General features: G+C 43.4%; 1 protein-coding gene across 1 annotated transcript; it reads right to left on the bottom strand.

Annotated features, from left to right (window-relative positions):
• Positions 1–38,087: 38,087 nt before the first annotated feature.
• LOC142772010 (uncharacterized) lies at positions 38,088–62,239 on the bottom strand. Its single transcript, XM_075874077.1, has 5 exons — positions 56,434–62,239; positions 44,433–44,569; positions 44,299–44,366; positions 41,264–41,347; positions 38,088–38,326 (listed from the first exon to the last, which is right to left on the bottom strand). Exons 1-5 carry the CDS (start codon positions 56,506–56,508, stop codon positions 38,160–38,162), a joined length of 531 nt encoding a protein of 176 aa, XP_075730192.1. The 5' UTR covers positions 56,509–62,239; the 3' UTR covers positions 38,088–38,159.
• Positions 62,240–72,089: the final 9,850 nt, after the last annotated feature.

The raw sequence follows: 72,089 nt of genomic DNA, 5'->3' as shown, positions 1-72,089 counted from the left end.
CAGAACAATGCAAAAACAATAGCTGCTTTGAACTGTCGCAAGCAACATCTTGACAAGAGCAATTTACCTAATAGAAAAAAAATATCAGAAAACGTGTGACGGTATTCGACCGGAATGGAGGCGTTCATAGCCGTCAGCACTGACATATGAGAAGCACATAAGAATTGGAGCAGTAGTTATCTCATTACGTGAGGCTGTTCACGTAATGATTTCTATTGAACATTCCCCGATTTACAAAACTGCAAGGCGTGCTGCCGCAGTGAATTTAAACACAGGAGATCAGCCGCCAATGTTAGAAACACCCTTTTGTACTGTTGTGATTCTGAACAACAGCTTCTTCACTACGAGGACACACAATGCGGACACGCGTTCTCATACTTTGTTACACTCTGTTCCAACCTCATAACACATGAAAGCTTGGTGTGTAAAAAATGGGTAATGATTGTTAACCCCTTAGGCAAGAGATTCGCACAAACAAGGAATTTGCACAACCAGACATGAAATATCCAAAACACGCGAAAGGAGATTGACTTCACAGAAAAGAGCGAATATGAATCGGTGGGATGGATATGAAAATTATGTTCCGGGTTAGGCAGTGTTGGCTGTGGATGGAGCTTGTATTTCTTCTGAAGTTGTAATCGAGAACACTTTGATGATTGATTGATGATTGATATGTGGGGTTTATCATCCCAAAACTACTATATGATTATGAGTGACGCCGAAGCAGAGGGCTCCGGAAATTTCGACCACCTGGGGTTCTATAACCTGCACCCGTATCTGAGCACACAGGCCTACAACATTTCCGCCTCAATCGGAAAAGCAGCCGCCGCAGCCTGGATTTGATCCCGCGATCCGCGGGTCAACAGCCTAGTACCTTAGCCACTAGACCACCGTGGCGGGGCAATCGAGAGCAGTGAATAGTGAAATCTCTCTACAGCGAAATAATGAACTGAAAGCACGTACAATCTGTTAGTGATTGGACCTTGAAAACGCCGCAGGAATGTTCAAATGCCAAGAAGAGTAATTCTTCAGTTCTCCTGAAGATGTCTGAAGAAGGAAGCAAATAATAGGGTTATTGTTTGTTAGTCTTTTATTAGTGGCGTGTATAGCAGAATGGTTTGCACTGTGACACCGCTGCAAAACTTATGAATAATAAGGTCAAAACGGGAGACTTCCGGTTGGGCTCCAGTAAAGAGATGTCATGATGAAAAAGGAGAATTTTAGGTTACGAAGTTTGTAGGTCATTTTACATTATGAGCCTCAGGTGTTGAGCTGTTAAGGCGGAGCAGATAAGCCGAGTACTGAAAGCATTGGTTATTAATAGTATATGTTTTTTTCGAGGCTAAATAACTAAGAGAGTGAATCCTACACGCTATACTATAACGATTCAAAAGGTTATGGTTCCTACACCTATCAAGAACACTTCAGCGGATGAACGTGCATGGGTCAGAAACATTGCAAATTGTTGAATGCATGCATGAGAGAATACTTGCGTCGCAGGTGTAACGAAATGGAATGTTAGAAATTAAGGTGCATACGACATGGAATAGCTGCCGAGTACTGAAAGCATTGGTTCATAATAGTGCTTGTTTTTTTTTCGAGGCTTAATAACTAAGAGAGTGAATCCTACACGCAATACTATAACGATTCAAAAGGTTATGGTTCCTACACCTATCAATAACACTTCAGCGGATGAACGTGCATGGGTCAGAAACATTGCAAATTGTTGAATGCATGCATGAGAGAATACTTGCGTCGCAGGTGTAACGAAATGGAATGCTAGAAATTAGGGTGCATACGACATGGAATAGCTGCCGAGTACTGAAAGCATTGGTTCATAATAGTGCTTGTTTTTTTTTCGAGGCTTAATAACTAAGAGAGTGAATCCTACACGCAATACTATAATGATTGAAAAGTTTATGATTCCTACACCTATCAATAACACTTCAGCAGATGAACGTGTATGAGTCATAAACATTGCAAATTGTTGAATGCATGCATGAGGGAATACTTGCGTCGCAGGTGTAACGAAATGAAATCTTAGAAATTAAGGTGCATACGACATGGAATAGCCAATATATACTGCCTGAAAATGGCCATTCATGTCCTCTATATAGGTCTTTGGTTTGCCACTAACAACACACATAATTATTCGCTAGCTGTCGGTAACAGAAGTTAAAGTGTGTTGCTTGTAATCGAGCGTGCTGATTACAACTGTCACCTAAAAATACTGGCTGGTAGCGGGTAACTGTTCCGTAATTGGAAATAACTAAGAACTAGTGCTCATACAGAAGTGGTGCATGGCTTTGGCTAGTCAAGGCTTATGCTTCTACATTTACTCGTCAGCTTAGGAGAGGTCCCCAATTGTTAGTTTTGCTTCGTTCTACCAGAATGTTATTTGGCTGACGGCTGCTGTCGACTTAGAAATGCCGTAATCGCATAGTCATTGTAAGCACTCCTATTTGGTCGTAGTTCAGACTGCATGTTCTATCTTATGATTCATGCACTGGGTTTCATTGCGTTGGATGACTCAATCAGACTTCGCCAAAGCACAACTGAGGTTTATTTTAGCGCACCAAAGATTTCCTTATTTTGTTGAATAAATCTCCGCGTTCGAACCTTAGGTAATGCGTTCTTTAGCTTGCATTCTTAAAGCGTTGCAGGCTAAACAAGTTGACTTGTTAGTACGGCACATGTTCCTCTAATATGTAAGACTTCGTACGAGCCAATCTATGGCGCATAGAGATATATCTCGATTTCTGCCATATGTCACCTAACATTGAATCCAATAATTTGCAAAAAAAACGCCAAAATTTTTTTAGCAAATAATTCACAACACCTTTCAGCGAACTACCTCAAACATGTTGACTCTCGCAGCAAATACCCCACTTTACTATGCACGTCTTCGGACATACACCATGAACGTGTTATGTTTGCAGGGGGTGGCTTCCGTTTGCAATAGAAGTTTCCCGCCTCCTTTATATAATAGTTTCCCTGCCTATTTTGTATGTAGTGTTCCATTCTTAGTTTTAGGGTGTGCAACTGTGTGTAGTGGGTCTGGGGTTGACAGACCTGCAAGGCCGCGACTCTTGCAAAGGTCCAACGGCTGCGGCTCTGTGGTAGGTAGACATCTTCTACCCCGCACCAGCTAATTATTGACACGTCCACGAATAGGTATATTGTGACGCGGCCTCACAATACGGCACAATATTTATAACTCAACTGCGGTATTGTCGAGAGCACTTAATGAGACTCTACATTCTAAGCGAAAATGGTCTGCCGGCTAATTTAACAGTAAAAACTCTAAATGCGTAGAAAAAAATTGGCCCCATATCTGCATGTAATCTGCAATTGCCGTCGAAAAACGATCGTCTTGCGTATAGAGAGACTGAACAAAACATTAATTTTCTGTTCTGCGCAAGAGAAATCTGTGAATGGTATTCCGAAGGCACCCGTTAGAGTGCCTCGAGCGTGCAGCGGAGGTGAGCGAGCGCATCAAGTCACGTCACACGTAAAAGAGGAGCGCCTTCTGGCAGTTTTGTTAGAAAAACAAAGCGTGTGGCCCTGAGACGGGCGTGCGTGCGCGCCCTCTCAGAGGTGATAAGGTGTAAAAGGCAAGGCGATGGGTAGGTTCCACCACCGTGTCGTCTTAGCAAAGCGTTGGAAATACTCGCTTCTTCGTGCAAGCGTTACATGGTCAGCGCAGCGTGATAAGCGCTACGGTCCTTAGAATTGCTTATGTATGCCTTTTCTAGTAAAAGGCTAACATTCAAAATATTGTCACGTTCCATTTCCCAGGTTTTGTTATCGTCCCAAAACACTACACAACTCTCAGCGCGAACCGCGCCTGCAGTTTTCGAGAAGCTTCCGGACTGCAGTAGATCATTTCGATAAGATCAGGCCTACTCTGCGAACTGTACAGATTATTCTGGAACCTATGCCACCACAAGCGATAACGCTAGAACATTCGACGGTAAGAGTATAAACGCCAACGCGCTTCGCCGCTTGTCAGTAGTTGATCGACGGCCGACGCTCCGTTCACTGCTATCTGGTGCCGGGGCAATCGCTTCTCCGCTTTTGGATTTCACCGTCAGACCAGGTCCTGTCGGCTTTGCCGCCTCGTGCGAGCGGCTGCCACGTCTGAGTCTCGAGTCTTCCAGCCCGGAGCCCCCCACCCCTATGCCAGGAGGAGCACGGTTGCCGGTCCACGCTACCTTCCCGGAGCCCGCCTGCAGCCCACCCGACTCCACCTGATCCCGAGCGGCGTCTCCCCAGGCTTACCCGCCGATTTACCAGAGTGCAGCTCGACTGCACGCTACTAGTTTTCTACAAGTCACGCCCCCTTCTGCTGGCGACAGCCCCTCCAGAATGGCGGCAACTACCGACCTACCAGTGCGGGAGAACTGCTTCCTCTTCACAGCGCCGGACGGCGACGTATCCCTTGATGATCTTATAGACGCTATTGAATTAGAAGGTAGTGATGATAGTGCTCTTGTTATGCAGCATATGGGGGAGGCCAAGTTTCTCGTCTGTACATGTAAAGCCAGCCAGGCAACAAAGTTAATGGTGGCGGCAGGTTTCAAGGTTAAAGGAGTAAGCGTACCGGTTGAGGCCGTTGGGCCGCCGGTCACGTACGTCAAAGTCTACCGATACCCCGCCTACCTGTCTGACGAGATACTTGGCAACGCCGTAGCACAGTGCGGTAAGGTGCGGGGCATATCGTTTGCTACTTTGGCCACCCGCCAAAACAAGTTGAACGGTGTCAGAGTCGTAAAAATGCAAATGAGTAAGCCGGTGCCCAAATTTGCGACCATTGCGGGGCACCGGGTCATGTTCGAATATAGAGGCATGAGGCGGGTGTGCGCGCGATGTAGTGAGGTGGGCCACATGGCGACCGCATGCTCCGCACCATACTGCAAACGATGCGGAACTTTCGGTCATGAAACTGAGGGCTGTTCAGCCGAATGTAAGCGTTGCGGGGGTCACCACGGAACGAAAGATTGTTTTAGGAGGCGCTCTTTTAGGAGGTTCCCCTCGGTATCAGATCTCGCGTCGAACTCGGTCCAGCCGAGTGGCTCCACGTCGCAGAAGCCAGGCGAACCCACCTCTCGCTTACAAGGGCTCGTACCCAGGACGAGGGCCCGCGCCCCCCCCCCAAGGCCTCCCTCCCCCAAAGGCCTCCCTCCCCCCAAGGCCGCGAAACGGATGCCAGCTTGCTCACAGGAAGCACTGCGGCGGATTCATACGCCAACGAGGAAGACAAGACGGAGAAGACTGACGATGCCGCCAACATGTCATCGGAAACGGAATCGAGTGACCTGGAAACCGTCTCAGCCCAATCGTCCCCGTCTATGCCATTCGTCCCCCCGTCAGTCCAAGATGAAGGCCACAACTTCCCGGTGCTTGCCTAAACTTTAAAGCGCAGTGAGCTCCCCCCCCCCCCCAACCGCCTCCCAAACACCCGTTAACGTGTTGGCCCGAGTGTGTGCCCAGGACTTGGACGACGCTACCAATGACCACGCCAGGGACGAATTGCCCATCGTTGGCCGCGGGTATTACGCGCTCCCTGACAACCAAGACCGTGCTCACTTAAACCAGCCCCTCTCCTTTGAGCCCCCCTCCGGTAAAGCGTCGCCCTACACAGACCGCCAACTTGACCCACTCGCGCACCAGCGGGTGTCAGGCCGCGAGCAGAGAGCTCGTTCGCGCTCGCGCCGACGCCAGGGAGAGGAGAACAGGAAAGAAACGAGAGGGAGAGCCACAAGCAGAGAGGCGCGACAACGCCGAATTGGGCCAGAAGCGACGGCGAGCGACAGCGATGCCCCTCCGAAGACGAAGACGCAGAAGCTCGGCCAAAGCGCCGCAGGCAAAGGGGAACCGCTCCTAAAGCCAGCGAGCCGATCTGATAACACCTTCTCTTCGTTACAGACGGCAGTGCCCGTGCGTGCCGGCGCCGCCGTTTACCCTTTCCTGTTTCATTCCCCCGTGCACTGCCTCCCCTTGCCCCCATCCCTCCCTTCCACACACTCGCGTACCCCCCGTTTCCACTCCACCATAGTGCGACTGATGGCTGACCGAATCCGTTTCGCCACTTGGAATGTTCGCGGTTTCCGCGACACGATGAAACAAACCGCGGTCGTTTCCTTTGCGAAAGCCCGCAGCGTCGACTTGTTGTTGGTCCAGGAGACGAATTTCCGATCCCCCCTCGACGTCGCTCGTTTCCGCAGCCTCTGTCACGTCGAAGCCTTCTTCTCATTGACGAGGACCAGGTCATGCGGGGTTGGGGTTGTGTTCGTCACCGGGAGGTTTAGGCAAAAAGCCCATTGCGTGTTTGGCGCTGACGGCCGCACATTAATGCTTGACATCTTCATCGATGGGCAGAAAGTCCGGTTTGTGAACGTGTACGCGCCAGTAACTAGATCGGAGACGAACCCCTTTTTCAGGGAGCTTGGCGAGTACCTGCTGGCCCCCTCCCGCACGTAGTTTTTGGAGACTTTATTTGTGTGGTCGACACTGCGAGGGATATCCGGGGACCAAGTTGCGGAGGCTCAGCCTACCGTGCAAAAGAACTGATCAAAGTTCTCGAACGCCTCCGACTTTCAGACGCATGGGTCCGCCTCCACGACGACGACTTCGGCCCCACCCGCGTGTCGAGAGTCACCGCTAGCCGGCTAGACCGCGCGTACTTACCGGAGCTCCTACTTCCATCCCTAACAGCGTGCGAGGTGGTCCCGTTGCCACCCCCCTCTGACCGCTCTGTCTGATCACGCGCCACTGCTAACAACCCTCCGTGCAAAGCCTGGCCCCAAACCAGCCGACGCATCGTGGCACCTGGATTCTGCACTACTAAAGGATCCGGTGTCTGCACCACAGATCAAGACGCTCATAGAGGCCTCGATTAGAGCATCCCCCCGCGTAACATCGACTACCTGGGACGACCTCAAGAAGGCCTGGAAGGTGCTCCGCCAAGACGAAGGCCGTAAAAGGAAAAAGCGCTTGACGTCCCACATGAACGAGTTACTGCGCAGAATGCGTATCATTCAGAGTGCTGACACCCTCACCTCCTGTACACGAGATTACCTAGCCTCGCTCAAGGTGCAGTACGAACGGCTTCTTCTGGCAGCTACTGGCGAAAAGCGCGCGACTTGGGCCACCTCGAACGAGCGGCCAGAGGTAGTCTCGCGCGAAGTAAGGGGAAACGGCTCTGTGCGTTTTGCAGAAGTAAAGCGCCCAGATGGTACCTTCGCGACAGACCCGGTCGAGATCGAGGCGACCTTCTTGCACCACTTCGAGACAGCCTTTCACGAGCCGGACGCGACAATGATCGCCTCGGAGCCAACGTCCCTGTCAGAGCTGTGTAAATTCCTTAAGCGTCTGGAAGAGGATGAATGCCCGACTATGTGCGGCGCAGCGACGTTACCGGAATTGAGGGTCGCTATCCAGTCAATGCCACCAAACTCGGCTCCCGGTGCGGACGGCCTCACAGCGGGCTTCTACGCCACCTTTTTCGAGAGCCTATTTTAACCGCTCCTAGCTATAGTCAACACGGTCCACAAGGGACACGCGAAACCTGCCTCCTTTGGGTATGGGACGCGTAGTCCTCATTCTTAAAGAAGGTGCACCGCCGAACGAGCCTGCTTCTTGGCGCCCGATCACGTTGTTAAATGTAGACTACAAGATCGTGGCGTCAACCTTGAACAGCCGACTAAAGACCTTTCTGCCGGATATTATTGCTCCACACTAGGCTTGCGCAGTCCCGGGCAGATCAATGTTCACCAACCTGACCACGACAAATCCGTGTTCCAGTACGCTTCGGAGAAAAGAGTCACTGGAGCCTTTTTTTTGCTTGATCAGGCCAAGGCTTTTGATAGGGTCAGGCACACCTACCTGTTCGAAACCCTGCGAGAGTTTGGCCTACCGGCAAGCTTTTTACAAGTGATAAGGCTCCTGTACTCAGACCTCAGGTGCCACGTAGTAGTAAATGGCTCCACGACGGACACCTTTCAGTACACGAGAGGGATGAGGCAGGGGTGCCCGCTTGGCCCAACCCTCTTTGTACTCGCGATAGAGCCGTTACTTACATTCCTGGCAAGTGACGCGCACATCTGGGGCCTTCCTCTCACAGGAACTGCGGACCTGAAAGTCCTCGCATACGCTGACGATATCTCCCTTTTTGTGCGAGATCCAAGCAGTCTCGAGCGCTTTCACCAGGTATTCGCGTCATACGCCCTAGCATCAGGTGCACAGCTAAATGAGAGGAAGTGTAAAGCCCTCCTATTCGGCCATTTCCCAACGCACGAGATCGGCAACTTCGAGGTAGTCACCGCTGTTAAGGTCCTCGGTATATACTTTTCCCGCGAGGGAGTTACGGCCTCAACGTGGTCCCGAGTCGTGGACAGGGCTGCACAAGTGTCTGAGAGCGCTAGCCTACAAGGCTTACGCTATGCGAGAAAGCCACAGCCGTCAAAACAAGCATTTGTGCCCTAGCCTCGCATGCGAGCCGAGTAGCGGTGATGCCCACAAGAACAGCAAGCCAGTTGAGCAAACTCATTAACGCATACCTCTGGGATGGGAAACCGCCACCATTGAAGCAAAACTTGCTACAACTGGCAGTGTCAGAAGGGGGTCTGGGCCTACCACATGTGTTGACCACGAGCAGAGTCCTGGCCCTGAAAACCGCCCGCACGTCGCGCGCGCGAACGATTACCTAGGGCGCAACCTACTCCTCTACTGGAGTCGAGTGAAGCACGACTGGCTGGATGCAGGCCGCCACACCGGGCCCTTTGCTGAGGCACCCGCGCCCTTCTATAAAACGGCGTCGGCTACCTGGCGCATGTTGAGGCAAGAAGTGCCCGAAGGCGATGTGGATGAGTACCCGCCAGCGCGCATCGTTGAAGCCATCACGCGGAAGCAGCTGAGCGACACTGAACAAAAACGAGCTGAGCGCGCGAGGCGCAAATTACTCTCACTACGTTGCGGCACCCCCCGTGATGCACAGGATCTCTTCCTGAAAAAGGCCTGGGCCGTCCTCCCCACCACACAACGCCTGCATAAATTTGTAATAGTCCCGGATGCACGTTGCCCGAACTGTCACGTAGTTGAATCGCAGGATCACGCGTTGTTCCAATGCGTGGCGGTGAAACCCGTGTGGCGGATAGTAGCCCACTCCTTTGGCATCCGCCCACCTCCCCACCACAAGCGCAACAAAGGTGCCTTCTGCCAACTTGTGCTGATCTTCACGATGCTAGCTATTTGGCAAAGGAGATCGCTAGCGGAGGCGCGTAGAAAGTCTGTGCGGAGCGCGTTTCCGGTAGTCTCGGGTATCCGGCGGTTGCTATGGGCCCACCTGTCCGCCGAACTCGAAGCCTGCGGCGAGGAAAACTTCCTTCGTCCCGCTGTCTAGCACAGTCAGTCAGAAGGGGACTTGTATGTATATGTATATATATGTTTATCTGTATCACCTTTTTTTGTAATCGTTGTTATTTGTAATCGATTCGGGCAAAGTGTCCTGTCGACGCTTCAGTTAATTTTTGTATAGCGCCTTCTTCATTGATTGGCGCCTTCAGTCAGTTTTTTACGCGCAGATTGTTGCTGATGCCTTATTTGGGGGGAGACAAGAGCCCCCCCCCCCCGCTCCCTTGTACCCCCCCTCCCTGCGCCCCCTAGCCTCAAGGCCTCTTTTATACTTCCGGGCATTCACTTACCGTGTACGAAAGCAGCATTATTTCAAGCGACAAAAAAGAAATAATACCTGGAGTTGTACAGCGCTAAGTCGCTACTTGTTCCAACCGCGTGTTAAAAAGACCTACCGCCGCGCATGATTAACCCTCCTGGAGCACCACGCGCGGTACAGTAAATAGAGGAGTACATTCCCCCAAATACATTGTACCTCGGTAGTGGTGCTTTCCTGATTGTACATGCACCCTTTGTAGTCGTGAAGCTCGATGTTTTTGTCATGTACTTTATCCTTGCTTGGAAGTCAATAAACTTCTCTTTGTTGCTATCTGCGCAAGAATGCTACTGTAATCGAACTTTCCGTTTAACGGGCACAGGTTCGCCCAAATAAACAGTTGAATCTGAACATAAAGTCTCCTGTCTTCGACCACGTCACGACCCCGTGACATAATATAGGTGTTGTTATGGTGCCTCAGATATGCGCAATTATTACTTTTTAATTGACGATCGCCCAAGTATGAACGATCATTCTTGAGCAACATTTGTGGGCGCTGCGGATGGGGTCGGCCGTTCGGGGTACGGCTGGGGCTGTTTAGAATATCGGGTTCGCAGTAACAATGGACAAACAGACAAAAATACAGACAGACAGACCAAAGTTTTGCGTTGAAGGTCCCCAAGATAGACGATCGTCTTTAAAAACCGTCAGGGAGCGGTGTATTAAGTGGTCCTAGTTGGCTGTGTAATCAGTTACGTCATTCGCAGCGTCGTACCGAAGCGCAAGTGCCATTGGCTGCGTTGCAACTAAGCTTACCCTGTCAAAAACTTGCCTCAACACGGTGTCATGGCATCAATGTGATGATTGCCGGAGCTCATTTACCGGTGCGAGCGCTCGCTTTCCACGGAAGGTTCTCCAGTGGCACCTTGGCTTCGGCAGCGACGTTGGTGACCACCTGTGTTTCGAAAACTACGATTGGAATGGAATGAACAAACTTTATTTCAGTCCTGCAGAACGCGCTTAGCACGTAGCGGGCGTCTCCCACGTAGGGACCGACGGAGTACCTGGCGGCCGCTTTGTCATTACCGTATTGCGAAATCTCACTCACTGCAAAGCGGTCGAGGCAGCTGAAACACGGGGCGGGAATAATCACCTACTTTTTACTATGCAGTGGAAATCCTGCTTCGCTCGGCCGCGAAAGTCGAAGGCGCGTGGCCCTTTTGTAGCTGGAATAGCTGCTGTGCCATCACCGCCCCTTGGTCCACCCTGGAATCGCTTATACTGCGCATGTGCTGGAGCAACTGACGTCATGGTCTTCAAGATATAAAAGACAGCAGCTTCGGCTCACGGTCACTCACTGCAGAGCGATCCAGGCCGCTGAAACACGGGGCTGTAATAATCAACTATTTTTTACTACGCAGTGGAAATCCTTCTTCGCTCGGCCGCGAACGTCGAAGGCGCGTGGCCCTTTCGTCGCTGAAATAGCTGCTATGCCATCACCGCCCTTTGGTCTACCCTGCAATCGCCAATACTGGGCATGTGCTGGAGCAACTGACGTCATGGTCTTCAAGATATAAAAGACAGCAGCCTCGCCTCACGGTCATTCACTGCAGAGCGGTCCAGGCAGCTGAAATACGGGGCTGGAATAATCGCCTACTTTTTACTACGCAGTGGAAATCCTGCTTCGCTCGGCCGCGAACGTCGAAGGCGCGTGGCCCTTTCGTTGCGGAAATAGCTTTTGTGCCATCACCGCCCCTTGGTCTACCCTGGAATCGCCGATACTGCGCATGTGCTGGAGCAACTGACGTCTTGGTTTTCGAGATATAAAAGACAGCAGCTTCGGCTCACGGTCACTCGCTGTAGAGCGGTCCAGGCAGCTGAAACACGGGGCTGGAATAGTCGCCTACTTTTTACTGCGCATGTATGTGTGCAGAACACATTTCTTAATCATTAGGTTGTCTAGCTTTTATGTAGCTCCTGGACCGCTCTCTACTACCGTTAAAACTAACCCTTAGTGTACTTGTGAACAGATGAAACATGGGTGACAAGGTGCCGACGACCATAAAAGAGAAACTTATTGCCGAGCTTTCGGCTAAGGTAGACACGCACAACAATGATTTGAAATCTGAAATGCAAGACTCAAACAAACAATTCGATTCATGGATAGCCATTTTGAGGATCTAAAGGAAACTCTTGAGGTGCTGAATAGAGATAATGCAGCCTTAAAGAAAGATAACGCTGCACTGCGTGAGGGCCTTGATGCAGTACGCTGTGAAATAAGAGGTCTGCAGCAGTACAGCAGAGAGCAGAATCTTGAAAGTAAAGGGCTCTCAATAAAAAAAGAAGAAGACCTGGCTAGTAGCATAAAAACAATTGCTGAAAGATTTGCAGTACCAATTTCTTCGGAGGAACCTGACGTGGTTCATCGAGTGCCCCCAAAGGCAAAACAAAACCAAATGTAGTCGTGAGATGTCAGTCACGCTCAACCCACAACCGAATCCTTCACGTGCTGAAAAAGAAGAGAATTACCCCAACAGATTTCGGTTATGAAGGCGATGGACCTGTATATGTAATTGAACATGTTTGTGCAGAGAATAAGGTTTTAAGGGGAAAGGCAATATCGAGGAAGCGTGAAAAAAATTGGAAATTTGTTTGGTTTTCCAATAGAAAAGTTTCGGCAAGAACAGCTGAAAACTCCAATGTCATCCATAGCCGCTGTGAAAACAATATTTCTCTAATTGAATAAAAAAAAAGCTTGTCTGAAATGGACATTGAGATACAATCTGCAAGCCTCTTTGCAGAGGTGAATTCTTGCCATAGCCTCATCCATTGTAACATAAATGGCATGCAGAAAAACATGGATCATTTCTGCACCTTACTTTCATTGCACACTTTTAATTTTGATTACATAGCTGTTTCCGAAACTTGGCTAAAACAGAGTGAAACTTATAGCATACCTTGTTACAATTTCTTTCCCACTGCGCGACACGCTCCCCATGGAGGTGGTGGTGTAGCCTTATTTGTAAAATCTGGTATACCTTGTGGTGTTGTTGCTAATTACTCAAAATCATACTCATCTGAGCTTCAAATTATTGTTGTTAAATGTCAAGAGGAAATAATCATAGTGGTTTATCGCGCCCCTAGGGAAAAATTATCAGACAACACGCAAATTCGCTTCAGCGAAAAACAGTTATATGCGGCGACTTCAACATAGATAGCCTAAAGGACGGTCATTCAAAGTATTATAACATGTTATCGTCATACGGGTTTCATAACGTTATATTTTCATTAACACGTGTCACACCAAAATCATCGTCTTGTATTGACCACGTTTTGTGCAACATAGAGACCGGAGAAGCTTGGTGTGCTACATATGACGCAGCTATAAGTGATTACTCCCCTACGACTATATTATTCCCAGTCACACCGGTCCCATGCATTAAATCACAAGACACCCATAGTCGTATTTCTTTTCCAGCCCTTCGTGCATGCCTACAAAGCACTGAATGTCTTTATTCCTCAGATTCTTTGCTGTTGGACGAAGTATCTACTCCAGACGTGAATGCTTCCTATTAAAAGCTAAATAAATGCTTAAGAGAGGCCTTAATGCTATCAACAACTGCTAAGGACAAAAGTTATTATAGAACACCAATTTGCCCATGAATGAATCGGCCCATTTTAGAACAAATAAAAAAGAAAGATTTTTGGCATTCAAAGGTAAAAATTCACAGGAACAATGATTATTATTCATAGCAATTTAGAGTGGCCCGTAGTAAAGTAACTGCGATTATTCGAAAAAGGAAAAAAAAAGAATATTACACGACCTTGACAACAAAACTTCAGATGATTCACGAACTACATGGCTTATTATAAATTCGGTTCTTAAACCATCTGCAAGCTACATCACCATGCCACAAAATGAGGTTCTGGGAATATCATTGGGTACCCAATTTCTAACGTTTAACACTAACTTTTGCACCCTCAGTTCTCGACTGGGGGCCACGGTGATCAGCGATGAATACATTATATACCCTCCTCGTAAGCCTAACACATTTAGGTTTACTGATATAATGGCTAGTGAAATTGTAGCTGTGGTTTGTGGTATGCCAGTTAAACTCTCAGTCGGATGCGACAATATACTTTCTTTAGCGCTAAAGGAATGCATTGGCATCCTTTGTAAGCCTCTTGAAAAAATCTTTAATTTACCATTTAATACGTCAACATACCCCGAGCTTCTTAAATTGTCAAAGATTATCCCAATTTACAACGCAGGTGACAAAAACATACCAGAAAACTACCGTCCTATTTCCTTTTTAAGTGTCATAAATATTGTGTTTGAATAACTTTTAGTTAAACAAATTATGTCTTTCATAGAACACGGAGCTATTCTTACAACTTGTAAGCATGGGTTTAGAAAGGGCAGGTCAACCGACAAAGCTGTTTTGTCACTTTCCGAACTTATCAATTTTCACCTAGATAACAGGAGAACAGTGCTAGGTATATTTCTAGATATAAAAAAGCCTTTGATACTGTCAATCGCATCATAATAATAAATAAACTAGAATGCTATGGCTTTCGCGGAATGTGTCGTGAGCTCTTTAAAAGCTATCTGGAAAACCGTAAACAAGCAGTGCAATTAGCCATCACCCAATCAGAGTTTCTTAATACAACTATACGAGTAACCCAAGGTTCTGTTCTTGGACCAATCTTTTTCTCTCTGTTTATTAATGACTTGCCTAGCGTGGTACAAAACTTCTCCATATTTATGTATGCTGACGATACTGCTCTTATATGCGCTCAAGATTATTTTAACCAAACCATAGCATTTGCGAACTGAGAGCTTGTTGATATCCACCAGTGGTTCTCTTCAAATGGACTAACATTAAATATACAGAAAACCAAGTACATCGAGTTTACTTCACCACGCGAAACCCTTGAGGAACACACATACACACTCACACTAAATAATTTAGTGCTGCAAAGAGTACATACTATAAAATACCTAGGCGTTACCGTTGATGAAAATTTTAACTGGAAACCTCGCATCACTGAGGTCTGCAAAAACTTGAGCAAAGCTTGTTTTCTTCTATATAAATGTCGAGACCCTTTGAATTCACTGACATTACGTGTAATTTACTTTAGCATATTCCATAGTCATTTACACTACTGTGTTGTCACCTGGGGTCATACATACCGCACGTACCTAGAACCGATAATAAAACTTCAGAAAAGAGCAATACAATTTATAAATAATTCGGACTGTATGGCACACACACTACCACTGTTCCAAAATCTAAATATCGTGCCGGTCAACACACTAATAGATTTTAAAACAGCTCTCATGGTCCATTTAAGTATAAACACTAACTATCCAGTTTCCTCAGCTAATTTTTCATGTTTCAATCATGAAAGCCGTAACAAAGTAAAAGGAAAATACCTGACTCAGCAAACAAAGAACGTATACGGAAAAAGAAAACTTACTGCTAATGAAGTCGCCGTGTGCGATAACCTTCCACAAGAAATAAAACAGAATAAGAATTTCTCTCTTGCACTAAAAATATTTAATAAATAAAATATAGACGCCCAATAATACAATGCTAAAAATAGTTATAATAAATACACTTTCAAAACAAGTCATGTAGCACACTATTACAATACTTACGTACACGCCTATCTGCAAATATATAATATTTATGTATACATTAGAATCTATTTTCTTGCAGTCGTTAATCAGTGTTGTTATGCTATACAGATACATATATCATGATTAGTTTTCATATATCACAATGTACTCAATTATTTGTTGTGAAGTTTGATATGTTTTCAAATGATGCCTTACATACCTTCCTTTTTTTTCTTTTTTTTCTGCCTGCATCCATGAACATTCACCAAGCACTGTGAATTCATTACGTTATGTTCACTTTTCCATGTGTAAAATACTTGCATTTGTGAACTTTCTTTTGTGTGTACTTGACATGCCCTTTTCTAAATTACTTTTTTTTAATGAATCCCAACTAGCCTTTGGTTAGGGATTCAAATGCATTTTTTACACTGTTGTATACTGTACACTATTTTTATGTCAATAAAACTCAATTCAAATCAAGTTCAATTCAATTCAATTCAAATCATCAATTCAAATCACCTAATGGACTAGCTAAGATCATTTAACCTTTTGTCACATAAGCAGTTTGGTATTTGTGCTAACTTTTCTACCGAATTAGCACTGATTAAACTAACAGATAGCATAAAACAGCCCATCGATAAGGGGCTCTCGGCAGGGGCGTTATTTATAGATTTAGCTAAAGCCTTCGACAGTGAAAACCACTCTATTTTGTATGCTAAACTGAATTACTTGGAAATCTGTGGGCCTACTTTAGCCCTTTTACAAAGCTACCTCGCTAACAGAACCCAGGTTGTCAATTATGGCGGTGTTTTATCCTCATTTATAATAACTAACCAGGGAGTCCCACAAGGCTTAATTCTGGGACCTTTCATGTTTCTTATCTACATTAACGACTTACCACCATCACTTAACTCATCTGAATGCATTCTTTATGCTGACGATACTACGATATTTTCTAAATACAAAGATCTTAACAATCTACTAGCAAAATTAAACACTGATGTCACGAAAGTTGTTTCATGGTGCAAAAATAACCTATTAAAAATCAGCCCTGTTAAAACAACTTTTATGTTATTTCACTCGTCCCAAACAAGCGTTACGATTTCACCCAAAATATACATTGATAACTGCGTCATCACCCCATCAAAGTTCACTACTTTTCTAGGTGTCACATTAGACCCTCAACTCAAATATAACATTCACGTGAATTCTGTCATCAAAAAGACTGCTTTCGGCATCCGCATACTCATTCGCACAAGGCATTGTTTTCAGCAACACATTTTAAAATCACTTTACTATGCTTTCAATAACAGTCACCTAACCTACTGCATTTCATCCTAGGCCAATACCTGCGCCACACACCTAACAGTTCTCATTCACCATCAGAAAAGAGCAGTCTGAACTATCACACATAGTTCCTACACAGCATCAGCAGCACCCCTCTATAGCACTATCGAAATTCTACCGTTCATTTCCACCTTTCAACTCAAACCTGGAATTTTATTATTCAGAAGTAAAGTCGGTGTCATTCCCACTGACATACTTCCCCTCACACATCTCCACAATACTAATGAACACCGGTTTTCTGAAAATAGTAATCTTCTGCTTCCAAACGTAAGCACTAACTACGGCCAAATGACAGCCTTGTTTTCTGCAATTTCTTTTTGGAACTCTCTACCAATAATTATTAATTCAAGCCCCTCATCACATTGCTTCCGGTGGCGTCTAAAACAGTTCTTACTAACAACATGCGACACCTGAATATATATATATATATATATATATATATATATATATATATATATATATATATATATATATATATATATATATATATATATATATATATGTTTAAATATGGTTATATGCATTTATGTGTACGTGTATACGTTCTGAAGTGACACTGTATAAGTTATTGATATGTATGTGTTATGTTATAGTCATTTATTCCAATTAGTTATCTCCTGTTTTATCACGTACATGTAAATATCTTGAACTACTATAGGTTTCAATAAGAATTTTCATTACGTTCATTTTGTTTCATTCGCTTGCTGTTTTTTTCTTAGTTGCCCATCTTTGTTCTATATTCTTATACATGACTTCTCAGGAGGTCCCCCTGACAGTTTTTACTTTGGGACCTCCTTCTGTATTATATCAACTTTTTACTTGCACTGTATTGTACTGAATAAAGTCTGAATCTATCTAACAAAAAAAATGAACGTTCCTGAGATGAGCTATACCTCCTCTACTGGACACTTTCTCTACTGAACTAAAAATCACACCAGTAGCGACATGCCAAAAGCCCAGCCCCGATGAAATCTCGCACAACATTACCCTTTGCCGCGTGTCAATAATGTCTTCCTCACATATTTTCCTCTTCTTCGATATCCCTCGGACGGCATTCCTATAGCCCCTGTTCTTTATTCGTATATTTACTCATACGCATACTATCATACCATTCATAATTAGAAAAGGAACCTTACACAGTGAAATAACCCTTCATAAGGGTTGAAAGTAAGGATGCTGTGAATGTGTTAGTGCATTTTTTTTGCTCAAGTTGTCACGAGAACTGTTCTTCCCTGCCAAAATAGTGCAAAACTTTGTAGCTGCTTCTCTATTTGCTGTTGGTGTTTCTACAACCATCTTGGTAAGGTACCTTGGCTACACTATTTTTGTGAAAACCTACAAGAAATTTCTGAGTAACATAATTCCATAAATTACAGGTAAATCCCCGGCTACATCCACACCCACTTCGCCATGCTTGCGCGAAGCATGACCTCATTGTTGTGCTTCTGTGTGGGTGTTCACATTATGCTCTCGCCTTCTTCTGGGACTCCCTTACCTTCGGTGATCACATGCACTCGCGTGTTCAGAGATGCCCTTCGCGTGTTCAGAGATCACTCTGCACTGATGTCCAGCAATAGAAGAAGGAAGAGGGCACACTGAAATTTACACTTACTATTTCCCAGTTTTTGCATCACCTGGAACGCGTCAATTTTCTTGATGACTACACTGTACGTTTTTATAGGCATATTTTATGGTAGAATATCACTTTCCTACATTGCCAATGTACGTGTGTTGATGATTGTACGATAATATTTAATGATATGTCGGGTCTAACGTCCCAAAGACAACGAATGATTTTGAATGACGCCGTAGCGGAGGACTCCGGAAATTCCTAACTCCTGTCTTTCTTTAACGTGCACACAAAATCTGAGCACACAGGGCTAAAAAGTTTCGCACCGAAAATGTGGTCCCCGCAGCCAGGATTCCATCCCGCGACCTGCGGGTCACTAGTCGCATACTTTAGCAACTAGACCACCGCGGTGGGGCTTTCATTCTCTTTTGAAATGTGCTACCGAGTTGAATTACACTTGTTAGCGTAAAAATACCACGGCCTTTTTTAGTATCCCACTTCTTTATGGGTATGTCTTTCTGATTGTTTCTATTCATCTCTCCGTCTAGCCACCTACCTCTTGGCTCTTTCCTATTCGTCTAATAAGATTTTAAGTGTCAAAATTTGCGTAGCGAGACACGAGTGTATCATAAGCACTATGCGAACGCAATGACAAGAATAACGCCACACCCTTTTGCGTTCTTCGTAATACTTTTTCGCAATGTTCATATGTGGGCTATATCAGCATTTCGAAACCCACGCTATTAGGGTGTACGCCAAGCATGCTGGACAACCGGTATTGACTCATGCTTAAAGGGACAGGGAATTGGCCACGTTTGTATGAATTCATATTATTGAAATGTCCCCAAGGGGTAAGACGAATGCACACGAAAAAGGGAACACAAAACCCAAGCGCCGACTCTCAGATGAACTTTTATTCTCATGCGTACAGCTTGAATATATACCCAGGCAGCGCTTCACACCGATAGAACACCTGTACATGAACGTATGATGACCTGTGGGAGCAATCAATAAAACAGAAATACCACAATATCTCTTTCCATTCAAGTACATATTTGTCTCCTACAAAGCTACAGAGGGTAAGCTTATGAATGTTCCGTTTCTTTTTGTATGTACCAAGCTTCGATGCTGTCTCAAGCTGTCTGTTTATGATGCCGCCGCACAGTTCTGGTTTCACTGAGCAGTGAACTAAGTTGACTTGTGAGTATTAACGTCCCGAAACCACCATATGATTATGAGAGACGCCGTAATGGAGGGCTGTGGAAATTTTGACCCACTGCGGTTCATTAGCGTGCACTCATATCCGAGCTTACGGGCCTACAGCACTTCCGTTTCCATCAAAAATGCAGGCACTGCATGCGGAAATAATTCCCGCAACCTCGTCCGCGCTACCAACAATGCATAGGTATATGCGATAGTATATGCAATATGCATTAATCTACAATTATGAATGCAGTGTTCTGAAGAAATGACAGATCGCCGCGCCACCGAAATCTCTTTAGGAAAACTTGTGAAGTTGGTATACATAAATTCATTCAAGTTAGAGAAAAAATCTAAAATGGTCAGCATTATTGCTTGCACGTGCCTAAAAGAAAGTGTTGAGAATAATTTACTACTACAAATAGAGCATCTTTCTCAAAGCGCTAGCTAAGCGTCAGGCTTTCACAAAATGTCCACAAGAGCCTCCGTTTCGGGTAGACCAAGAACTTAGCCATCTTTTGTTACAATAACCAAACAAGCCCACATACCAGATGCTTTCGACTAAACGCAATAAACAATAATTGTCCTGTCACCTAAACTGTTTAAATCAGACCGCGGTAAACACAACTCGCTCAATAAACTTTTAAACAGATTCAATAATATCAAGACGTCCAATATACTTGTTTCATTTAAGAAACAGTTAAGGAAGACTCAATTTAAGGAAAATACACTCTATGTACAAAAGTCAATGCGTTAGTTGAATCTCTGTATGCATTTTTATAGGGCCTGGATGCTTAACCCATATCACATTTTACTATAGAAATAGCCGACAATTTCGCACCAATTTTCTCTCTGCCAAAAGTGCTGCTTTCACTCACGCGTTCGAGGGGATTTTAGCTGATGTTATTTTTGTAGTTCGATGCGTAAACGAGATACTAATCTCATTGAAGATCGCCTAGAAACGCAATGATCCACTGCAAACTTGCCGTTTTGAAGGATGCGCCCTGACAAGACTTGATGAAGTCAAAAAAGCGGTCGGTCCCTGCATACATCTGATATATAAATATTAAACGATTGACTCTAATAAGAATTGCTTGTGATATTTTTCTTCACGCCCTTCCTTATAAAAATGAATACGATGCGCGTATTCTCACTAGACTGCAGTACACAATCCCTCGCGAGGCCATATACAGCAAGCGCATATGCTTATACAAACCAATAAGGACGAAAAGCAATACAGACACAGCGTTGAGCCTTCAACTGAGCGAGCAAGGCTGACTGGTCCTTTGACCTGCTGTGTCACTCCATCGAGGCGAGCAGCAGCTGCCAGCCAACACCGCTGGTGCGCTGGACGCATTGTTTGGGGCAAATCAATATTTCCAGCTTTAAACCGGTCTTTGCAACTTTTTGTTTCTACACACATTCAATGACGTAGCACTGAGCAAACCGCAGCTCACTTAAGCTATCATGCCATTGTGGTGACGATGGCCAGGTCATTCACAAGGTGAATCCTCGGTGAAATAATTGTTAGTGCCTTCGAAAGTTGTTAAAACAAAATAAGAATTGATTTCAACGCAGGAAATTTCACTCACCCAGCGATGATTTCTTTGGATGAACAGTTAGTGTTTACGAGAGTAACATTTGCTCTACCAAGGATCACCCCCAAGGATCAACAGTTAGTCCTTACTAGAGTAACATTCCCTCTGTGAAGGAATATTTTGAAAAATTATCTGTTAGATTTAGTGTATTAACTGTGAGTCCTTCCAAGAGTAACCCGCCGTCATCTTGATGTTAATCCTTCAAGGACTAACTCTGTATCCTTTTGAAGTTGCTCCCCAGAAGAACGATTTGTTGTAGCAAATAAGTTGATCCTGAAACCTCCTTACCCTTCTTGGACCTTTTTTCTTTGAGCGTACAGCTTAGAAGACTAACGGTGTTTGACGACATTTGCAGCTCAGCAAGCTGGACATTGCCAAATTTAACTAAGCGCACACTGTTCCTAGTTAAATATCTGGGAAGGAAGAGGGGATGGCAATCGAGTACATATGTTTTGACATGGACCTATCACGTTCGCAGGTTGCAGTTCCACCTTCATGTTTTCTTGCAAAGTTGGCACTCCAGAATAGGTGCAAATCTTTACAAAGATTCGCACTTATTGTGGAGTGTGTCGTAGATTGAAATTACAGTCTATATCATATATGATATGGACTGTAAATTCAACCTACGACACACTCACTTTTCGTGTTAAGAACACCATTTTTGCAAAAATGCAATGCGGTAGAACCTGCGGTATAAGGCGAGATATGAGATGGTTGTATATTTATTGCAGGGAAGGAGTAAAAACAGAAAAGCAACACTCCAAATCATACCAACTTTGCTGACAAGCAGTTATCAGCAGTGAATTTCAGCAGTAATACAGAAGTCTAGGCCATCTAGCTAAATATACAGGGAGGAGCTGCGTGCGCGCTCAATCACTTTTCCATGTAATCAGTGGTATTTTGAACAATAAAAGAAACATTTAGTCTCCAAAAGCTTACGGTGGTGATGACAAGGGCAATGTCGCAAGTGGGAGCATGTGAAGTAGACAGACCACGTCATCCTCTTCTTATTACTCACGTAAATTTATAAAACTTACAAGTGTTCACTTGAATGCAGGATTTACTCTTAGTAAGTGCCGGATCATATTAGTGCGCAAGACACTCGTAAATGTTATCAGGTGCATTTTCGGTTCACTCATATTCTTGAAACTTTTATACCTTGACTCACTCATGAAACGTGAAGACTGATGAAATGAAACATCAATTGCATCCGTCTGTCATGTCTACCAGTGAATTTTTTTGTGAATTCTAAAATTCATGTGAATTGTGTCTACTCGTGAAAGCCTTAGCTGTTCACCTACCAAAGGTGATACCGACTCGTAAAAGATAAAGAAGCACTACTATTCATGGTATAACTGTCAGTTCAAGCGCACGAATAAACAGAAAAAAAGGGAGGACAAGTGCTTTCTCACATATAAACGATTTACTAGAGAGAGAAGAATATATAAACAGGCAATAAATAACGACGCATGCGTGTGCAGGCAAAAAGTACATCCGCGGCACCTCGAGAAAACAGAGTAAAAAAAGAGAGATTATCTCGGAACGAAATCTAAAAAGCAAAATCTTTATATAGTAATATTCAACATCATGTTTGAATAAGATTTATGACCAATCGTGCGTCAAATTTAAAGAAGGCACTGAAATTTCCTAAGTTATTACTTACCTCTTTTACATCACTGCCAGCCGTATAAATCGTAATATTGGTAGTAATGAGAACGAGTATGATTGAGAGCACCTCTGTTTGCATCGCGGTTTGGTTGATTTTTCTTCATGTGTCCGGGCGCTCAATGTTTTGATTTACACTAATCAACAGTTTCCAAAAGACTAAACGTGGTACGCCACTTGTCGGCCTGACGTATATATTTCGTGACGTAGATGTATCGCCTTCCATGCTCATAGTATTACCTTCTTCGGCAGTCATAAACAACTAAGGGCTGTTCAAAAGGCCCACGAGTGGGCGGAGGACCATAGTCTTCCGGCACCAAACTGGTCACGGCCCGCAACTACGAATATGCTGCTTCTTAGGACACAAATAAAGTTTGTTATCTGGCTGAAATAACAACAGTCCCGTATAGTCAGCACTTTATGTGTTTGACAATGACTCGAACGCATAATCACTAAAACGTCACTGAAGTGTTCACATGAATACTGTGAATCAAGCATTTCAAAAAAAGGAACACAATCTGCTGTCAGCACAGTGCTTAATAAATGGGATTAACTTCTCGAACTACGATATGATTATGAGAAAGGCCGTAAAGTAGGGCTACGAAAATTTCAACCACCTGCGGTTCTTTACTTGCACATAAATATAAACAGACGAGTCCCAAGCACCCTCGTAAATTCAGCCACCACGGCCGAGATACAGTCGCACGACCACGGCAGGTCTCGCAGCACAATGCAGCAGAAGTTTAGACAATTTCCGAGATGCTAGAAATTTGAGTGATGGCCTGGAAAAGTTAGAGGTCTACTCTTCGATCCGCGTATAAGAGCGCAATTTGTCCTTTAAGGAAGCTCTTAAATCTTTAAGGGGCGTGTGGTTTGTCTTAAATGCCGTTCGGCATTCCTGAGAGCTCGCTGACAAAGGAAAAAATATATCACACCGACGCACTTGGTGCAAAAATGACTTCCTCTTGGAGACGATCGTTTTTCTTTGTAATCAATGACGTTCTGGATTAGAATGTCATGTGAATTTTTGTGAACTGACACATGTATTACACTCTAGATCTGGGCCTACATTTACTGAGGATACCGTTTAAGAGCTAGTTTGTGTAATATATTATAAGAAATGCAAGATAGAAAGCAAGAGAAAAAGTGACCCGGTATCTGCGTATTTTTCTTCAAATGCCGTCGAAAGACGATAGTCTTGCGTAAGGAGAGAGTGAGCAAAACATTTATTTGATGTTTTGCGCAGGAAAATCGAGGAATTCTATTCTCGAGGTGCTGCGTTAGAGTGCCTAGAGCTGCAGCGGAGGCGAACAAACGCATCAAATCACGTCACACGTGAGACATGAGCGCCATCGGGTAGTTTTTTTTTTTTTTTTGAAAACGAAGCGCGTAGCTCTGGGACGAGTGTGCGCACCATTATAAGTGGTGGTAAGATGTAGAATGCAAGGCGATGGGTAGGTGCCACAACAGTCACGTCTTAGAAAGCATTGGAAACATTTGCCTATTCGTGCAAGCGTTGCACGGTCAGCGCAACGCTTGCGCTGACCGTGCAAGAAAGACTATCGTCTTTAAAAAACCGGTGCGTGCTCTCAGCCACACAAACCTTGCAGGAGGGAAACTGGGCGAGTCTGAGGACTAACATGGTTGCTTCTAGCTTGTTGGCACAATAACGTTACAGGGCTAATTTTGCTGAAACTCCGGTGGGGGTGTCTCTGTGGGGGCTGTTAGTTGTGACTGAAGAATCTTCACCTGGCGTGTTACAAAATTCTAGAAAGATACAGATAAAAATAAAAAAATAAAAATATCAGTTTCTAAGCCAGGATCTAACCCAGTTTCTTTTTGTGGCAAGTTGGTGTTCCACCACAATGCCACGCATTTGATTGAAAAGTTTGTAAAAAACTTTCTCTATTGAGAAACCCAGTGAAAAAACAAATATACTTTACAAACACATGCGTCCTATGTACAGGCATCACAATGCATTTACTTATTCAGTAATATTGCTTGACAAAAGCGTAGATCACCATCGGAAGTGAGAATGTGTGATTATCACAACGACTTTCTGAATTAAAGCTAGCTAACAATTACAAAAGGCGAACACTTTACTGCGCGTAATTTCTTAGTATCACGTGGTGAATGCATAGCAGGGCGGAAAATTTTTTGCGTGCACAATAGCTCATAATTTAAGGCAGGCTACCTGCTACACAGCATGCAGGCATATGCAAAAGCTTCAGACACAGAAACTGCTGTCAATTTTATAGCCTACATTGTCGTAATCCACAACTTAAACTTCCCGAGTTACATCCTACAACGAAACGTATGCACTGAGTGGTAGAAACACGCACTGGGAAAACCCTATATCGCTAATGAATTCAACTTCCAATAATGCAGCTTCAGGGTCCCCCACTTATTCCAAAGCATTACCAAGGTGATGAAGGTCATTTCTAGGTTACTTCTACTTTTGGATTGACTCAACGCCGATGCTGGACTTTAGTTAGACGGTTTGTCATCTGTGACATGTTTGATTTCAAGCAGAGAGAGACGTAGAGGCCCAGCGAAGTCTAAACCACACAGCAGAACTGCGTGCGCAAAAAAAAAAAATGATCGCAAATCTCATAGATTGATGGGCGTATCATCACTAGCGTAAGTATTCTACTTACTGGGCTCATCTCGGAGGCGCCGTGAATTTTCATGGTCCCTAGTTCTCTCTCGTTGTACGTGCTCAGCGTCTTCAATTCACGGCCCTCGCTAAGCAGCTGTTTGTCTGGCTAACTCTGGTTTCTCTCCTTTTTTTAGTGAAAGTTGTATAATCGAATTAGGAATTTTTCTATGGCAAATACACGTTATGAATATGATCGTGTTTGCATAGGCCGCACATAGTTCTGTGGCACACGCCTGCTTGTTGGGCTAAGGATTGCCTTCTTATTTTAAGTGTCCCTGTGCTTAGGAGTGGGATTTATCTAATTTATGTGGCGCATGCTCATTTATCACAGGTTTTTATGAGGGAAAGGGAGGAGGACGAGCTCAACAAGCAACAATTCGCTAAACAGCTTTCTTTGCACCTCATAACAGGTGTAAAGAACAGCTTTCAGTTTGTCAGGTGCTAAACAGCCACGCGTTTTTTTTTTTCTACAAAAACAGCCAGTTCGCGCTTATGTCTCACGAGTGCATTGATTTGATGCGCTCGTTCGCCTTGCTGCACAAACGCAGCGCCTCCAGAATACCATTCACCAATTTTCTTGCTCGGAACATCAAATAATTGTCTTGCCCACTCTCTCCACACGCAAGACAATCGTCTTTCGACAACATTTGCGGATTACATGCAGATACAAGGCCAATTTTTTTGACCAGATAAAAGTGACCACGGAGAGAGAAAGCGTTTTGAAAGAAGAATTTGAGGATAATACCAGATGGCGACCGGTGGGACAGCAAAAAATTACCAAGAAATTGTTAGTTCAAACCTGGCGAGCGGAATTCGTCAGGGCAGGACAAAAAACTGAGAGAACAATGGCTTCGCTAAATCACCAGAGGTTGCAGAATGCCACTTCTTAAAAAAAAGCTACAATATAAATGTTCGACTTCGTGGGGGATTTCGCGTCAGCAGCCACGGTGCCACCCGCATCGCCAACAGTGTCTACGAAGCGGTCAATATAGCGTGGGAAGTTGGAGAGCAACACACAATCTGCCTCTACTACCAACTAAACATCGTTGTGGTCAGCACTCGTGTTGAAGAACACGCCAACAGATTCCAGTGAATTGCCTGTATCGAAATCGGCACGTGAGCTTTTGAAGCCAGCGCTTATGAAGCAGGCCAAGAAAATACCCCCAAGGGGAATCCGGGGATTACCGCTAGAACCCACTGCCCGAGATACAACTGAAAATGTCGTAAGCCTTAGGAACCCAACTGCGCTCCTTGCAAAGCAAATGGGCAATACCACCAATGTGATTGTTGTGATTGTACTATTCGACGGCTACCGCGAGCCAAGTTACATAAACTACGGCGGGGCATCGCTACGGAGTTCGTTGTACAGAAAGCAACTGGACGTGTGCTACCACTGTGGACGCTTGGGGAATAGGGCGAATCTTTGCCCCAACCCTGAAGATAAGGTCTGGCAAGGCTGCAGGATCCTGAATCCTCCCGAAAGCCACGAATGTAAGACCAGGTGCCAGCTGTGCGACGAAGATCACGTCACAACAGACCAAACCTGCAAAGCAAGGTATAAGAAACCTTTCCTAGTGCGGAAAGGTGTCTAAAGCCAGACAAGAACACGACAACACGTCCTTCACCTCACAAGATAGGCCATCTCACGCCAACGCAGTGAGGGACAACATATTGGAGTGCTCCCCCAGTTTGTCACATGAGAGGAAAAGCCGCTCAAGGTCCAGGAACTGCTCCAGGTAAAAGTCACGCTTCCAGACAAAAGCCAAGAAGCCCTGATACCCCAGCCCTGATACATCGTTCAATTTGAGCTGGGCTAACAGGGTCAAGGGGATGCGTGCGCAGGCGGAGGCTGCTTCTGACCAGAAAGTCGCCAAACTCGAGGCAGAGTCAGCACAACCTAAACAAATGATTCTGCAAAATGATCAGATAATTGCCGCTATGAGGGAGGAGAAGAAAGAATAAGGGAAGAAATTTACAACTACAGAACAGGCATGGTGAGTGCATAGACGCAATGATTATAACACAGGATTGTGCAAGCAGTTGAAGGAGAGCACTCATTCCCCTCTCCCGAAACGTAAGGCTGTAGAGAACAGCGATGGTACTAGCAAGCAAAAGGAAACCAAAACTGCTTACATGTAACAAAATGTCAAGAGAAATCTGAGCAATCCGTAAACTTACGACTAATAAAAGTTGAAGGAGCTGTCAAAACTCAAATTGAGGCAATTAATGACAATAACGAAACCATGGAAGCAAAAATCGAAGAGTGGGAAATGGCTATTATGCAGCTAATTAACACAGTTATGCAACAACAGCGACAAAAGCCGTTACAACTTTAGTGCGGGGGGACTACACGGCAGTACAACACAGCACACAGGTTATTGATACATAAAATACTAATTGAAATCATATCCACAAGAAAAACAGGAGACAGTCTGTTCATCCTAAACGTGTAGAGTAACCCAAAATTCACACAGCATAGATTTTTAACTCTCTTTAGGCGCACGCTTGCCAAAGCGGGCGTCCGAGTTGTAATAATCGAAGGAGACTTTAATGCCCCATTGTACATGGGGCTATAAACACGTCCACCCCAAGGGTTGGAATCTCTGGTTTGAGTACAAGCAGCAAAGCTTAACACTCATCATTGACCCCACAATACCCACTACACAAGAAAATAGTTTCTGTGGTGATACCATGCTTGTTCTGACTTCTATAAAGAACACGCAATCTGCACGATGGATACATATTCGGGAAGACTTTGGAAGCAATCATTCCATCATTGAAATCGAGCTTGTTGGGTGGTCTGTCAGGCACATGGGCAAACAGCTTAGGCTAGTCGACTGGGTTCAAGCCAGAAATATACGAGAGGGCATCACATAAAACGTTACAAATATTCACCAATGAACAGCTAATCTAAAGAAAAATATTTCAAAATGAACAAAAATTGTCTCACTTGAAGCTAAGCTTGAAATTCAGCACAAAAGGCTATTACATATGTGGGAAGCCAAACAAGGGCTGCAAAAATGCTGGAAAACGCAGAATCATAACAGAACACTAAAAAAAGATAGCCACACATAATAGGGAAATCGAAGATTATGCACAACATTTTTGTTGCCAAGGACGGGAAGAAACTTGTACCGCCATGGACAACCAAGTGAGCCGAAGCAAAACGCGGAATTTACTTCGACACCCCTCAACCCAGAAGACACAAAAAATGGTACACAAAAAAATATGAACAAAACTTTGTATGCCTCTAAAGGCACAGAAAAAGACTTTCTCAAAGAGGTCGCGCCTAAATACATATCCCAGGCACCACTATGTACTCACGCCAATTACGTAGGAGTGCCGAATCCTGACCTTAAGGAAGAATTCAACGAAGCCGAGATACGAGCAGTTCTACACAAACTAAATACTACGTCGGCACCCGGCCCTGACACCATGTCGAGCAAAACACTGCGAATCCTAGACGATACCTCTATTGGCAAATTACAGACTTTAATATTGAATGCTGGAGACAAGGCCACATACCGCAGCAATGGAAAACGGCGCACGTCGTGCTTATACCGAAGCTGGGAAGACGTTTACAGCTTGAAAACCTAAGTTTTATATCACTATTTTCCTGCCTGGGTAAAGTAATGAAACACGCCTTACTGACCCGATTGACTAATTACCTAGAAGACAACAACGTACCCCCATGTACAATAATAGGATGTCGGAAAAATCTCTGTACACAAGACGCCATGCTACAATTGAAACACCAGATCTTAGAAGACCCTAGCAGATGAACTTGCGACATCCTCGGGCTTGATTCAAAAAAAGGCATTTGTTATAGTCCTCCCCCCCCCCCCCCGCCACAGTGAATCATGTAGGAATCTTTGGTTTATGTGAGCGGACGTATAACTACAACCGGAACTTCTCAACAATTAGACAAGCCAAAGTCGTTGTAGGAGGCCTCATATTCGCGGAAATATCTAAGGGTAGTTTAGGGACACCCGAAGGATCGGTGATATCACCCATGTTATTTTCCATAGTCATAATTGGCCCCTAAGTAGATTAGAAAAGATAGAATGTTTGCACCATAGAATATATACAAATGATATTACTCTGTGGGTAAGCAACGGTAACGAATGATCATTTGAACAACGTTTACAAGAAGCTATCGGCACCCTAGTGCAATGCCTAAAAGGAACTGGTCTCATGGGCTCAGCCTAAAAGTCTGAGCTGCTACTATATATACCAACATTAAAAGGCCGAACTCCCAAGCACCACAACACACATACCTACTAGACTTACAACTTAAAACACGAGATGGATACACCATACCCATCGTCTACAAGGTAAGGGTACTGGGGTTAATAATACAAGGCAAAGGCACCAACGGGGAAACGGTACGCAATATTGAAGCAAAAGTTTCTCAAACTATGCACCTAATCAGAAAGAAAGAAAGAAAATAGGAGGAAAAAACTACAGGGAAGGTAACCAGCCTTTAGGCATCCGGTTTGCTACCCTGCGCACGGGACGGGGATGGGAGAGATGAAAGATAAAGAGCAGAGAGGGAAGAGAGATAAACACTGCATATTCGGCAGCACACGCGCGCACACTCAGTGTCTAATCAAAAGAATTACGAATAAGGATAGCGGCATGAAAGAGGCAAACGCCATAAGGCTCATCCACGCGTTTGTCCTCAGCCGCATTACGTATGTTTCTGCATACCATAGATGGTTTGCAGCAAACAAAAAAAATGAAATAAACAGCCTCATAAGAAAAATTTGGCAGATGCAACGTACAGTAGCAATAAATAATATGCGAAACACGAATGAGAAATGTTTATATGTCACTTTAAAACCAGCACAAGGTGAATGATGCCGTACATGACTTCTCTGTCATGATTATCCCGTTCGGATGTGCCATTTACTTTCGTCATCTATTCACGTCACGTAATACTAAACTTAGTATATGTAGAGCTAGCGTTGAAATTCCGAATTGTATTGGTGCCTTGACTGTGTACATCGAAATGTATTGGTGTCTTGACTGTGGCATAGAGTCATGTTTTCACATGACACGAATCTCATGATTATTATGTTTGCACAATTTTCACACCTTCGTTATCCTGTGGCATCACGTATTACCTAATTTGGCATATATGAAGCTAGCGAAACGGCCGTGAGCGCATCATCAGTGTGGCATGTGGTCAAGTTGTTACACGACACGTATGTCGTGATTATCATGTTTGGATGTGTCATACTCATATGTCATGCGTTCGCGTGGCGTAATACCGATTTTGATACATGTGAAGCTAGCGAGACGGCCGCGAGCGCATCATGAGCGTAGCATGTGGTCATATTGTTACATGACACGCATCGCACGTTTATCATGTTTACAACAGTATCATATATTTGTCATTCGTTCACGTCCCGCATTACCAAATTTGATATAAGTGAAGCTAGCGGAATGGCCGCTAGTGCATCATAAGCAAGGCATGTAGTCAAATTGTTACATGACACGCAATTCATAATTATCATGTTTTCATCAGTCGCATACCTTCGTCATTCATTCACGTACTGTACTACCAAATTTTGTATATGTGACGCTAACGAAATGGCCGTGAGCGCATCATGATCGTGGAACGTAGAAATGTTTTTACATGATACAAATGTCATGATTTGCTTGTTAGGGTCAGTGGCTTCTGTTTGCTTTGCAATCATGCCATATAATACCAGTTTTGCAACATGCCATGTGAACAAAATTACGGCAAGAGCTGCAGGACCATGAAATGTAAGTCTTGACAAACGTGTGAAGATTTTCATATTATGACTACTCAAATTTGTTCTTCAGGCAGTTAAGTCATGCCATTTAAAATTAGGTAGCTATACCATTATCGCAACAGCCAGGAGAGATAAAAGTCATAAGCGGCTGCATGGATAGATAGATAGATAGATAGATAGATAGATAGATAGATAGATAGATAGATAGATAGATAGATAGATAGATAGATACATACGCTTAAGTTCTCCAGAATTCACTGAAATATGCTTTGGATTTAAAATATACAAACAAGCACTGGGGGTCATGCAAAGCACAAGTACAGAGAAGCTGTTAGAGCTAGATCGACATAGTACAATGGAGGAACTGATAGAGGAGAAACGTATTGCACAGTACGAGCGCCTCCCTAAAACCAAGACTTGTGGACACATTCTCGAAAAATTAGGCATTACTTACAAAACACAATATGGTACCACATGCGACATTCCTCGTGACGTGTAGGATAAGCTCACAGTGCCTCCATTACCTAAAAGCATGCACCCCATACACAACGCAGGTTGAAGGCCGAGCAGATTCAGGGCGATGACAGAGAGCTATGAAAGCAACAAACAAGTGGTTTTCGTAGATGCCGCTCGTTACAAACATAAAAGCTGCTTCGTCGTGGTTGTAGGTAAGCACAAAAAACAATGCAGCACCCATCTGGCAATACACACAAGACGCGTTGAAACGGTGGAAAAAATAGCTGTAGCTTTGAACATATCACAAAATGACGCGTGTTACATAATCAGCCATTCACAAGCAGCTGTACGACACTTTGCGAGTGGAAGAACCTCTCCTAAAGCACTGCGTATTCTTAGAACATGCAAAACCAACCAAGATTACATATACGTTTGCGTTTTCTGGTTCTGACCTCACATATCCGACACCATGGGAAATATCAACCCTAAAGAGGTGGTGGACAACGCATCTCGAGGACTTACTTTCCGGGCTGTGGCCGATGTTGATGCCTTGTCAGAATTTACAAATCTGTGGGAGTGGGAGGACTGAATGAGAACATTCAATGAAATTACTAAACATTATAAATTACAGAGGCGTGGTTATCCCCTCCTTACTATAAACTCAACAGGGCATAGTCTGTTACAAACCAGATGACAATTACAAACCAGATGCTATAGGAATCCAGTGCTTGTACACGCTATGTATCCAGAAATCAATGCGACCGCTCAATGCAAAGATTATCAGGCACTAGCTCCTTTAGAACATTTACTGTAGGAATGTCAGGGATTAAAACGAAGTAATGTGAACGCGGCCTCCATCGCCAGCCTCCGCACACGTTGGCTGACCGTGCTGCTCAGTTCAGCGCTGGACGATCCACTATGGGCAATCCAGTGGGCCGAGGAAGCCGCTAGGAGGCAAGACCTTCCAGCCGATACCTAGGCGGGAGCCCAGCCCACTGACGTACCGGATACAAAGTAAAGTTTCTTCCATCCATCCATCTATCTATCCATCATACTGCAGTTTTATTTCTATGACACAGCGCCATCTATTATACTGATCAGAAGTTACTGCCAGTTACGCCTAACCCGGGATATGGTTAGCGGAGCTTCACTCCTAAAATCATGGGCCAAGCACTCCTTACAACTGGTTAACTCGTGTAAGCGGAGAACGTGGCCGCGGTGTATAGCAGTGAGTTTAACCCAATGCTGCACCTAATCCTTTGACAACAATAGGTGCCGTACAGCCAAGTTTCCAGTTTAACTGCAGCGCCAGATAGCTTAGCCTCGCGATAAAAACAGCAATAATGAGGTGGGGTCAGACAAATGGAACGCGAAGCGCACGTCTGGGTTGTGGCTGTAATACAAGGGTGACCTGTGCGCGCTTATGTTCTCTGCGTGCTTCAAAAGGTCAAAATCAGTGAATGTCTGCACTCAAATAACAAAACTTCTTCGCCAAGAACGTGTCTGCCTCTCACGTGTTGCAACTGCAGAACACGTCTTCACCCATGGGCGGTAGGAACAGACTTTTCTCCTGCTTGTAGGACAAGCCTTCACCCACAGTTGAAAAAATTGACCCCGTATTTGCACGTTTCACACACTGCAGATGTCAGCAAAAAGCGATAGTCTTGCGTGGGGAGAGAGTGAACAAAACGTTTATTTGATGTTCTACGCGGAAAAACTGGTGAATTGTATTCTGGAAGTGTTGCGTTAGAGAGCGTCGATCCGTGCAGCGAAGCGAACAAGCGCATTGAGGCACGTTAGACACGAGCGCCATCTGGCAGTTATCTTAGAAAACGAAGGAGCCGTTATTTCAGAAAACGAAGGAAGGCGTGAGTGCACGCGGAGAAAGATGCCCGCTTGTCTCGGAGGTGATAAGAAATAGAGCGCAAAGCGACGGGCAGGGGTCACCACCGTGTGGTCTTAGCAACATGTTGGAAACGCTTGCCTTTTTGAGCATCGGGTTGCACTGTCAGCGCAGCAGGATATACGATACAGTCCATAGAAATGCTTATGAGTGCCTTCTCTAGTATGAAGGCACACATACATAACATCGACGTGTTGTTATGGTGCCTCCGATCTTTGCAATAATTGACAATGGCACAAGCATGAACGCTGAAGCTTGAGCAATATTGGTGGGCGCTGCGGGTGGGGTTGGCCGTTCGAGGATTTGTTTGGTGCCTTTAGGGGGATTGTTACCGCGGACAAACAGACCAATGTGCTAACAGACAGATTAAAAATTTGGCGTCCAAGGTCCCCAATAAAGACTGTCGTCTTTAAAACTTCTTTATCTCCTCCAGCGACTCCCTCCACTGCTGGCTTATAAGCACTAGCCACCGGGTTCTTGAAAGTTCTAGGTGTTTCGTCGGCACGCCCCACAACCAAGGCTGTCAAAAGGACGTGATTTCTCTCGTAACGTATCGCAATTCAGCAGCACCACGCCCCCTCAAGATGTTTTTTTGAGTTTTCTGGGAGTTAAATTCGAGGAGGTTGGCCGGGGAGGTCACGTCGCTTTTGAGAGGGAGAGGTGGCGCGCAAAGCGTCTTTCGGTGCTTCTTCGCGCCTGATTTTATCGCGTCTGACCGGTGCCTTAATTTCAGGTAGCAATGAAAATTCGAAGGCGTGCGCTTTGTTGAGCGTTCGTTTGTGACATCATCGACCTATCGCAAAGAGCTTTTTTTCTGCCGAGACGGTTGCGCAATCTTTTTGTTTGACGCATAGTATTTTGAGGCCTACTTTTCTTATTTGCGTGTCCAGTTCTGTATTCATGAGCTGTAACTTCGTCCCATGAGTCACTCATCAAAATAATGTCAACGACGAATTCCAGGTTACTAACAAGCTGTCTATCAACGCTTATCTCTAACTCTTCCTAACGTAGGGCCCTCAAACCCTCCTGCAAACACGCAGTGAATAGCATTGAACAGATCGTGTCTCCCAGCCATAGACGCGTCCTTATTGCGATCTTGTCGCTTTATGGCGAAACATGGTGGCTGTAGATCTACCGTAGATTTCTTCAAGTACGTTTAAGTAGGCTTCGTCAATGCCCCGATTCCTTAGTGCTTGCATTATTGCTGATGTCTCGATCGAGTGAAATGCCTTCTCGTGATCTACGCAAGCTATTCATAGGGGTTGGCTGTATTCCGTGCACATCTCTTTTACCTGATCACCTGATCCATAGTATGAATGTTGTCTACTGTGGAACACCCTGTACGAAATTCTGCTTGTTCTTTTGGTTATTTGAACTGTAATGTCACCTTAATTCTATTAGCGATTATTTTTGTAAATTGATTGTATAGAATGAATAGTATGTTATCAACCTGTTTTCATTTCGAGTCTTTGACGTCTTCGTCCTTATGATATAAATGAATGTTGACCCTCTTCAAAAGTTCTGGCACTCATCTGGTTCAGACACACTTCTATATAGAGTGGCCAGTTTCTCTAACACAAGTTCTCCGTCATGTGTGAGCACCTCTGTTGTTACCTGATCATCACCAGCGGCTTCGCCTCTTTGCATTCTTCTTACTTTCCTTGTCATTACTTCCAGGATGTAAATTCATCTGTGCTAAATATTTGTTTCACGATATTATCCTGGCTGTTCCGGTTTCTGTAGAGTACAACTCTTCCACCACCTCAATTACCCTGTCTATATTGGTTATGGCATTTCTTCCTTGTCTCTTAATGCATATATCTGAATTACGCTGATACACAAGTTTGCCTTCACAGCTTTTAGGCTTTTGCCGCTTTTTTAAACTTGCTCAATTCTATCCATGGTATTTTTTTTATGTCGGCTATTGCTGATCTCTGTTGATGAACTTCTAAAGGTTCACTATAGCTCTACATTGTCGGTTGCGTTTGAAGCTTTCATACTTTGTCGTCTTTTAATGAGATTTTTGTCGGCTAATATAGATTACCATTATTCTGTTTAGTCACAGTACCCTCAACTTCACTTCACACTATTTGATCATTGTAACAACGCTACTGTCTGTTTCCTCGTTTAGATCCTGGAATCTGTTGTGAATCGAAACTCTGAACATTAGTTCTTTCTCTCTCACCACTAGCCTAATATCTCGCTTTTTGCGTGTCAGTTTATGCTTTTTTTCAATCTCGGTGAATACCAGCTTTTACTATTCTATTGTCACTGCATAACTTCTTTCCAATTACATCTGCATTCTGTAGAATGTCTGGGTGTGCAGACAGAATGATATTTAATTCTTAGTGCCACCGTTAGGACTTGACCAGGTCCACATACGGCTAGCTAATTTTCTGAAGAAGGTATTCATGATCCGTGAACTTTTACATTCTGCGAACCCTTCTCACAATTCCACTCCGAGATTTCTAAAGTCAATGTCATTCTCCCCCACTGCATGGTCTCCAGCCTGTTTCTTGCCTACTTGGCATAAAGTCGCCGATCAGTATAAAATACTGCCTTTACTTTTTGATGGCTGACTTTGCATCTTCATGGAAGCGTTAGACCAACTGATCATCATGGCTTGATGTAGGTGCGTAGGCCTATACCACCTTCATGATGTACTTTTTGAGCACGAATATGGTAGAATTATGCAAATGTGTAAGGCAACGCATGATATAGACTGTATTTACAGGAAAGCAAAATTTGATAATCGAGCAAATCTAATCATTTTGTTTATTGGGAGTGTGACACTGAAGTTTCGTTGGTATTGCAAGTACAACAATTGACCTTCCTTACGGTGGCAATGGCTCTTCGTATTTCTTCAGTTGACGGCAGTTGTCAGAGAGACTTGCGGTAAAGGATCCTAAAGGGGCCCTAGAAAACTTTTTGAGCATGGTCGGAAAATGCAGCTAACCGGTAGTAGAAGCTCCTGAGGACATGCGAGCCAATTGGGGTAGTGCAGCACGTGGCTTGGAATTCACAATGAATGCTGAAAGTCGGCTAAACATTGCTTTCTCTTTTCTCGACAAATAACGGAAGATGCTCAAAAATGACACGTATATTACCCATCTATCAGCCATTGGCGAATTTGAACATGGCGCACTCGGTGTTTACAGAGGTCGCCTCGAGAGGCTCTTCACTTCTCCATGCGTGCGCGCGCGATCGCACAGAAAAAAGCCACATATTCGAAAAAAACAAACAAAAAAAGTGCTCAAGGTCACGAGGCGCGCGGGGCGTTTTTTTTTTTTTTCGCCCCTCGCTACTCTCCCTACTTAGTAACCAGCACTTTTGTCGGGACGAGTGAAGAGAGAAGGCGATTGCAGCGTGTGACAAATCTTTGTAGCTCTGCTTGTACTGAACGGATTCTTAAAGTTTTCATGGAGTTTAATTTGTGAAAAAATACGCCTTTGCAGTGTAATTATTCCATAGTTACTCAAAAAAAGTGTTTCAGGGCGCCTTTTAGGTGAAATCAGGTGCGAAACTCTTCACTGAAGGCAAGTGTTGACGGAAAGTTGTCGCGGCATGTACTAATCGCAAAATGAAGTGCCACATTATCATTTTCGTGAAAGGAAAAGTTCTGATTCTTTACAAAAACATAATTCGCTTCGCCACAATTGTGCCATTGAAGCACAATTACACAACTGCGGTGGGACTGTTCTACGCCACCAACTATTGTGAATGTATTGTAGCGTTCAAAGTTTGCACTTGTATATATGCCTAAGCTTTGTTCGATCTCTTTCTTCTGGTTGCGCATTAACGAAACTAGATAGACCAATCGTCGGTATACTGTTCTAAACTTTATTGAAAAAAAAGACCCAAGGCTTCAAAGACAGCGGTTGACAGAATAGAAAGAATATAAAGAATATATGTTGTTTTGAAGCTAGAGGCACAGTGGAGTTGGGGGATGTGTAATTAGTCTGAATGCTAATTCAGTTTGAGTCGTTTTTCTAGCTGAGAAAGACTTTGGCTCAGTTGAAACGGAATATGGCCTTCGCGATGGGTGTTTGAAAGGCTTACGAACAAAGATACCGTGACATTCGAGGGTATATATCATTGTTCAGAACCGTGCAGGAACAAAGGTTGTATGATTCACTTGTTATCAAATTCGATAGGAGCAAGGTGGACGGCGACTTCTCCCGATCATCTCATCAGCAACGTCGAGGCAAGCCGTATTGAGAGGCTTCTGGTGGCGAAATGTTCCTTACTTTATCATGTTCGGAAATAAGGAAAGGTGCCCGTGCATCCTATCTGTGTCACCTAGTCAACACTGCGACGGACCGAAAAGTAACGTGGGCAGATATACTATGCTGACAAAAATGATGTACATATTTGCATCACATGCGCCACAAGAGGCTGCAAGATTTAGCGAAAGCCTACCCAATCAAGACCAGCGCTACCATACTTATGAGATTGTGCCTGCTATAATGATTATAGATTGTAGTGTGTAATGTGACCAGCTACTATGTGTCCTATTCAACAAGTCATCCTAATAATATTGTCACTACAGTGGGCATAATTCTTTTTTTCTACTAGAAATTGCAATCTAATTACGCACTCAACTCCTCTACATGAATTGACAGTTTTCGGTGAGGTGATTGTGAGGGTCATTTATTTGAATTTAGGAAGAAATTGAAACATGTAGATAAATAAAGCATTTCGTACTTTCATTTTCCTTGCCTAAGTAGCTCTGGACATTGATGATTGAACACGCTGACAACGCGTCGGGTCCCAATGACGCGTCTAAAGTATGCTTGACAGGCTGGATGAAGTCTTCTCTGAATTCTGTGAAGAGCAGAATCCCTCATGCGAAGATCGTAGTAGACCATGTCCCCTTGATAGAAAGAAAAGAGAATAAGAAATCTATGCCGAATTCAATTCGGAAATATGCTTTCACATATATATATATATATATATATATATATATATATATATATATATATATATATATATATATATATATATATATATATATATATATATACTGCGAATCAGAGAAGTACCAAGGCCGATAAAGGACAGCTGGGTCAGCCAGCAAATGCTGTGTGTGAGCCTTCAATGCAATGATGCAGTTTCAGTGCAGTCTACTACGGCCAGCGAACAGTAGTGAACCCCTTCGGTCACCGCTGGCGTGGGCTTGTCTCCTAGCTAAGCCGCTCATGGCACAACAGTCACGAAGTCGATGACTCTCCTACTGCCGGGAGCACCTATGCCGCCATTCGAGCACGGCCTCCAGGCCTTCTCGATGGCTCATAGGTAGGCTCACCGCTGATCAATCAAAACAGTGCATGACTTACTGTAGCCCGGGAAATTAGTCCACGCTTCCTGCTGCTACAACAGCTGACTACGTATTCAATCGGTACCTCCCGACCAGAGCTCCTCGAATACAACCACCACTGACTTTGCGTGCGCGTCACCAGAAAGTACCGTGGCGAGTTCCCACAAAATCGCGTCGATCGAATTCGGCGATGTTTGTTAAGGTTGTGTCCAGAGTGTGCGCAGTCGATACTATATTGGGTGTAGAAGGCTCACACGAGTTTGAGGCCACATCTTACGGGAACCGTCAAAAGCTCCTGCGTTCCCTTCTCGATCTCGTAGATCAACTAAGCAGCTGGTGTCTGCGTACTTCAGGACGTCTCCTGCCGCCAGCCGCTTCACCATCACAGACTGTTTGGACAATGCTGGTGTATTGTGACGTTCACCTATACATCTTTGGGCAGAAGAATAACATCCCGGAAATCCTGGACATAGAACTGCTGAGCGAAATACTTGTACAGCGGTGGTTTATCCGGGTACATCTGACCACAAGCTCACATAATTTTCCAAGGAGGTTTCTGAAGAGACGCACGATAATTCGAAACTTGCAAGAAAAAGACTTTAAGTTGTCAAATCGTTTGCATTCATAGATTACCTAAATACATATCTTGAAAATATTGATAATGATGTTGAACTTTGCTTGAAATCAATTCAAGATATCGAAAAGCACTGCACACAATTTTTGCCATGTCAAAATGTATTAGCCGCCAGTGAAAATTTCTTTGGATAAGTGAAGAAATTATGCAAGAAATTCGTAGGAATAAAAGACCAAGAAAGAGAAGCGAATTGACAACTCTACAGTCTGAACAACCAGAACAAACATAATTATAATGGTCTGCACGTCTAGATACAGGCTCGCATTTATTTCTCAACATTTTTTTTCAATGATTGTCTAACACAAGAAAAATGCCGGCAGACTGGTGCATGGGCCGCATTGTGCCGGTACACTACAATGGATACCGCGCCTTGGATTTTAAGTAGCGAACTTCACTTATTACTAACACATGTCGTAAGTTTTTAAAAGATGTCGCTGGTTTTATACACCACCTTTTGAAAGCTCACAACAAAGTGACACCTGTTCAGAACGGGTATAAAAATCACTATTTACAGTGGCTCAAATAGTAAGAACCGTGCATGACTTAAACATGTATTTGATTCATCCAGTCAAGTAGGTGGGCTGTTCCTGAATTCGATAACGTGAACACTTTAACTTGAGTGCACGTTCAAGAAGTCCAGGTGGCCGAAATTTGCGGAGCTGTTCACTACAGCATGTCTCATAGTATTATGGTGGTTTTGGGACGTTAAACCGCACATATTATTCAACTATTACGCAACACCTTGTTGCGAAAATATGTCATTGTCTTCTTTAGTATGTAGATCCACTACGACAAAACCAAGGCACAATCATAAAAGTTCGCTTGGGCTGATCTTCACTCGAACAAGCGCTAACAAAGACGGTTCTTTCCTCGAACAGTGAGTGATCGTAATTTTTAGCTATTGATGTATTGACGCATTATGTGCATTAGGTGTGGAATTGTTTATGCAAGTTTAAAATTCTTTTTTGTTTCTTTTTTCTCTTGCTTTAATGGCCTACCTGGTTTGGCCAAACAGTTGGCCTGCAATATTTCTTAATAAGAAATTCAGCACAGCTGAATGTTCCCTAGCATTATACAACGCTTTAGGCCAAACTCTCCACATCACTACTTTTTTTCTCACACGCTAGTGTCTGCGCGGCCAATAAAGCAATGTGACCCACATTTACGTACAGTAAGCAATCAATGACCCCCAAAGCTTAAGAACATCTCGTTCAGCGAAGCGTTCACTAGAGAAATGCAGATGGCTGGTAGGGGCCCGCTCCTGTTGGTCGACGACTTGGACGCCTTGAGCAGGCAATGATGGTGCCCGTGACACGACACGCGTGAAGTAAATCTGACGGAACTTCTTTCAACACTTGTATCTACCCTCCGTTCTGATGCTGACAGCCCAACGTGTGTCGGCCTTTCCACTCAACCATATAACGAGATGGTTTCCTAGACTTCACATTACACGCAACGCGAATCATGCCGACAGGCTGAACACAGGTGACACTCTCGGTAGTGACCATTGTCTAGAAAACAGAACCGTCCCCATTTGTTACTAAAACGCCCCACTAAAACAAACTCAGAAACGTTTGTACCTATATATGTACAAAGTTTTCAAAAAATGGCGACACGAAAGAGATATCTTTCGAGATAATGAGACGTCTAAATAGAAACGTGAATATTCAGAAACACAAAAAAGATGATCAGCGCCACTGAAATGAGGCAATATGATTCGTTTCAATGCTTATGTGGTTTTCGACTGGGTGGGACATTGATGGCCAGAGGTAGAGCTTGTATTTGTTTTGAAGTTGCAATTTGCTAAACAGAGTTTTCAATTCTGTGTTACAGCGTAAGAATGAACTCAGAACACGTACAAAATATTAGCGACTGGACCTCAAAGACGGCGCAAGATTGGTCAACTGCCATGAACAGTAAAATTTCAGTTCTTTTGAAGGTGTCTGAAAAAGGAAACAAAAGAAACGATTAACGTTTGCTGAATTTTTTCTTAGGACTCTAAAAATTGCACGAATGACAGAAGTAACTTCATCACTGTTACATCATTGCACAAAATTTGTACTGTATGGCGAAATAGGAAGCATTAGAGTTTTGTTCAAGTAGACAGCTTGAATCTTCAGAAGTGTCAAGAATAGAGATCAAATTTTGTAGGTCATTCTTCGCTACCCAGCTCGAATGTTCAGCCATAAGTCTTTTGGGGAAAAGCTGAGTGGAGAAAGCTTAAGTCACTCACTATTACACTTTACCTAAAAAAATAAACTGCGTTAGGCCTACACGCAGAGATGCTGCTCTTGCAGGCAATACTTAAACACTATGACAATAATGGCCTATTCGGTATATTTAAAAACTATCAGAAGAATGGCTAATTCAGTATTATTTGAACAGCTATCAATAAATATTGAACAGAAGGGCATGTCTGAGTAAGAAGCATTGCAAAAGGTCATATAAATAAATGGGGGGTCATTCTCAGTGTCACAATATGGATTTCGGAGAAGTAAGATGTATACGACGGGATGTAACCTTGGTCGTTTCGTCAATAAACACTGCACAGACATAAGGATGCGCGTCCAACAAGCTTTTCATTTGCACTGAACAACACAAGCTCTCAGATAATACTGGCTATCAGACGCTAGCAGACGTTACGGCGTGAAGCATGTCATCCTCTGTACACTGATTATAACTGTCGCCTAAAAATGCTTGCTTGCGCCGCTTAACTGTTCCCCAACGTGGAATAACCATCGGCTACTGTCTGATGCGTTTGCAGAGGTGTTTCGCATTGGATAATACAGGAAAACGCTTGTACGTGTTCGGTTGACTTCAGTCAAATTTGCCTAAATATCAGTGTTCATTTTTCTTTCTGTATTATTAATCGTTTGTCGTCTGATGTTCACTAGTTGACGAACTAATCGCGTATTCTTTTGTGGGTGCTCTGAGATCTTCGTAATACATAGTCCACATGAATTTAGAGCTGTTTCCCTTGGGTCCCATGGCTGTGGTTGACTACAGCACCAGGCTAAAGCACACCGCTCATCACATTGACGACTATCACACCATAGCGCACTTTCTTCCGGACAAAAACAAATATCTTCGTTCGAACCTGAGACGCCCGCTTTGTAGGAGTATAGCCTCAGAGTATAGCAGGGTGGTCGGCGTGACTCTTCTTATGCACGCAACGAAATCACCCGCATCGTAACGCTTCGCTCTGAAGCAAAATACAGGGCATGTATAGTCGCACTTAATACTAGTTGCAAGCTTTATGGCCTAAAAATTGTGGAAGCACTTTCAATTGGCGCAAACATTATTAACAAATTTTTGAGAAAAAATCTAGCAGCCAAGGGTGGTTTCAAAAGCAATTTATTGCTTTTCGGTGTCATTGTTTAGGTCTTATGTTGTTTTAGCCGTAGCCTGCGCGTTGCAACTCATAATAAAAACTGCAGGAAATTTGTAAGCTGCGTATTGTGAGCACTTTTCATTAAACCATCTCCAACATAACGAAGCTGGCAGCAAATACTGTAGTTGACAAGGCACGACTTTCGACACGCATTGCGCACGTCTTAAGTCTACCAGGAACGTGTTTTCCTTTCGAAATAGCAGTGTCACTGCCAGTTCAATACATTGGTTTATTTGAACATCTATCAATCACTCAAGCACTTTGCTGTCGAGAACACCTTGCTAGACAATGTTCTAAACTTAAACACTATGTTGGGAAATTTTCTTAGGAATGTCTTCCTTTTTAAGCGTGACGACTAGCAAGCACGACCGTGTGCGATTACAGGCTACCAAAGCAATAATATATCTCGCTGAAAGCTGCTTTGGAGAGGACCGTTTGCGTTCTAAAATTATTCAAATTAAGCAGGGTTTGAACTAGCGCGTGGGCTCTAATCATAAAAACATTCCGTTACACTGCGCGGCTAGCTCACAATAAACTCAGCTGTGGACACGGTATTGAGAATTAGGTAGTACAACGTGTCCTCGGAAGGTCTTTCCATCTATCAAGTTTATGGAGCTTTCGAAACCACACTGTTTTAATAATTCATTTTAATGTTTGCCTAAAACCAAAAGAACTCTAGAAGGGTCATTTGTAGCTAGTGCAAGAGCTCAAGGGCAGAACACAAAGCTTTATCTACAAAAAATGCTATTTCGTGCTATTTCATGTCTTATAAATTTATACAAGTTTGGTTCAGCGACGTATTGTGATCCCTCAAGGCCACCTTTTGCGAGCAGCGATAAATTTATAGCACTCTATCATTCCAAATAATCATCATAAACACCAGCCTATTCGATGTTTCAGAAGTTTCACCACTAATTGACGGATGATTGCGCTGGGACGGTGGCGGAAGTTCAAACTATCTGTAAGTGTGAATCAACGGATTTTGTATTAAATAGCTTCTTTTGCAGCAGTGTTGAATTAAACTCTGCTTACGGGATTCTGGAAGAGCATGCTTACCGAGTGATTACCTTATCACACATCCCCTGAACAGAGAGTCTCCCGAGTGATGTCCTGGGGCGCCTAATAAAACCAATTCGTTGATTGAACTTTAAATTGGCGACTGTGTAAGACCTTTATTTGAAGATTCCGGATGCGTGCTTGTTGAACGGTTTTTGGTTGGTAAAATAGAAAAGACCTCAGGCTGCACGTTCGCAACTTTTAAAAGGCAATAAATAGGTATTAATTGTGGTCTGTAAAGACGTAAATTACCCTGTGGCAGCATCTGCTATGGAGAAGTTACTCTCCACATCATTCCAAATACTCGATTTCAAAAGAACTAATGAGTATATGAGTCAGCGATACTAAATGTAAATTCTTGTACAAAGTTTAGAACTCGTTACTGGATAAGAATAAAATATCAGTAAAATCGTGCTTGATTACTTTTAACAAGAACATTATTGTTACCTCTGTCAAATACAGTCATCCGCTCTTTGTGCTCTATATCAAGCACTCCAAATATTGTCAATTCGGATCTGCGAATAAGAAAGATGCATGTTGAGCTGAAGGTGAACGTAGGTAGCGGGCGCAGAAAAACTAACCTGCTTCCTCCGAAAAAGGCATGTCTAGTTAATGAAATGGACAACGGTGAGATGGACAGAACTTCATCTACTTCGCATTTTATAAGCGTTCTTCGAGTTGTTTTGCATGTCCATATTGGCTCCCTCTGGTTAAGGAACTGGAATAAGTGAAACCACATTACACACACACACATTAACATATATATATATATATATATATATATATATATGTGTGTGTGTGTGTGTGTGTGTAAGTTATTTGTTGTTTTAAGCTTACTATTTCAAATCGAAGATCAAGTGAAGTTCAAAAATGTTTGTTGTTTTCATTGAAACAGACAGACACACCAGCAAATGAATCCCTAAGTGGGATAACGAAGCCTAAAAAATCCGTGTACTACCCATTATTCCCATGGTCACGGTACGATCGCACCACCAAAGTCCAATCTAGTTTATTTAGGGAAACTATATGATGCATTACCACGTAATTATTTTCGAATAGACCTTTTTTACCGGCGCCTTCTGCACATTAGCACCGGAAAAATTCTGGCGGCACCACCCTGAAACATTTTGTATGGCTTGTGACCCCCGGAATCAGCCGGCCGGCCACCTCAGAGGCCATGGATGCAATGGAATGCACAAGCTCGAACGCTGTCCCGTCGACAGGAAACCCAACCAGTTTGCTTTTGACTCTCGCCGTTGGCAGTGCCGTACCTGTCGTAAAAAAGGTTCCTTAAACATCATAGATTTCGCATTTGCAATGAACCATCTATTATTGCCAAGTAAAGCTTGCTCTCCCCTTTTGTATGGCATCGAATTCTTTTAGAGATTTCTCACGTACAACAATAATTGGATTATATTAAGAACAAATAATGGCATGCAAATGGTTTATCTCACCACGAGGAATCGAAAAACTTGGCTATATGTAATTACATCGTCTGAGCTTGATCCGCTCATCTGCAAACTTTTCTGTGGTAGTTTCGATAAAGGTTACAACTGCCTTTCAGTGTGTGTCTTGACCATGCTTTGAAATTACGTAGTCGGATGAACTATCTCATCACCTATACTTATATTTAAAATATGTATGCAGCTTATACTATTTGAAGGTGGTAGCGTTAAAGAGATTGTTTCGCAAAAGTTCCGAGGTCGGTGTTTCCGCTTGTGCGCAAGAAATAAATACTTGTTTGTGACAAAAAAAATTGAAAAACTTACTGGTAAAACAAATAATAAAGAACTTCAATACATGAACAAATCGAGCCGAGGCTCTCTTCGCGCAATCAGCTGTTCTACCACAGAGGCACAGACACGTCTATTGTCAAAGCTGAATAAAAAAAACAATATAAATATCTTGTGGTAGAAATTCTCTGATATTGTGTCTAACCAAACAAAAGTCAGGCTTTATTATGTTTACACTTCTTTCGGTCATGTTGCAGAAAGAATCTCATTAACGCACGTAGTATCATATCAAATGATAGATGCGTAAAATTACGCCAGGCGTAAAAACTTATGAAATGCCCAACGAGTGGGTGTTTTAAATACCTACCCATTACAGAGCGCTCAAAGATGTCCACGTGCTGCCTTACGTACGCGTAGAGGACGTAAAAAAGTCGCCACTTAACAATCGTACTTTATATAGACATTCTGCGGCAAGTTTAAAAGCCCAGTGTTGCACGCACATTCGTTCGTTCCCGAAGCTAGGCCAGTAATTGAAAAGGTGATTCGCACAGGGCCACACTACGCTATCGCGCTCTGCTTTTGAACGCGAAGCTGAAGCGTCGTCCAAATTTCGGAAATGCTGTGTTTGTAACTGTTGTGAATTTTTTCATACAGTATATACATGATGGCGTTCCCTCTGCTATGTCCGCCAATCGCTGGCGCATGTTATAATAGTAATAATACTAATGTTACTACTACTACTATTACAACTACTACTACTACTGCTGCTGCTCCTGTGACTATTACTAATATTATTAATAATAATATTATCATTCTTTTATTATTATTATTATTATTATTATTATTATTATTATTATTATTATTATTATTATTATTATTATTATTATTATTATTATTATTATTGTTATTATTATTATTATTATTATTATTATTATGCAATGACAGTTTTCATTTGCACAGAAGTATGAACTGTGAGGTAACGTTCAAGCCTAGCGGGAAGATTTCTTCGCGATCGTCCACCACCTTGCCCACCACTGCAGGGCACGAAAGACCGGGGGCTATATATATGAGGTTTTTAGGCTGCTTATCGCAGCATTCGTCTCGGCCCCTGCCACTGTGTAAGCATGTTAATAAAAGGTAAATGAATAAACAAACAAGCGAAGAAGTTGCGTGCAGCAGAGTCGCCGTTGTGGTCGTCGTTGTGGTCGGCGCAAGGCAAGTCGGCGTAACTGACTGTAGATAAATCCGCTCTTCTTCGGTACGCCTCATACCTGACAAAGTTGTTTCAGTACAAGAAAATAAGCCGTGTCAGACATAGCCCGAGAAGTGACATGAGAATACAGTGCACAATTTGCGGTAACCGCTTCCCATCAATATTTCTCTTCACAATACGCGCACCCCGGGTCACGCGAGCGAAATCGGGCTGCAGAGCCATGAATTCTCGTGACCGCCACCCGGGCTGTCACTCCGGCGAAGCTTTTAAACTTAGTTTTAAATGCGAAGCATTTGTTAGCGAACTTTGGCGACTTTGAGCGTATCTATCTATCTAACTATCTATCTATCTATGTATCTTTTTATGTATGTGTGTATGTATGTATGTATGTATGTATGTATGTATGTATGTATGTATGTATGTATGTATGTATCTACCTACCTATCTATCTATCTATCTATCTATCTATCTATCTATCTATCTATCTATCTATCTAGCCGCCTACTACTCTTAGTTCTCCTGGATGTTTCGATAATGGTATCAATACCAAACTTGGTATGACATAACATGACTACAGGTATGACATAACATGACTACAGGAGGAACATATTTCACTAGTCATAACTCTAAAATCATGACATATATGTCATGAATGTCATGATTCACAATTCATGGTCCTGAAATTCTTGCAGTGGCTTCGTTCACGTGGCATGTTGCAAAACTGGTATGGAATGGTATCATTTCATGGCGAACACAAGCGACAGATCCTAACATAAAAATTATGACATGCGTGTTATGTAACTACATGACTACAAGCCGTGCTCATGATGCGCTCGTGGCTGTTTCGCTAGTGTCAAATATACCAAATTTGGTATTACGGTACGTGAATGATGACGCAGGTATATGACTCGTGCAAACTTGATAATCATGAAATGCCGTGTCATGTAACAACGTGACAATATGCCACGCTCATGATGCAGTGGCGGTTGTTTCGCTGGCTTCACTTATACCAAATTTGGTATTACGGGACGTGAATTGATTACGGAGGTATGATACTGGTGCATACATGATAAACATGATACTCGTGTCACGTAAGAACCTGACTAAATGCTACGCTCACGATGCTCTCGTGGGCGTTTCGCTAGCTTCACATGTACCAAACTCGGTATTACGCGACGTTAACGAACGACATTGGTAAATGAGACATCCAAACATGATAATCAGAACATGCGTGTAAATTAACAACATAAATACATGCAACACTCATGATGCGCTCGCGGCCGTTTCACTAGCTTCACTTATGCGAAATTTACTAGTACGTGGCTTGCTATCTCCACATATACCAAATCGGGTGTTATGACGTCAATGGATGACAAAATATATGGCTGCTGCAAACATGATAATCCTGATGATGATGATGATATTTAGGTTTAAATGGCGCAAGGGCCATGTCTTGGCCAAAGAGCGCCATGGAAAAGATGGAGGAGTGGCAATGATTTGGAATGTAAAAGTGACTAAGATGATGCTACAGGGCTGTATAAGGGCCTAAAATTGCTCGCTTTAAGACGGATAAAACATAATATAATAAAACAGTGTGAGTGAGGTAAAATGATTAGCTATAGACTAATGACAACACTCATAGTAGAAGAATAAAAAAAACTTAAGGACTGACATGTTATTTGGCACATTTGCCTCATCAGTGCCCTCGAGCACAAGAGCCGCTAGGCAGGGTGCTGTTTATGCGGCCACCGCAACAGCGACCTCCGGAGGGAGGCCGTGCTACGGGTCATCTCGAAATATAGTTTTACAACAATGTATTTTTTTAAGAATGCCATCAATGATTTTTGTTTATACACTGCATCCCTACCAATAAACTTAAAAGGGTGCAGGGGAAGCTGCTGTCGATAGGGCAGTAGAAATTGTTTTTTTTTTCTGATACCATCTAACTCGCTGCACTGAAAAAGGATGTGGAGAGCATTACGTTGTTCACCAGATTTGTCACAGCTAGGTTGTTCACCACCAGACAGGAGATACGAATGTGTGCTGTGTGTGTGTCCTATTTGTAGCCTGGTAAGTGTTACTTGTCCGTAGCGTGATTTAGATACCGGTGGCCAGTTTTCAAGTTTCGGTTTCATAATATGTAGTTTATTTTCAGTCTGCCTGTCCAATAGGCACGGCCAATATGCTCTAAGGCTTTGTTTCAGGAAGTGCTGCATATCAAGTGCAGGGACAGTCAAAGATGGGTTAGTGGCAGCGTTGTCATGCACTGATACAGCAAGTTGGTTCGCGGCCACGTTTCCGGCAATCTCGCGGTGCCCCTGCACCCAGCATAGCACAACAGGGCGTTTGAGTGCGTAGATCGCACATAAAAGCGAGTAAAGCGATACAAGCACAGGAATTTTATGTTTTTTCATTGTTTTCAAAGCTGTGATAACACTCAGACAGTCCGTGTATATAACCGCGCGCTCAAGTTTTATTTTCTTTATATGGCTGGCAGCAACAGATAGCGTGGCTTCTGCGGTAAAAATGTTTGTTGGTGGGTGCAGAACACCGGAAGCTGAAAAGGATGGCCCTACAGCTGCATAGGACACAGAAGTGAGAGACTTGGAGGCATCCGTAAAAAATTCAGGGCAAGCGTATTTATATCTAAGTTCCATGAAGTATGTGTGTATATGTGCAATAGGTGCATGCTTCGTCACTTCGGCGAAGGATACATCAAATTCTATCACCTGCACTGCCAAGGCGGTAGGTGTTCAGCAGGAGCCATGAGACACTGTTCAAGAAGCGACACACCTGTTATCTCGGCTAGACCCCTGACGCAAAGTGAGCAAGGCTGCCTCATCGAGAGCCGGTTTCCAGAAAGTGCGCAACTAGACAGATCATTACTTATGGAATGCGTAGGGGGTTCCTTATCGCCATTCACTTTCAGATAATCGATAAAAGACATGTAGGACCTCTGCAGAGAGAGTGACCACTCACTCGACCCAGCGTAAAGGCTCTCTACAGGGCTCATTCGATAACACCTGTACAGAGGCGGATGCCCAGGCGATGTACACGATCCAGAATCTTCAATGTGCTTGGCGAGGATGAATGATATACTATTGCCCCATAGTGAAGACGTGAACGTACCAGGCTTTTGTACAGATTCATGAGGCACTTTACGTCGCTGCCGCAGGATGTTTGCGACAGTAACTTCAGGATATTCATTGTTTTCATGCATTTATTTTTGAGATGTTTGATGTGTGATACGAATCCTATTTTTTTCATCTAAGATTATACCTAGGAACTTATGTTCTGTGCTCACGGGCAGAGGTTAGCCTTTGATGACAATCTGAGGATCAGGGTATAAGCCTCTTTTCCGTGTGAACAGGACACATGTGCTTTTTTGTGGGTTGACTTTGAACCCATTTTCATCAGCCCATTTGGACACTGTTTATAGCAAGCTAGATCTGTCGCTATTATATGCTGAGGGAACACGGTTGAAAAGCTATCTGGATGTCATCAACATATGTGGAATAAAATATGTCATGTGGGATGTACTGATGGAGAGAGTTCATTTTTATAGTAAAGAGCGTGCAGCTCAGTACTCCCCCCCCCCCCCCCCCCTGTGTACTCCGGTTTCCTGTACAAATGTTCGGGACAAGACATTGCGCACTCGAACTCGGAATATGCGATCAGACAGGTAACTTTCGAAGATATTGAACATATTACCACGTACACCCATATGCGAGAGGTCTCTCAATATCCCGAAGCTCCACGTTGTATCATAGGCCTTTTCCATGTCGAGGAATACAGATAGAAAAAACTGGTTATGGATGAAGGCTTCACGTATTTACAGATGCAACTGGTTAATGCTATAAGCCTGTAATTTGATGCAAATGACAAATCCTCACCCTGCTTCAAAATTGGAATTATCACAGCTTCCTTCCAAGAGGAGGGGATCACACCAGAAAGCCAGATAAGATTGTAAAGGAAAAGGAGAGTTTTTTGTGTTTCGCAGGGTAGTTGCTTCAGCATCTCATACATTATGGTGTCAGGACCTGGACAAGATGTGTTGCAACAGTTCAGTGCTCTTTGCAATTCTGCTAAGCAGAAGGGCTCATTATAAGCCTCGAGTTTTTTTTGATTTCCTTTCTAGATTTTGTTTTCCCAACTGTGCTTTTTATTTTTTGGAATGCGTCAGATTAGTGTGAAGAGCTCTATTTATTTTCAAAATGTGCACCAAGAAAGTTGGCTTGGTCCTCCATGCTTTCTCCGACGGTATTTACTAATGGAAGAGAATATGTTTGTGAGCCTTTAATTTTCTGGACTTTGTTCTACAATTTTCTTTCATCTGTGTACGAGTTTATGCTCGTAATGAACCTTATCTAACTCTCTAGTCTGGTTTGTCTGCGCGTTCTCCTTGCCTGGGATCTGACCTGCTTAAAATTTTCCAAGTTTTCTACTGTTGGAAAGTCACGGAGCAATGCCGAGGCTTTGTTCTGACTCGTCCGAGCTTTCCTACAGGCATCATTTCACAAAGGGACTCGCCGTTTAGTACTCATTCCGCTCGTTTCAATAATACGCTTAGATGCGGCATCAAGAATAAAAGCTGTGAAATATGCTACAGCGTCATCAAGGGTCAGAGCAGCAACTCAGTCCATGTCATATGGGTAAGAGTTTGGTACTGTTCCCAATCAGCTGAGTCAAGCTTCCACCTCGGAACCTGCGAAGATAGCTGGCCTTTGTTTGGCACGCTCAGAATGATAGGGAAGTGGTCACTGTCATAAGGGTTTTTAAGAATATTCCATTTAAAATCGGCTAAAAGTGATGGCGATGAAATGCTAAGATCTATCGAGGAGTATGACTTGTTTGCGAGGCTAAAATACGCAGGCTCCTTTGTATTTAAGAGACATAGCCTAGACGAATAAAGAAGCTGCTCTATTAGACGTCCTCGGGCATCACAGCGACAATCGCCCCACGGGGCATTGTGTGCGTTAAAGTCACCTAAAATACAAAAAAAATTCTGGGAGTTCATCTACTAATGTTTCCAAGTCGTGCCTTTCAAGCTGATGGTGAGGTGGTATATACAGAGAGCATAAGGTGATGAGTTTGTTAAAAAGTACAGCTAGAATCGTCACTGCCTCAAGAGCTGTCCGGAGCTTCATCTGCTGGCATGCCACACATCTATCAGCTATAATGGCTACTCCGCCGGATGATACAGCAGCATCTTCACAGTCCTTCCGGAAAGTAATGAATTGGCGGAGAAAGTTGCTGTATTTAGGAGTTAGGTGTGTTTCTTGCACACACAGCACTTTTGGGTTGAACTTACTGAGAAGTTCTTGAACATCATCTAGTGAACCTTTTAGCACTCGCACTGACATCTTTCGGTGGTCATTTTTCCCGGTTGCTATAGAACAATGGAGTTCTTTACCCCAACATGTTATTAATAGTACCGATATGCAAACTTTTCACAGAGAAATATGCTTATTTTGGTAATGGTTGAAGTACTGCCCATTTTGTTTTCCTGTGTTTATTGCTTAGTGGTTTTTTATGTGTTCTGTTTGTACTCATATTGTACTCCCTCCCTGTTATGACCATCAAGCGAGGGTTGACAGTATAATAAATAAATAAATAAAAAAATAAAAATTTCTGAGGAGCCCTCTTACATTCCACTGTATGATTCTATCCATTAGGAATTGAAAAAAAAGGTGCTGTGTGTAGACAAGATTGAGATCGGTTCATTTTACAGGGCCTTTGTGAGGCCCTGTAGTTGGTGTTTTGTCTTTTTTGAAGTGGTCGACAAGAGGTCGCTGCTTCTTTGGCGCTACCGGCGCCGTTTGGCTAGAAGTGGTGTCCATAGCCTCCTGTGATGCGCTGGACACCCGCTCCAAAGAGCGATCTGTGTGTCGCTTAGACTTCGCCTCAGTCGACGAAGTCTTTGCCCCCACCGGGCAAGAGGTTGTTAGGGCCTCCTTCGTCTCCTCATTGCTCTGGCTGCTGCCAGGGCTTGTAGAGGCCACCGGTGTGAACTGGTTGGCTTTGGGCGGGGCAGCGCTGGCTGCTCCCACCGGAGGGCAGGTGGCTTTGACCTGGGCTCGCTAGGCGTGGTCCAGGTAGCCGCCAAGGGCCATTGGGGTGCCTCCCCTCATTGCACAACTTTAGCGAAAGAAGTTCTTAGTGCGAAAGTAGGTGAGACTCGCTGTCGTGCTTCACGGGACGTTATATTTTCGTTAACTCTTATGGTGATAAATTCTTTTTTCTCTTTTCCAGGCTGGGCACGCTCTGGAGTATGCGGCATGGCTGCCTTTGCAGTTTGCACAGTGAACCTCATCATATTCGCACTCATCAGTACCGTGACCAGTTATGCCGCATTTACCTCAAGTAAGCTGACGTTGGCAGGTCTGAGATCCGTGCCCGAATCACTGGCATTTAAAGCAACGTCACGGGTTAGGCACGTACGGACGCACACGAAGTTTTTCATAGCCGGTTTCAAGTGTCTGGGGTAGAATGCTTGAATAGAAAGTAAGTATTAGGTGCTTTGTTGCGGTTTCAGTGTTGTTGCGTCTCTTTTTTAGGCGCTGCACCCGTGTTATGCTTGGTGCTTCCATCTGTCAAGGAGTTCCTCTTCGCTTAGTGACATAAGGTATTGATCAGATACTACGTGTTCAGAGTACCAAGTGCAGTAGCTGATACAGGGGTATTGCCAAATGCTACGAGGTGTGAAAGTTTGTTGTACTGTTCTTTGTCTTTTATTTCGAGGAGAATATCCCCACTTGTCATCTTTGTGGCCTTATAGCTGGTCCCAATGGTGTCTTTTAAGCACTTGGCCACGAGAAAAGGTGATATTGCTCCGACTTTAGTTGATATTTCTTCACACTGAAGAACATGTTATCTTGGGAAATTTTCAATGTTTTGGGTGAAAAACACAAAGGATGCATCGGTGCGTACCCTTTTCAGGGCACTATCGGTTAAAGGAGGGTTCTGAGGTCCCAAGAAAAAATGACTTCTTCGAAAGCGGTGCCCAGCACCCACCACGGAGCCCAACAAGGGGACGCGGCAGATCATGTGATAAAGTCTGCCCTACGCCAGCAGTACGCCATTGCTATAACTGAATATAGTTTACCCTAGGTAGGATAGCCACACAAGGTTAACCCTAGCCGCCAGGAAACAATGAAGTAAACAGAAAAGACAAGAAGACAGGACAGATTTAGAAGGAGAAAAAGACGAAGATGTAAGAAGAGAGAGACAAGAAGAGACGACTGCCGATGTCCCCTGAGTGGGTCAGCCCAGGGGTGCCGTCTACGTGAAGCCGGGGCCAAATTGTGTGTTGCCTCTCCTGGGGGGCCTTAAAGGTCCATTCACCCGGCGTCGGCTCAACCCCCAGGATCCCCTTTTCCCGGGGCACGGCAGAGCCACGCATGGCTAGGCGTGGGAGGGAGTCGTAACTCCCCCGTTAGCTCGGGTCCGTGGTGTCGCTACGAACCAAACGCCTACTTACGCAGAGGCCCCTGCGGTGATGATAATCCTGAGACGCGTGTCATGTAAGAACATAATATACCAGACTCATAGCATGCTCGCGGATATTTCGCAAGCTCCACATATACCAAATTTTGTATCACGTGTGGTGAATAGATGACAAAGGTAAAAGACACATCTAAACACGATAATGATGACACAGAAATCATGTACGTCATCATTTATCTCCACCTCGTAACGTTGTGCTGACTTCAAAATGACACATCAAACTTTCTAATTTGTGCTTCGCTTATCATCGATTTTCACTGAACGTGGTATCTACCAATTTATTGTCGTAACGTTCACCTTCTTCTACACTCTTTTCGCCCTCAGAGGAGGTTCGCTGGCTCCGCCGAGCTCCCACGATGCGAGTGCCCTCACTCGCCAGAGCACGCTCCTTCTCTCTACTCACTCTCCATAAGTACGCCCGCACCACCAACTCCGGTTGCTAGGGGAGAGAATCAGCGCGCCCGCTCGCAGCTGCTGCTATTGAAGAGGGACTGACAGCGGAGAGATACCACCTGCCGGTGCGCCGACACCAACAGACGCTTCACATGCCCCGATTAAGACTCGCAATCGCACTTGAAACGGTCAGGCAACACTCTTAGATAATAATCCACGTACGCATGAGTTCTCATGAGTTGTGAGTTAATTTCACAAGTGTTTTAAAAAAATCACAGCATATCTATGGAGTTGATGATCATGAGTTGGGCGAAGCGTGCGTCAGTCCGTCCGTGCATCCGTGCGTTCATGCTTCTGGCGGTTCGTTCGGTCTTCCCTCCATAGGTCCGTGCGTCTATCCGTGCTGCCGTTAATGCATTCGTACAACCCTGCATCCGTCCTTACATTAGTGCGTCTGTCTGTCTATCCGTCCATCCATGCGTCCGTTCATCTGTCTGTCTGCCTGCCTGCCTGCCTGCCTGCTTGTCTGTCTGTCTGTCTGTCTGTTTGTCGGTCCATCATTGCATATGTCTGTCTATCCGTCCCTACGTGCGTCTCTCTGTCTTTCAATCCGTCTGTCTGTTCGTGCAGCCATCACTCAGTCAGTGCATCAACCCGTTCGTGCATATGTGTGTCTCTATCCGTCCGTCTGTGCGTCTGTCAGTCTGTCAGTCGTTCAGTCTGTCTGTTTTTCCGTCCGTCTGTTTGTGCGTCTGTCAGTCAGAAGTCCGTCCGGCCACCCATTCGTGTGTATCTCTGTCTGTCTGTCCGTCCGTACCGGCTTGCCTCTGTTCGTCTCTGTCTGTCCATCTGTAGGTAAGTCTGTGCATCCGCCAATCCAACTAGGGAACACTCCAAGCACGGCAATCTCGCAGCTTTTTATCATATGTTCATGATATATCAGTCGCACCAGTTAGCAGACATTTCGAGGACTAAACGAGAGGTGGCTACATACTTCAGCTAATTACTACTACTACTTACACTACTTCTACTACTATTACTAGTAGTATATACAACGCGGACGCTCGGCCCACTGCAGAAGGAGCTTCGCCCATAAACAAAACCCTTTGTCAACACTATCCACTCTTAGTACACATGAAGAAGCAGCGTGCACGACGAGTGAATCACCCATGCTATCATTTATAATTTTAACACAACAATAGAAAGTATATTCTCGAACAGCCTACGACGGCGTCAATAATCACGATTTCACAAAGGCACACAAGTGATGTAGGCAGAACACGTCATCATTTTCTTATTTACATTACATCAAGTGTATTTGGAAGGTTCACAAGCATACGACATTTACTCGTGTAAAACATTACATCAAATAATTACGCCGGTTTTTGTCAATGTAATCAAGCATATTTTAGGTCTACTTGTTTTTTAAAAATGTTAATACTTTAACACAAAGCTCATACACATCAACGACAAAATCAAACATCTGTGCACGAAGCATTAGCAAGTGTCGTGTGTACCGGTAAAACATGGTCATATGTTCGATGGTTCATGTCAATTTTGTCCACGTGTCAAGGCCGAACTGTCTAGGCCTTGAATGGTCACCTAAAGAAGCCGATACGGACATTTGTAAAACAGGAAGAATCACAAATTCGTGCTTGAATGCATAGATTGCGCTTTGTGACCAGTCATGCGTCAAATATTCAAAAGACATGGAAATGTCCTGAATTATCAACTGACCTGCTTTACGTCCCTGTTTGCCGTAACATCAGTGGAAACAAGGACGAGTATGGCTGCAAGAACTTCTGTTTGCATGGTGGTTTAGTTCACTGTTCGTAATACGTCTGGGCAGCTAGCATGAGAGTTTATAGTGATCATCAGTTTCGTAAGTACAAAATGCAGAGGCATCACTTCCCTGTCTTTTATACAACATGGTGACGTAGTTGTATCACATTGCCGGGCTCATACTGTTATCTTCATCCGCGGTCGTGAATCGCTTGCACCTTATGTGTTGGATAATGACTCGACTGCCGAATCATTGGAACATCATTGTAGGTTTCACATCAGTACCGCACAGAGAAAATTTCGACCTAATTTAACAAAACCTGCTTGTTGAACAATGCTGCAGGCATGCTTGCAGTTCCTGAAAAGCAAGAAAGAATGATTGACGGCGCGAAAACGTTCTTGGTCTACCCTTCTTTCTACGCACAAAAGCTAATTCTGTTGATTAAGGAAGCTTTTGCTTTATTGAGGTAGGTGTGAATTGCCTTTACCACCCAATGACATTTCTAATAGCACGCTAGACATAGAAAGAATTTGTTACGCCGAAGCACTGGGTGTAAATATAGGCTCATCTTGGAAAAAATAGTTTGTCTTTTGAATATCGACAAAGAGAGGCAATAGAAAGACGTATGAATTTTTCCAACCTGACAAGCAGAAGATATGCTATATCTTGGCCCATATACATTAAGGACGTCACTGAAGAGCTAGCTACTTTGAACGAATATATCACTAGAAATGCAGGATAGTAAAATGAGGCGAAAATTGATCCTATAGCACTAACACACGCAAACTTTGAGAGAGTGATACCGGGTGATTTTGAGGACTATATGGCTTCGCTTAGGTTAATCACACCGTAGCGTTAAAAGTCGTTTCGATGAAATTACGCCTGGAATATCGGCGTCAGCGTGGTTGAATGCGAGTGAAAAAATTGACCCCGTATCTGCATGTTAATCTGCAAATGTCGTCGAAGGACGATGGTTTTCCGTGTGGAGAGAGCGAGCAAAACATTTATTTGATGTTATGCGCAAGAAAATCAGTGAATTGTATTCTAGAGGCGCTGCGTTAGAGTGCCTCGATCGTGCAGCGGAGGCGAACAAGCGCATCAAGTCGCGTCACACGTGAGACATGAGCGCCATCTGGCCGTTTTCTTGGAAAAGGAAGCGCGTGGCTCTGTGATTGGTGGGCGCACCCGTCTCAGAGGTGATCAAGTGTAGAACGCGAGGTGACAGGTAGGTGCCACCACCGTCTCGTCTTAGCAAAGCGTTGGAAACGCTCGCCTTTTTGTGCAAGCGGTGCATGGTCAGCGTAGCGTGATAAACGCTATGGTCTTTAAAATACTTCTGTATGCCTTTTCTAGTAAAAGATGCACATGCAGAATATGTACGTGTTGTTATGTTGCCCAAGACATGCGCAATTATTTCTTTTTTATTTGACAATTGCTCAAGTATTAGCGGTAACCCTTGAGCAACATTGGTGGGCGCTGCGGATGAGGTCAGCCGTTTCAAATACCCGATGACGTTAAGAGTGGACAAACAGACAATTGTACAGACGGACAGACAGACAGACAGACAGACAGACCAACATTTTTGCGTCGGAGGTCCCCAAGAAAGACTATCATCGTTAAAATCAACAGGTGATTCAGGACGGAAAAACTGAAGAGATGGGAAAGAGATGAGAACTGAAAGAGTTGGAATCACGAGGCGTCGACAGGAACACTGCAGGCCGTTCGGCACACCCCAATCGGTTATATAAAGAGGCAACCCCGGATAGACAGCATTCAGAGCGGATCAGGCAGCCGACGTTGGTTGGACTGACTAACCGTGTATTCTACACATCGCAGGTAGGAGTCTGATCATTTGCGTAACTTAGCATAAATCCTATGCACTCACGGCTACCGATCTGCCTTGAATTTGCATTTGTTTTGTGACCCTGTAATTTTGTTGTTGCTATTTGTGAACAAAGTGGGAGCAGAAAAAAGAAAAAAAATGGATGCCTTGACAAATTTCGCCAATGCCATAGGTGAAAAACCACCAAATACTGTAAAGGAAATAGGGAAGGCGATGCAGAAGATGAACACGAAGCTTCTTGACGTTGTCTCCGCTATCAAAACAGACGTGAACAATACTGATTCATTGTTTAATGCTATCAAGGCAGAATTGATATCCATCAGGGCATCTGTAAGCTTCGCTAGTGACAGCTTTGACGAACTAAAGACTGAAATAGAAATCGCTGCGTAAGGAACTGAATGATGCGAGAAATTGAAGCATCGAATGTCAGAAAAAAAAACATGGAAATTAAAGAGAATTAGGAGATACAAGAAAACAGTTGATAGACTTACAGCAATATTCGAGACGGAACAACATTGAACTGAAAGGCATTCCCTATGTTGAGAAAAAAAACCTAACGGAGATTGTGGAAAAAGTTGCCAACTGTTTGCATGTTGAGGTCAGCGCCAAAGATATTGATGTTGTTCACCGAGTGCCGACGAAGGCAATCAATGTTCCAAATATTGTCATTAGGTTCTTGTCTCGCTTCAAACGTGATCTATAGTAGAGTCAGCAAGAAAGAACAGGCTTAACATGTCAACTCTTGGTTTCAGTACACATCAACCTGTGTTCGTGAACGAACATCTGTGTCTCGAAAATAAGGTTGTATTAGTTAAGGCTATACAGAGAAAGAAAGATAAGAACTGGAGATTCGTCTGGGTTTCTGAAGAAAAAATCCTTGCTAGGAAGTCTGAGAACTCGTAGGTAGTTCACGTTACATGCAAGGATGATCTCGCAAAACTGGTGTAGCTGCACAGAATGTTCAGAGAAATGGCTGTCACGATAGCTCAAGTAGATCAGCTCATAGATAAGACATACACTAACATAATCCACTGCAATATCCGCAGTATAAAGAAAAATCTAAATTTGCTTGTTGCTTTCTTATCTAAACATACAAACCACTTCGATGTGCTAGCAACTACAGAAACATGGTTGCAAAAAGGAGAAAATGTCAACATTCCCAGATACGAAACCATATCACATCAGCGAGACTCGTGTTCACGTGGTGGTGGAGTGGCGCTTTTTGTAAAAAAAGGCTGCGCATATACTGTTATATTCTTCCTGAACCACAGCTCTCCCAATCTAAAATCACTTTTTATCAGACTCCACTGTTTTGGCATAATTGGCGTGGTTTACCATCCACCAAATTCCAATGCAGCGCATTTCTTCGATAGGACGCAAGAAATTCTTTTCTGTCTTACAACTAAGTACCAGAACCGAGCAGTCATCGTTGGCGATATGAACATAGACACCGCAAGCACTAGTTACACTCATTACACACTATTGGTTAGTTCAGTCAATTTTCGTAGTCTCGTACATACCCCTTCCAGAGTAACCAGTACGTCGGCAACAACAATTGATTACATCTTAACTAATGTATTATTGAAATTGAATGCTGGTGTTTATAATGAACTGAATGTAGATCACCTTTCTACCTTTGTTTCCATAGGGAAAACTCCAAACAAGAATGCACAATTTTTCAGCAATACAAGCAAAATCAATTACAACCTATTACGGAATCACATTCTCTTCATCGAATTTGAAATATTGTATGACGATGACGCCAACATTGAATTAGAAAACATACTAAAAGCCCTTCACCATGCCATTGAATGCAGTTGTTCAAACGTGTGCGTTCGCTCATATAACACCCCGCCAACTCCTTGGATGACAACAGAGATCCTTGCATTGCTGAAGAAGAAAGACTTCTGGTACCACAAGTGGAGAGAGCACAAAGAAAATAAATATTATTTACGTCAATTCAAATTGTTAAGAAACCAACCCGTGACTCTAATGAGGCAACAAAAAAGGTGTCTTATTCTCTACTCATTTTCCAAGCAGAAGGCGATTCAAAGAAAACATGGCAAATTGTAAAAGAAGTTGTCGGTAAAAAACCAACACAACGTATATCACCTGATGTAGTCGATGCGCGTATACTTGATAAATTTAATCTACTCTTTACTGAAATCGGCTCTACCTTAGCCGCGAAATTCCCTAGTAGAGAAATGAAATTTTTTCAACCTCCTTAACAAATACGTTTGCTCTTCACTATATCAGTGAGGATGAAATTCATGACATCGTTGCCAATATAAGCACGAACAAAGCCAGTGGAATAGATGGTATTACTGCTCGATTAGTGAAAGATAACATTGATATTTTGAGTTCCATCTTGTACCACATATTTAAGCATTGCTAGCGTATGTCGACGCACCCATCTTGTTTAAAGAACCCCAAATTTGTGCCGGTATATAAAGAGAGCGATCGCTCTAATCTTTCAAGCTATCGGCCCATATTTGTGTTAAGCATAACAAACACCATAATCGAAAACATTCTTGGAAAACGAATGCGCCTATTCTTAGAGAAATATTAATGCTTTTTGCCCAGAGCAGCATGGATTTAGATCACACCATTCCACATCAACAGCTGTGTTATCGTTATCACAGAAGAAGAACAAGGCTCTGCACAACAACCTTCTTGTGGCAGTTGCCTTCGTTGATTTAAAAAAAGGCATTCGATACCGTCGACCATAATATTCCGCTTATGAAATTAAACACTATGGATTCCGCGGCAAAGTTTTTAGCCTCCTTTCTAACTACATTGATGGACGTCATCAAATGGTCAACATGCAAGATCTTACGGCGTCATTAAGAAACATAAAGACAGGGGTACCTCAGTGGTCGGTTCTGGGGCCACTGTTATTCTCACTATACGTAAATGATTTGCTATGCGTACTCAAACATGCCGAGATTGTACTGTACGCTGCTGACACAGCTTAAGTAGTTACCGCCGATAACATAGCTGATCTAGAATGTAGAGCTAATGAAGAACTCGAAAATATTTTTAGGTTGTTTACAGAGAACAAATTAACACTCAATGCAAAGAAAACCGTATACATCATTTTTCACTCCCATTATCGAAATGTAAACTGTGAGTCATTTTGACTTACAATGAACAACTGCCAATTTGGGCATGTGAAAGAATTGAAATATCACGGTGTAGTGTTCGACAGCCAATTACGCTGGAAAAAACAAATTAACTGTGTTTGTACTAAGCTAGAATCTGGCTGCAGTATGCTCCTGGCTGCTAGAAATTATTCTAGCGGAAATATTCTCAGAATCCTTTATTTTTGGTTTGTTCATTCTCATCCATCATACTGCTTAGACTCAAGGGGATGGACCTTTAAAACTTACCTTGATCCTATCCGAATATTACAAAAGCATGCACTGATAATAATAGATTATGCGGCATATAATGAACCCAGTGCGTCTTTGTTTCACAAGTTGGATATTCTACCTTTCGATTACCTACGGCCGCATAAAACCGCAGTCACCATCAATAATGTTATTGCACACAGTGTACCTTTTGATATATCTATCTTTCCTTCGTCGTCTCGCGTCACTAGATGCATGACATAGCGACGACATTTTAGTCTTCCACCTAATAAAAACGTGTAGGGTGAACGCTTACTACAGTTCGTAGGAGCTACACTGTGAAATAATATAGCACTTCAGATTAGAGATTCTAAGGCTTTCTCGAGCGCACTCAAAAAATATTTGCTGCATGTAGATCAATAGTAATGACCGCGTACTAAGCCTTACACATAGTTTGATGTTTTGTGCGTTCTTGATTACTTCATTATTTATGAACAAAGTGCAACAATGTGTTCGATATACATTTCTGAGCATTTATTTCGACTTAAATTCCAATATTATCTTTTTGTATTTTTGTTCTTTTTTTGAAAAATCTACGTTTTTTGATGTTCTAATTTTTTATATACAAATTGTATTTTGCTTGTATACTTTCTTCCGTTAGACCCCCTACTAGCCTATGCCTATGGGTCTAATCAGTGTTGTGAATTTCTTGAAATGTAGTCATAACAACATCAATAAAATGAAAAAAATAAAAAAATAAAACTGTCTGGGTCCAAGTCGGCATTGAGGGCAGCTTCTCTGTTTACCAAACAGGTGTTCCACCACACAGTTACGAGTAAGCTTAGAAATATAGCAAACATCGTTCTACTTTGAAATGCAGTCAAATACATTCACATTTTACAAACACAAGTGTCCTGCACACAGGCTTCGCCATACGAAATGTCATTTCCAGTAGTATTGTGTGGTACAAGAGTACGTAGTCATCGGGCGTCAGAATATCGGTTATGACAAGGAGTTTAGGGGTTTGAATTCGGCCACTCATCAAAAAAAAGCCCACAAATTACTGCTCGTATTCCCTTATTAACAAGTATAGTGGACGCATAAAAAGTTCGCAACATTTCACCCGCATAAAAGTTCGCGGTTCTAGGCATGCTACTCATTACACAGAATGCGGTAATACACGGAAGCTTTATGTACACAAATCACTTCAACTTTATAGATTGCGTACAAGTTTATAATTTCAACTTCTAGAGCAATATCATGCAAAGAAGTGTACACAGCAAGTGCTTAAATCACGCAATAAGAACAGTGTATTCTTATCGCGTTGAACATTTAAAAGCGAATCCTGAGGTTTGCCAAATTTTCGAACGCTTTTGCAATGTGACGGTCACTTCTGGATTGCTTCTACGCTGCTGCTATGTTATAGTCAGGTCACTATGCGTAGTTCCTACGTTGAGTCTCAGCTCAAAGATGTTCCATACGTACTAGACACAGTCGTATAGGTGACGCAGATGTCCAAACTACAGAAGGAACCTTGCCATTACCGTAGGTTTCATATTGCTTAGGCTTATCTCGCAGCCACTGTTGCCTTTGCCGCTCACCTAAGTTATCTTGCAGTATAGTGCCATCCACTGTTAGGATGAATGTGCGAGCGCGTGAACGCACCCCGCAGAGCGCAAGTGCTGCCAGCGTGGCCACGCAAGGAAGCTGCGCAGTGGAAGGCACTGCAGGCACTCCCGTGCCACGTCTACAGGCACAAGGGTGCTTTCAAGAGTGGCTTCGTGCCGTCTGCTACAACGCCCGTGCTCTTTGGTGTGCCGAGCTTGCACTGCCATGAAACCTTTTGTCGACAGTATCTTGTATATTGTCACTTAGGGGACTGTACAGCGCACGGTGCACAGACCAGTAGAGAGGAACACAACGGCTTGAATAAAACGAAAAGGTAATTTATTGGGATGACTTGCGCTCGAAAAGAAGCTAACACACAGTGCTCGGCGACGCGAAAAATACAGGACAGTCGGCCTTAACGGTGGCTACCAGACTGGCTGGCGGCGAATGCAGTGCTCTCTTATCTGTTTGTTGCATCGCGATACAACGGGCATCAGTATGCGGCACGGCTGCACTCGACCCCATACCTGGCACTGGTAAAGAACGAGATAAAATAGCTCAGCATGCTTTTTTTTCCAGATGCACGTGGTATCACCCCCCTTCCCTCTCATGTAAGAAGAGCATAGTCTCGATGCTGAAAGAACCCACTAGAAAGAAACGAAGGAAATCACAAGTGCGTAGTAAGACCAAAGCTTTGGAAATTTCAGTCTGCTAACGCTTAAAAAACATTTTCAGGCGCACAACGTAAACTATTGCAGGTTGTGGGCGTTGTTGCTCTGACTGTGTCACTCCATCACGTACAACTTTGCATATAGGAGCCCCAGTTGTTGGGTATTCTTGTATGGTTCATCATACTGTCGCAATAGTTTTTCGCTGAGACTGCGGCGGCGAATCGTAGACCACACCATAACATGGTCACCGGGTGCGTACTGTTGGTGCCGTCGTCCTTGACTGTAGAGTGCAGCGTTCATGTGCTGCTGCTATAGGATACCTATTGCAATGACGCGGGGTCGACGAGCACACAAAGCACCTCGAACAAATACGCTTTATTGATTACAATACAAGAACTCGCCGTCAGGCCCCATGGCAAATTCCTTTTTCTCGTACAAATTATGGACAACAGCGCCTTTGTCATACACTGCCTCTCTACTTAACCATTTCAACAGACAAAGTGTTGATGTGTTACCGCTAAACAAAACTGAAATGTTGGACCTGTTCCTGTGACGGCTCATTAACTTAGGATTACAAAAAAAAAAATCCCACTGGTTGTTGATAGCATGCCTGTGTTATAGTAATTTTATATGTTATTAAAAAGTGTTTCTCGGTTCTACTTTCTTGTTGCTGTATAGTTGTTTTTATTTACACATTCCTCTTCGTTCATCTCAATGTGTATTTTATATTCATTTGAAATTTTATTATTGCTTTAGTGCTTTAGACTTTGTAACATGCTTTCTTCTATTTTTTAGAACAAACTTCACCACTGTCGGCCTGGGGGACCGGAGCTTTGTCAAGGCGAATAACTATCGACTTTTTCTCCAGTTCTCCCTTTTTCACCTTTGTATGAAATGGTGAAAATAAAAGATTTTTGATTGAGTGACTGCAACGTCTTCTTCGTCTCTTCCCTCGGCCAAAGAAACTCGCGCTGCTTAGTTGTTGCCGCCACTGGCACATACGCGCGTCATTATTCCCCCTTTAAAACATCGCTCTGATGTGTAATGTTCGAGAAGCAAGGCAAGACTCAAACTGAAAATTTAGTCATTAAAAATGAGGCTTCGTTCGAAGCACGTGGAAGGCTTCGAACGCCGAACGCCGTCCTGAACAACCTCGTAGTTGATGTCACTGGTGCGTTGCAGAACCTTGAAGGGTCCGAAAAACTTTCGCAACAGCTTTTCGGAGAGGCCACGCTGACGAATGGGTGTCCAGACTCAAACTTTGTCACCCACGTTGTATATGACGGTTCTGTGCTGGAGTTTGTAATGTTTGGAGTCATCGTCTTGTTGTTTGGTGATTCGCAACATAGCTAGTTGTCTGGCCTCGTCTGCACGCTGGGTAAACTCTTCGGCGTCCGTCCTATTATCATCATTTTCATGAGGGAATATCGCGTCTAACGTTGTTGTAACTTCGCGTCTGTAAAAGAGACTGAAGGGTGTCTTGCGAGTGGTCTCCTGACGAGCCGTGCTGTACGCGAACGTGACTAGGGCATTATGTTATCCCAGTTCTTGTGCTCTACCTCTACATACATGCTTATCATGTCGGTCAGGGTCTCGTTGTGACGTTCAGTGAGCCCGTTGGTCTCGGGGTGATACGCCGTTGTCTTCTTGTGAGCTGTACCACTTGGTCGGAAAACGGTGTCCAAAAGCTCGGCCATGAACTCAGTACCTCATACGGTGATGACTAACACAGCGAGTGGTGATCGCTAATAACAGTGAATGGGCGGCCATACAAATAAGGATGCAACTTCAGGTAGGCCCACATCATTGCAAGACATTCTTTCTCCGTTATAGCATAGTCAGCTTTTGACCAGGACAGCGTCCTGCTGGCGTAAGCGACATGTTGTCCTTCGACTGTACGAGCACTGCTCCGAGACCCACATTACTAGCGTTTGTATGTAGTATTGTTGGCGCATCTCCATTGAAGTGGGTGAGCACGAGTGGTGTTTGCATGCGCTGACGAAGCTCGTGAAATGCCTGCTGCTGGTCTTCAACCCATGTGGATGGGAGATCTTCCCGAGTAAGCTGTGTCATTGGCCATGCAATGGGCGAAAATTCGCAATGAACCGCCGGAAATACCCTTACGGAAATACTATATATGGCACTTATAAAGGTTATAAGTGGCCACATATAAGCACATATGTCAGCATATGCGGCCACGTATAAGCACACATGTCAGCATATGTGGCTTCCATTTACCTTAAATGGATGTAGATCTGGCGGAGTCACTTCATGTATGGGGTTATATAGAGCCATATATGACGCAGGTGGCCCATACGAGGAGTCAAATTGGCCTTATAAGGCGCGGCCACACCATATATAACATGTCAAGTGGATCCTTATTTGTGGAAGTGCTCGCCTATATGGGATTAACCACGTATATATTTAGCACCATGATGCAAATTGTATTATATAACAATTTGTACACCATGGTGACCTGATTATTTACTATAACAACAAGATTATTAATTATATATGTTGTTTCTGCCAAGTAAAAACCAAAATTTCAGGTCAGCTTTGTGTGCATGATAGCTGCAACTATGCATGCATTCGTGTATTTAATTTGTAAATTTTTTTATGACATTGAGGCTTGAAACCACGAGTTGCAATTAATACGACATAAATAATGAATACGAGAGCAGACATGATTTACAAGGAAGGAATCGTGTCAAGTCACAAAACGTATTGAAGCTCCCCAACCTCGCTATTATTATAGAGCAATTCGATACAGTAATATGAAAAAATGAAATGCATGCAACTTTTATTGTTGATAATAATGCATTGTTTGAAGTGGCAGCAAGAAATGGTAATTAAAATGCATTTTTATCTTCAACATCGGTGGACAAAAGTGCTCACTATTTGAAAGTTTTTATGGCTATAAGCTCCATTCATATAACAAGATTTCAGTTAATCCTGTTTACCCCTCATCTGCGGTTGCTTTCAGCGGCCATTTACCATTATTGCATGCGCAGTGCAATAATTAAGGAAGTATGTTCAAAAACAAAAAAAAGAACTTACGTGGAAGCACCTTGCAGGCACAATTATGATTAAATTCAGAATAGAAATTGTACTAATTTATTTCAAAAATACAACTCGCGTTTCCTTTGGCGGCATATAATGTTCTTGGCTGTGCATCTCTGTATTGAAGTGCTCAACCTTTATAGCAACATATAACGTAGGCTGCCGAATTCACGAAACTTCTATGTTGTGTGGGTGTGTCATTACTTGGTCGAGGTTTACTAATGTGCACGTGCCATCATCAGGATTAGCCTAAACATTGCCTTGCCAATGCACTTAGTATTACACATTTTTTCGGATGGCGCGATGCCTAAGCCAAACTCTACATTATGTAAACAACCCTTGTTGTGCAGGCGCGTAGTAATTAAAACTGCTTGCGAACATATACATTCGACACCAACACTGTGGTGCATTTACCTATGAAATATCTATGCCGGTACATACCCACCAAACCGCAATTACACGCTCGCGTATAGAGATTTATGGGCACTCGGACACTAGCATTTCCTTCAATGTGGCCAGATATTTTCGGTCATATCAGAATAATATGAGTGTCTTATTATTATTATTATTAATATTATTATTGTTGTTGTTGTTGTTGTTGCTGTTGTTGTTGTTGTTGTTGTTGTTTTTGTTATTGTTGTTATATCTCGCAAAACGTCCAACGTTTCAATTCCATACGTTGTCAATACTGTTTTGTTATGTAAGGTTTATGAGATCAGTGATCTTGGTGTTCTCTTTGATAGCATGCTGAATTTTTTCTATTTACATTAAATGTGCAGCCATGTGAGGCGTTCCTTCTCTCCCTGTTGGCAGAATATCTCTCGAGAATTCGGTGCTCCTACAGCCTTCTACAAACTGTACACCGCGATATGTCGTGCTCAACTTGAGTACACATGCATAACTGATCTCGACTGGCCTTGCTAAATCCAGCAGTAACGGCGGTGAGGGAGTCTAGAAAAAAATCATAAGCATTTACTTCCATCGCTTCACTAGAATCCTTTCAACACTGCTAGAATAATATATTTGCCATCAGTTAACTGCCGACAAAATCGCGCTGAGCTGTTATTTTTTTACAAGCAATTTCAGGGTGAGATATTTTGCCCTTCTAGGTTGTAATAATTTTCAAAGTCCGCGTAAGTTATCCAAAGAGAATCGACCGTTGCATCTGCAAGCTTCTTCCAACACTCTAATTTTTACAGGATACCGAGTCGCTATAACGTCAACTTTCTTGATTCGTTATGTTTTTCATAATATACAGCCATTTTTTGTCAGTGAGCAATTTTTGTAAGCCATTTTTTTGCCCTGTCCTAACAAAGATTTGCACATGCACAGATTCTTCCCTTTTCCGTCTTTCAGGAAGCCTTCCGCACGGTTGTGTATATTCCACATTATTTTTCAGTTCCATTTCATGAATGTCTACTCTTTCGTTTGTTGTTCCCATTGTGCGTTCATTTCTTTTTAACTGCTCGTTTTTGCTCTTTTTATTGAGTTGCTTTTCCGTGGCCAGTCAGCAGTGTATTGTTTCTTATTTTTGTTTTATTTTTGCATGCGCTAGCATGAAAGACCCTATGGCAAGAAATGATGGAATAATTACTGGATGACTGAATAACAATAAAATTATAAATGCTTGAGAAATAAGATGAAAATCTCGCTTGAACGCGCTCGTAGCCAGTGTACACGAAGCAGTGATTTCATTCTCTACGGAATGCCTACCTCAAAGGTCCTGCATCGGCAGCTTTCTGGGCCCACAGGAGGAAGTTGAGGTCCATTGTCCCAAAAAACTTGCCTGACTATACTGCAGCTGTTGGCAAGTTTGCAAGGGGTCCGCACAGTCAAAAGTACAAAAAAGGGTGCCAGTCGGATGGGTGGGAAATTCCGAGAACGTAGTTCGAAGGTGTGCGCGTAGGTGCCGTGCAGCCTAGCCGTGGCCTATAGCACTCAATCGACACAGCAGGAAAAACAGTGCCTTGGTCCATTTTAAGTAACGCCTAAGAAAAAAGTTTGTGCAAACATTCAGTCGTATGGTAATAATAATGCATCAATAACTGTTAAAAAATGAAACGTCGTTCGCCAATAAACTCAGAAAATTTTAGTTCCAGTAAAAAGCGCGTAAATAATTGATCTCAAAGACTGATGTATGTTTCATTGTCAAGCCTGCACTGCATTCATCCGCGCCATTGTTGCTTTTTTGCTCGCCGGAGTCATGGGTATCGTGCTGATGGAGTTTGCCACTTTTAATTCCTCTTGCTGTTATTTCGTGTTCAACTACTGCTCCAATTTACAAAGCATAATCACGCAACCCTCAGGAATCTACTTCACTTTACGTGGCGAAATTGCGGACGGACGTGATAGTGTTGTGTGCGTGTGTACGCCACTCGATTGGAGATCATCAACTTTTAGGGCGAAAAAAAATGGTCAACCATGCTTGAGGGCAAGCGTTTCTTCAAAACTTCTTCCAAAAGCAGTACGAATGGGCGTGGTGGCTTTAAGGTGTACATAGGTTATCAGGATTAAGAAGCTCCTTGAAAGACAAGTCTCGGCTGAATGTTAAGGTAAGTTCATCATTTTCATTACCTTTACACGTGGTTCATTAATATTATGATAACTCAGAAAACATAGCGCATTGCATGCTTGCTGAGTAAATAACTGCATACTAATTGTGGTTTTGTCATTAGGCTGTTTTGTTTGAGCGATACGACCACACTTTCTTTTTTTATTTCTTCCAGGCAGTGGTCTATTCAATCGAAAACTCTACACCAGGAAATTATGGGTTTCGTGCTATTGTACTTTTTATAATTATATTGATGTAAATATACTTGTCTTGTATTTTTCTCCTTTTACGCTTGAGGAATCAGCAAGAATAAATTACAACTTGCGCAATTACAAATAAAAACAGTCACATATCTCCAATTCCAAGGGTGTCATGAGATGTATGAGCCTGCGTTTGAATTTGTCTTGCGTTTGAGTTTTTCTTTATTTGTCAACGTTCTCCTTGTTTTTATACTTACGTATGTTTTGATAAGGACACGCAGTAGTTTTTTTTTGCTAATTTTCTTCTTCAAAGCAGGGTGCAATCCTCACGGATCAAAACGGAAAAACTTAACAATAGCCCATAACTTTGTATCCACCATCTACGATTCAGGTGATATAAGTGTAAACTTGACTGGAATGCGTACATCACAGGCAAGATTATCGTTACTGATGTCGCAACAATGCGGGTTTATCTTGAGAGACTGAACATATGCGCATACATAGTTGCACAAAGTAATGTGATGTCACGTTCTAATTCGTGCGCATGGTAGATAGTTTTAAGCAAGCCGAGTAATAAACTGGTCTTATACATTAGGGCTTGCTACTGTGGGAAAAAACTGGGGAACCATTGAGCTTCGTTTTTCAAAGTTGAACGCGATAGCAATATTCTGTTTCTTGTGCATAATTCAATCACTCAGTATGTACTTTTTATTGCATGATGCTACTTGAACCATTTTAATTGTGGAATAGTACTGTGTAATTAAGAAAGTTGAAAGTGTCTCAATGAAGGTTTCGCACATGGCTGCATTTAATGTAAAAAAGGGGTAGCATAGTTCAAAGCACGAGCAATAATATCTTATTACTGAGTTGCGCGAAAAAATTGAAATACAAAAGCAAGACACCTGGACACAGCGCACATTGGCAACTGAAACTTTTTTGGAGAAAACAGACATATGTATGCGGTTAGGAGAATTCGTGCGGTGACAGAAAATGATTAGATGAGCAGACAGATTATATTATTGATGTTTTTTTAGAAAAGCTACCTCAGCGGCATGCAACATAACCGAGAGTTAGGCGACACATGAATCACCAGCTTTCTTCATGAAATACGACTGTTTAATTTCCCGCGCTACCGTATTCCTGAATCTAGCTTTAACTACCTTATCATTAAACAAGAGCGCACAGTCGCACTTTCTACAATGTGAATATTGGTTAAAGATTGGTTGTCCCTTTATAGAAGCTTTGTGATCCAGAATTATACTATAAAATCCTAAATGATACTTCCCGCACGACAGCTCAGTGCCGTACACCACACGATGTCCACATGGTGAAAGAAAATGATTAGATGTCTGCTCATCTAATCTATTTTTTCCACCTCACGTGTTCTCGTAACCGTATACATATTGTCACGTCGCTCCAGGGGGTGTCGACAAGGTTTATTGATGTCCGATCAACAGGGTTCTAACCAAGCGCGTCCGTTGGGCTTGTTTGCCAGAGCGGAGGTCCACGCGCACTTCTTTCTTTTCTGTGGTGTGAGCCTTCACCTTGGCATACGACCCACTACTAGAAGTAGGTGGCAATATTCCTCCTCAACAAAAAAAAAAGAAAGAGGATTGTCCCGATGCTGTAAAGTTATTGAAAAAAAACAAAACAAAGGAGGGTAAACAATGAAAAAGGGCACCAATAATCAAATGTTAGATGCGATAAGTTCACCAATGATGAGGCAATTGTCAGAGCACAAATAAAAGAAACACAGGAAAAGTGGTCTTTTAGGATCGCGCATTATAGGGCTTCATGCGCACCACGTGAACTATGTCAGAGGTCGGTTGTTTTCGTTGTGCCCATCGTGACGACGTAGCGTCCGGAACCACTTCGTAGTTTACGTCGCTCACGCGGCGTATTACTTTATACGGACCGAAGTATCTGCTGAGCAACTTTTCGGAGAGGCCACGGCGTCGAACAGGGGTCCAAACCAAAACTTGGTCTCCCGGACTGTAAGATACGTCATTGTGACGCATATTGTAACGTCGTGCATCGACCTGTTGCTGCTGACCAATATGTAGCCGGGCGAGCTGGCGAGTTTCCTCGGCACGCTCTGCAAATTCTTCTGCGTCAGTTGTTAATCGATCAGCGCCTTCATTAGGAAGCATCGCATCCAGCATTGTATGAACTTCGCGGCCGTAGAGAAGGCGAAACGGTGTAAATCGGGTAGTTTCTTGAACGGCGGTGTTATAGGCGAACGTCACACAAGGCAAAATGCGATCCCATGTTTTGTGTTGGACGTCGATGTACATGGAGATCATGTTTGTGACTGTCTTATTTAGTCG

The sequence above is a fragment of the Rhipicephalus microplus genome, chromosome 9 (genome assembly GCF_043290135.1).
Source record: "Rhipicephalus microplus isolate Deutch F79 chromosome 9, USDA_Rmic, whole genome shotgun sequence".
Classification (NCBI taxonomy): domain Eukaryota; kingdom Metazoa; phylum Arthropoda; class Arachnida; order Ixodida; family Ixodidae; genus Rhipicephalus; species Rhipicephalus microplus.
The sequence above is the reverse complement of the archived record's forward strand: the minus strand, read 5'-3'. Positions and strand labels throughout refer to the sequence as shown.

Coding starts and splice junctions, on each gene's coding strand:
- LOC142772010 (XM_075874077.1), bottom strand. CDS start 56,508: ATGCAAACAGAAGTTCTTGCAGCCATACTCGTCCTTGTTTCCACTGAT. Junction 44,570..56,433: donor CAAACAGGGACGTAAAGCAG/GTCAGTTGATAA, acceptor CACTTATTCCAG/TTCCTTAACCAGAGGGAGCC. Junction 44,367..44,432: donor GCCTTTTTCGGAGGAAGCAG/GTTAGTTTTTCT, acceptor TCTTATTCGCAG/ATCCGAATTGACAATATTTG.